Genomic DNA, 68,179 nt, shown 5'->3' with positions numbered 1-68,179 from the left:
TGCCTTGGACAGCTCAAGACTTTGAGCACATAATTAAGCTTAATGTCAAATGGTAATTAAGCCTGGAGAGTCCTAAACATGAAGGAAATGATTTAATCCAAGGATGGACTTCAACATGCCAGGGTATGCCAACATATGTTACTAGCCTGATGCCCACCAGGGGAAGGGCTATAGCTCAGTCATAGAGGATTTGCTTTGCATGCAGAATGTCCCAGGTTTAATCCCTCTCCATCTCCTGATAGGGTTGAGAAAGGCTGTTGCCTGAAACCCTGGAGAGCCATGCTTAGCCAGTGCAGAACCGCTGAGCTTAATGGGCCAAGGGTCTGATTTGGCACAGGGCAATTTCCCTCTCTCCCTTGAGATCTTTATTTCTGAATCCGCAGGTCCTACACTATCACTGGGTTGTGTGGCTACTCTGGATTTTGCTCACCGCCTTTCAGTAATTCTTCACCCTTTTTTGCAGTCTGGTGAAATAAAGGTTAAAGGACCCCTGGACAGTTAAGTCCACTCAAATTCAACTATGGGGTGCGGTGCTCATCTCCGTTTTCAGGTTGAGAGAGGCGACATTTGTCTGCAGACTGCTTTTCTGGGTCATGTGGCTGGCATGACTAAACCGCTTCTGACGCAACAGGAAACCATGACGGAAGCCAGAGCTCATGGAAACGCCATTTACCTACCTGCTGCAGTGGTACTTATTTATCTCCTCACGCTGGTATGCTTTACAACTGCTAGGTTGGCAGGAGCTGAGACAGAGCAATGGGAGTTCACCCCGTCACACAGATTTGAACTGCCAACCTTACGATCAGTAAGCCACGAGGCTCGGCGGTTTTTAGACCATGGCACCACCACATCCCTGCTCTGGTGAAATAACCAGAGCACTTAAAGTAGACAGAGACTGGAAGAGGGAGTATCTTGCTGTATAAGGTTGAGGCTGGCATCAAGGGTTGGCATGGTTGAGCATCTATCTGAAGTCCATCAGGAGCCACTGCCAGTGGTCAGAGTGGACAATAGGGAATAGATGGACCCAGGGTCTGCTTTGTAAAAAAAACAGGTTTCTATTAGTAGTTCTCAGTCCCACTTCCTCTCAACTAAGGGGCTGAGGATGCCTTACTCATGGCCTCTCTATATGTACCTTGTTGAATGCATTGGGTATGCCCCCACTCTGAAGGTCACATTCCCCCCCCCCCCACCCAAAGTGTTCATACTGACTGGTCAAATAAGCAATAAATAATAATTGCTCTTCAGGTGTCCAGCTGCCAGGGGTCACTCACCATCGACCACAAAAGGAAGAAATTGCTGGGCGCTGTTGCAGGCTCCTGTAGACATTGACACGTGGCCCCTCTGTTGCAAAATAACTGCTGTCCCCACCCAACACACCGAATGTATTTGTGCAGTTGCTAAGGAGCAAGAACTCTCCTTCTGTCTCCAAATTTAAAATTTTTACTCTCATGACGTTACCTTGAGAAATCAGTTCCGTCTTACACAAATGGAGGTCTCCTTGACCCCAGATGCTGAAAATAAGACTAAATCCTGTACAGCAAAATAATAACAATAAAATAAAATTGCTGCCACATAAGGTAGAGTTAGTCCTCTCTGCTGGAGGAAGGTCAACTTTGTGAAGCATCAGGAGGACTCTGCTTTTTTATTTCATAGTTGTGGGAACTGGCCGTGCTGTAAGTTTATTTAAGAATAGCTCTACTGATGTAGATATAAATACTAATCATATCTGAGTGAACATATACAGAGAGAGAAGTGGGATTGTGCTGTTAGCCCAGATTCAGCCATTTGGCATAACGGCTGAAATAGCCTCCATGATGGAAACTGCTCCATTAGGCTGGATGGGCACTGCCCTACCAATCTTAATCTACTCCTTGGGAGTCCCACTTGCCTTGTCTTCTTACTTACACCCAGCCTGGGGAGTGGGAATCCTGTCAGCTTCTTAGGCCACATTCATGCCATCTTTTTTAATCACTATGATGCCACTTTAAACTGTCATGGCTTCCCCCAAATACCAAGAGTTGGGTAGGGTTAGTTTGCTCCATTCTCCTCTCAGAGCTACCAATCCCTGGGTTCCCTGTGAAAAGTAGCTCTGGGAGCAAAATAAGGGCCTCTGAACTTGCCCATCTATTCCGCTTGCCCTCCCACTCCCCGCAAATGTTGCAGCTCTTGCAGTCTCAGTACTCTTAATACTCTGTTGTATCACTTGGTATACATTTTCATAGCAATAATAAAAATATTTTAAAAACTTCTGCAAAGGGCCTGAAGGTGGCAGTGTAAGATACAAAAATAAGTAACACTTATTTGCAGGTTCCAATTTTGCTTGGACTGCACAGTTAGGTTAGAAGTCTGCCTCGAGCCTCATTCGCACTGTCTAAAAATTTGCTTTGTAGGTTGCTTGCTCCTTCATTTCTTTTGCAGGAACCACCTGGCGTTTCTACTGACGAGGTGATTATGTTGGTTTATCTGAAGCTTTCCCAAGCCCCATCCTCTCTGCTTACTCCTTCAGCTTGCAAAAGCTCTCCTTGTCTTCCTGTGTGTGTTTGTGTGTGTTGTAAGGCATATAAAGCAGCAATGTAAGATGCAGTCTAGTAACACGACAAAACCACAGAAATACAAACAAAAAAAACCACTCCCACAGAGTGCATGGGTTTTCCTTCTTTTGCACAGCTGGAATGGAGCCCCCTGTACAAAGACAAGAATCAAATTTGTTGCTCCACTCCTCTTTGCCTCTGATCCCCATCCACTGCTGGCATGCGGCCCCTGGAAGGTTCCCAACAAAGAAGTGTGGCCCTTGTGCTGAGCAAGGGCCCCCTACAACAGTTTTATGGAATGCTGCTTCCTGAAATCAGTACAGGTGAGGGGTGGCCTATAAATAATTTAGTTCAGTGGTTCCCAATTAGCGAAATACTGCAAGGGCCCTGTTTTTCAAAAGCCAAGCCATTGACCCCTTACTTTTGAAAATGTGGATATTTTTGTGGAAGTTTCTGTTATGTAAGTGGTGTCACCAAACCCTCCAACAACCAGGATGTGCATCTCACATGACTTGCGTGATAGCACAGTGCCCCAAAACACATGTTTTGGGGTGCCATGGCCTCACGTGAGAGACCTGTCTGGCCACTATCTCACACGTTTTGGGATGCTGTGCTGTCATCTGCAGACCACCAGTTGGGAACCACTGGTTTAGCTTAATATGGCCCACAAATCATTCTATCCACAATTGTGAGGCCTAAGGAGGTTATGATGATGCCTCCTCAGCTGAGTGGATAAAAGGTGGGCCTTTTACCCTCTTCCCCAACAAAACACAGCAGGTAACAGCTGCAACTTTCAGCATTGCCTGGTCTTCTTCCTGAGCGGGATTGCAGTTTTAAGGCAACTTATATCCCTGGTTGGAAGCTGGCTGATGTCTAGCGATGGACCCAGTGGAAGCTGGCAGATGAGAGCTGGTGCTGGGCCTGGGGCAAGATGCACGATCAAAGACTGCTCTCCCTAAATCTTCCTACAGGCCAAATGTTGCTAGTTTCTTTAAACAAGCTTTGAAGTGGCTTAGGTTTCCCTTAGGGTGGGAAAGATTGAAAATAAATAAACAGCATTTATCAGAATGGGATAGTTAATACGCTTATTAAAAACAGCACTGTTCACAAAACCGAGTGAAAATAAACAAACTTAACATTTTTAGCACTGATACATTACTAAACTACTTAATTAGCAGTGCTATTACATTTGAATGAAAACATACTGCTTATGACTGATCATCAGTCTATTGGCCTGCAGCACATTTAACAGGGCTCTGCAGACTTTTCTATTAGCAAATAATTCAACAATATCACCCAAGCTTAATTTTCCTGCAAGTTTTGATTCAGTGGCCAAGGTTCCCAAATTGGTGAGGGAACTCTTCAGCTACAGTCTCTGGGAGAGCAGTCCTGGGCTCAAGGTGTATGCTGCGCTTTGCCATGTCTGTATCATATTAATAAATATTGGTGCTTACAGAGGACCCTGAGCAATAGATGGAGCAATATAGTCACTTGCTGGTTTGTTGAGACAGGAGCAAGGACACTGTATCTTGGTATTCTGGAGCCACCTAGTGTCGTGGCTCCCCAAATAAAGGTGAGCCTATAATTTTGCAACACAAAGACACACATTCAGAATGTTATTGGAGGCCCCAGTGTGAGGTTTTATATAATCAAAACCTGGGAAAGAAATATAGCCTCAGGCTGTTACAAAGATGTAATACAGAGCAGAGAACAACAGTTCATCAGTATGTAGTGGATGCTCTTGTGGCCACGTGTATAATTTATTTGCAGGTGTTTGTTTACCAGCATGCTTCATGCTTATATGGATAAATTATGTAAGGCTGTTTACATTCAAGGTCCTGGGCTTATTTCCTGATGTATAAGGAAGGACCAAGCCACAAGCAACCAGCAGCACAGCCGTGGCTGGACCTCCAGGCCAAAGTCAAGGTGCCACACCTAGGCACAGGCGAACTTGTCGGGTTTGCTTTCTCTGTTTCTTGTTTTTCCAATCTTAATTGCAGTTCTCCACATTTCCACATCAATTTGCATTTTTTTTTAAAAAAGTCCTCCTGAAAACCCATCAGCGAATTTCTCCTAATATACACAATTTTATATGCAATTTCCCCTAATAGGTACATTTTTGGAAAGCAATTTCCCCTCATATAATGCATTTTTATATGCCGTTTTCACAAATGCATGGATTTGTAGGCACCTTTACTTGAGTTTATGCATTTTTGCACACATTACTTGGCTGGCCGAAGTGGATTGCAAAATTAAAAGGAGTGAATTTTGAAGAATGGCTGTGTTTTGCTTCACATATTGGTCCGGTCGGTGCCAGCGCTTAATGGCGGTCCTAGCCCCGAGCTCCGGGGAAGGACTGCTTCGCAAGTTCGGGTCTTACCTGCTACGGCAAGCGGGGGACCCCTAAAATCCCAGGCGCTGAAGCCTGAGAACAAGGAGACTCGGTGGGCACCTTTGCGCCCCCCGGTACCGTGAAAGCGACACCGGGAGCGAGCGCGGTGCCGAGAGTCGCTACCCAGCCTGCGAAGTGAAGCCGCGTCGCCATTAGCGGAGAGCGCCGATTCCTTCCTGAAAAGAAAATTCGGACTGAATTCCCGTGAGTAAGACTTGAAAAATAACTGGGACCCTCTAAACTTTAAAATTTGAACTAAAAACGGGGGAGATCTAAACAAAGGAAGTCTGCCTCCCCCCGACTGCATGAAAGTGAAAGCAACGGAGCTCTAAACCTGCATCCGTTTAAACCAGCTCTTTAATCAGCTAAACCGGACATTTGGACCTTTGATCTCCCCTCTAGCTAGCAGGGCAGAGGGGAGGTGAATTGGACTAATAATTGCATGATCTATTGGAAGTTAAAAATCTCTGCCGTCTCACCCATCTGAAAGCATGAAACGGTCTGCCTTTTTTTTTTAGCACACTGAACTGACTTTTCCCTGTAGAGTGATATCTTGATACAAAGTTCCCACAGTGTCTGGCTACTCTGTAGTATAAGAAGAAATAATACAAACTGGATAACTGTGGCAGCTTAAAGCTACAAGCTTTCTAGCAATATTGATTTGGACTGTGTTAAGCTCTTGTTTTGTATTCTGGACAATCTCCCCTGTTTTTTGTACTTGGAACATTGTTCTATGGCCATTTTGATTTGCTCCCTCTAGAGGATAAAGTAAAGTTTGCCACAGCTTGACAGTGGAACTTTCCAAGGGAGAAAATTCCCGTGGGAAGTGACCTTGACATGAGTGGCCCACAAGAAGAGATAGTCACAAGAGCTAAGACCAAGCACCATCAGCAACAACAACAGCTGCAGCAACAACAGGCAAAGAAAAGAGGATCAATTTCAGGCCCAACAACTGGAGCAGCAGGAACAACAGGACAAGATAAAGGGACAGCCGTCTCTATGGAAGCTGTGACAGATGCGCTGCTTAAGATCAACCAAACTTTGGAGTCTTTAACAAAACAGACCTCAGAGAACACACTAAAATTAGCAGAAATTTCAGTAAGATTAAACCAGAATACAGAATCTATAAATAAACTGGTGGAGGAAAATGCCACTACGCGTCAAATGGCGGAAGATGCCAAGGCTACGGCGGGAGAGACAAAGGAGAAACTAGAGCCGATTGCCAAGAAGGTCTATGAGCATGACTCAACTCTGGCCTTGTGGGACTTACAGAGGAAAGAGAGAAACTTAAAATTAAGACTGATCCCGGAGAACGAAAGAGACAACCTTGTGGAATATCTGACACGGGAGTTTGTGGATTGCTGGGACCTTGAGGAAGACGAATTCAAAATTACGACTGCTTTTAGATTGGGAAAAAAGCAAGACAGAAAGACCCCGAGAGACTGTTTGATCACATTCAGATCCAAGGAGGAAAGAGACAAAATATTAAGACTACACTTTGAAAAGGCCTTGCAAATTGGAAATTCAACTGCACAGTTCTTCAAAGACATCCCAAAACATATTTTGGATTTAAGAAACTTCTACAAGGACTTAGCTCTTCTGCTAAAGAAAAATTCCATCCGTTTCAGGTGGGAGTTCCCACAAGGACTGTCATTTGACTACAAGTTAAAGAAGGTAAAAATAAAGACAATTCAAGATAAAGAAAAATTTTTGGCAAGATATCAGGAGGAGCTACAGAAGGGGATTGTGGACGTACTTGGAGAACAGAGGAGAGCACTGGAGATCCTGAATCTCTCGACTGGACAAAAACCACCACCATCAGAAGAAGAGCAACAACTTGGAGCTGTTGGAGGAGCCTTAGAAAAATAACAAGATGGCTCTGCAATTCCTTAGTTGGAATTGTAATGGACTCAATGTGCCTTTGAGGAGAAGACAAGTATTTCACATACTGAATAGAGAACAATTGGACTTGATATGTCTACAAGAAACTCATATAACCAGAGCCCACAGGAGACTACTTATAAATAAAAGGCTAGGACAAGAATTTATCTCATCAGACAAAGTCAAGAAGAGAGGAGTTGTAATATATGTTAAGGAAAAATGGGCTCCAAAAATGATATTTAAGGATGAACAAGGGAGATATCTGGCAGTGGAAATACAAATCCAAGGAGAAAAATTTTTAGTGGTTGGAATTTATGCGCCAAATGAAGGCAAATCTGACTTCTTTAAGAGACTTCATGAAACTCTTTCTGACTATTTGGATTACAATATGATAATCATGGGAGACATGAATGGTGTGGTCTCCACCAACATGGACAAGGCACAAAGACTAACAGTTAGTAAAGAAGGGAGACTCCCTAAGACTTTTTTTGAAATGACAGAAAATATGGACTTGATAGACATATGGAGAACAAGGAACCCTCTGGAGAGAGAGGGAACCTTCTTCTCCCAAGCAATGACGACCTGGACCAGAATTGATCAAATTTGGGTTACTAGTGGAATGGCTCCAAAGATTAAGAAAGTGGAAATCTGCCCAAAAACTTGCTCCGACCATAACGCCGTGAAGATGGAGATGAAACTTACAACAACTGGTCAATTCAGATGGAGAATGAATGACACCCTCTTTCGGGACAAGGAGATTCTTATGAAGGCCCAAAAGACTTTAAAAGATTATTTCGAAATAAATATGAGGACCGACGTGGAGAAAAGAGTGATTTGGGATGCAAGTAAAGCGGTCATGAGAGGATTCTTGATTCAACAAAATTCAATAAAGAGGAAAAAACAAAACGAGAAAAAAGAGAAGCTATTGGAAATGATAAAGGAAGGAGAGAGAAAATTAAGAACAAAACCAAAATCTCAGGACATCTTAAGAGAGATCAAGTTATATCAAACACAATATATGGAATTGATGAACCAAGAGATTGAATGGAAGATAAAGCAAATGAAGCAAAAGACTTTTGAATCAGCAAATAAATGTGGCAAACTCTTGGCATGGCAATTGAAGAAAAGGCAGAAACTAAATACAGTTACAAGCCTGGAGGTGGATGGAAAGAATATATCTAAACCTAATGAAATTAGAAACTGCTTCGTAAGTTATTTCAAAAAGCTTTACACTCAAGGCCCCCAAAATGAAGAAGATATAGACAAATTCCTGGGAAAATATGGATTACAAAACATCTCTCATCAAAGTAAGATGGACTTGAACCAGAGAATCTCAGAACAAGAGATAGAGGCTGCTATTCAGAACATGCAATTGGGCAAATCTCCGGGACCAGATGGATTGACTTCCAGATACTACAAATCGTTGAAGGAATGGCTAACTCAACCACTAAGAGAAGTGTGCAACGAGATCCTTGAGGGAAAAAGGGCCCCTGAATCGTGGAAAGAGGCATATATTTCACTCATACCAAAGTCAGAGACTGAAAAGACCCAACTCAAGAACTACCGCCCAATATCACTCCTCAATGTGGATTACAAAATTTTTGCAGACATTTTGGCAAAAAGATTTAAAAGAGTATTGATGGAGAAGATTCATAAGGACCAAGCAGGTTTTCTCCCCAAAAGACACCTGGCAGACAATGTAAGGAATGTAATAGACATTCTGGAAAAGCTAGAGGTGAATATAAACACTAAAGCAGTACTGATTTTTGTGGACGCGGAGAAGGCCTTTGACAACATTTCTTGGAGTTTTATGAGAAAGAATCTTCATGGGATGGGGGTAGGCCAGGGTTTTGAGAATGGTATGGCTGCAATATATTCTGAACAAAAAGCTAAACTGATTGTAAATAATGTTATGACGGAGGAACTTAAGATAGAAAAAGGAACACGACAGGGGTGCCCGATTTCCCCATTACTTTTTATTTCAGTTCTGGAGGTGTTGCTGAACATGATAAGAAATGACCAGCAGGTTAAAGGTGTGCAGGTCGGAGCTAAACATTACAAGTTAAGAGCGTTCGCAGATGACCTGGTATTGACTTTGCAAGAGCCAAACACTAGTACAAAAAAGGTTTTAGAAATAATACAACAGTTTGGCCAGGTAGCTGGATTTAAGTTGAACAAGCAAAAAACTAAAGTTTTAGGGAAAAACTTAACAGATATGGAAAAGGAGAAATTTCAAGAGGAAACAGGTTTGACTGTGGTAAAGAAGGTGAAATACCTAGGGGTTTATTTAACATCTAAAAATCTGAATTTGTACAAGGACAATTATGAAAAATGTTGGTCAGAAATTAAAAAAGATCTAGAAATATGGTCAAATTTGAAACTGTCAATGCTAGGCCGAATCGCTGTGATTAAAATGAATGTATTGCCTAGAATGCTTTTTCTGTTTCAGACCTTGCAGATTCTCGACAAGATGGAATGTTTCAAGAGGTGGCAGAAAGATATTTCGAAATTTGTCTGGCAGGGCAAAAAGCCCAGAATTAAATTCAAAATATTAACAGATGCTAAAGAAAGAGGGGGTTTTGCCCTGCCGGACTTAAAATTGTACTACGAGGCAGCAGCTTTCTGCTGGCTGAAAGAATGGATGCTCCTCGAGAACACTGATATCTTGGATCTGGAAGGTTTTAACAATGCTTTTGGTTGGCATGCATATCTTTGGTATGATAAAGTAAACAGCGCTTTTAAAAATCACATTGTTAGGAAAGCATTGATTAATGTTTGGATAAGATACAAAGATCTATTGGAAAATAAAACCCCTAGATGGGTGTCACCAGTGGAGGCCAAAGCAGTGAAGAGACTCAATACGGAGGCCGGATGGCCGAAGTATTGGGAAATCTTAGAACAGGATGGAGACAAGTTCAGACTACAAAGTCAGGAGAAATTGAAGCATAAAGTTGGAAACTGGTTTCAATATCGTCAAATAATGGAATTTTTTAAACAGGACAGGAAAATTGGTTTCCAGGTGGAAAAATCAAAATTAGAAACTGAACTGTTAGAACCCAATACTAAGATTTTATCTAGAATGTATAACTTGCTGTTGAAATGGAACACACAGGATGAAACAGTAAAATCTGCTATGATTAAGTGGGCTCAGGATGTTGGACATAACATCATGTCAGCTGACTGGGAATGGTTATGGAACACCGGTATTAAATTTACGGCATGTAATGCCTTAAAGGAAAACATTATGAAAATGGTATACAGGTGGTACATGACCCCAGTCAAGCTGGCAAAAATCTATCATTTGCCTGATAATAAATGTTGGAAGTGTAAAGAGACTGAAGGTACCTTTTATCACCTTTGGTGGACTTGCCCGAAGATTAAGGCCTTCTGGGAAATGATCTATAATGAAATGAAAAAGGTACTTAAATGTACCTTTCTCAAAAAGCCAGAGGCCTTTCTTCTGGGCATTGTCGGCCAATTGGTGACAAAGAAGGATAGAACTTTTTTTATGTATGCTACAACAGCGGCAAGAATACTCATCGCAAAGTATTGGAAGACACAAGATTTACCCACTCTGGAAGAATGGCAGATGAAAGTGATGGACTATATGACATTGGCCGAGATGACAGGCAGAATCCGTGACCAACGAAAAGAGACGGTGGAAGAAGACTGGAGAAAATTTAAAAGTTATCTGAAGGACTATTATAAACTTAATGAATGTTAAAAATGTCGCGGTTTTCAGAAACAAGGGGGTACAGGGATATATGGTTAGAAGATAGAAAAGAACTAAGTTGACAGAGACTTGAAAGCAATAATTGGGAGTTGCTAGTTGAAGTATGGACATTGGGATGCAGAGAGGGGGGGTATGGGGAAGTCCAAGAAAAGAGGTTTATAAGAAAATATGTACGAAACTATGCGTGTTTGTTTGTCATTTTCATTGTTTGTTTGTCTTTTTAAAACGTTGTAAAACCAATAAAAATTTTATAAAAAAAAAAAAAAAGGTGGGCCTTTTACCCTCTTCCCCAACAAAACACAGCAGGTAACAGCTGCAACATTCAGCATTGCCTGGTCTTCTTCCTGAGCGGGATTGCAGTTTTAAAGCAACTTATATCCCTGGTTGGAAGCTGGCTGATGTCTAGCGATGGACCCAGTGGAAGCTGGCAGATGAGAGCTGGTGCTGGGCCTGGGGCAAGATGCACGATCAAAGACTGCTCTCCCTAAATCTTCCTACAGGCCAAATGTTGCTAGTTTCTTTAAACAAGCTTTGAAGTGGCTTAGGTTTCCCTTAGGGTGGGAAAGATTGAAAATAAATAAACAGCATTTATCAGAATGGGATAGTTAATACGCTTATTAAAAACAGCACTGTTCACAAAACCGAGTGAAAATAAACAAACTTAACATTTTTAGCACTGATACATTAAACTACTTAATTAGCAGTGCTATTACATTTGAATGAAAACATAGTGCTTATGACTGATCATCAGTCTATTGGCCTGCAGCACATTTAACAGGGCTCTGCAGACTTTTCTATTAGCAAATAATTCAACAATATCACCCAAGCTTAATTTTCCTGCAAGTTTTGATTTAGTGGCCAAGGTTCCCAAATTGGTGCGGGAACTCTTCAGCTACAGTCTCTGGGAGAGCAGTCCTGGGCTCAAGGTGTATGCTGTGCTTTGCCATGTCTGAATCATATTAATAAATATTGGTGCTTACAGAGGACCCTGAGCAATAGATGGAGCAATATACCGGTAGTCACTCGCTGGTTTGTTGAGACAGGAGCAAGGACACTGTATCTTGGTATTCTGGAGCCACCTAGTGTCGTGGCTCCCCAAATAAAGGTGAGCCTATAATTTTGCAGCACAAAGACACACATTCAGAATGTTATTGGAGGCCCCAGTGTGAGGTTTTATATAATCAAAACCTGGGAAAGAAATATAGCCTCAGGCTGTTACAAAGATGTAATACAGAGCAGAGAACAACAGTTCATCAGTATGTAGTGGATGCTCTTGTGGCCACGTGTATAATTTATTTGCAGGTGTTTGTTTACCAGCATGCTTCATGCTTATATGGATAAATTATGTAAGGCTGTTTACATTCAAGGTCCTGGGCTTATTTCCTGATGTATAAGGAAGGACCAAACTACAAGCAACCAGTAGCACAGCCGTGGCTGGACCTCCAGGCCGAAGTCAAGGTGCCACAAGCTAGGCACAGGCGAACTTGTCAGGTTTGCTTTCTCTGTTTCTTGTTTTTCCAATCTTAATTGCAATTTTACACATTTCCACATCAATTTGCTTAAAAAAAAAAAGTCCTCCTGAAAACCCATCAGCGAATTTCTCCTAATATACACAATTTTATATGCAATTTCCCCTAATAGGTACATTTTTGGAAAGCAATTTCCCCTCATATAATGCATTTTTATATGCCGTTTTCACAAATGCATGGATTTGTAGGCACCTTTACTTGAGTTTATGCATTTTTGCACACATTACTTGGCTGGCCGAAGTGGATTGCAAAATTAAAAGGAGTGAATTTTGAAGAATGGCTGTGTTTTGCTTCACATATTGGTCCGGTAAGTGAAGATTATGCAGGTTTGCCTTTAAATACGAACTAAATCCAATTTCTCCCCCATTCCTACCCACAGCCTTGGGAACCGTAGTTTTTGCCACCACCAGTTTTACAGTTTGGTTACTCCCCCTTTGGCATCCCCCACTCTGGTTGGACCACAGGTCAGTGCAGCCCTCAGCCTGAAAAATGCAAGCAGCCCCTGCATTAGAACAAAAATCCCCCCAAACCACCCCAAAGAGTTTACCAGCCTCTCATTAGAAAGATTGAGTAAGTGCAGTTTTGCATTTTAAACTCACTTAAATCATATCACCATCACGACTACATAAATACAGTGGTGCCTCGCAAGACGAAAATAATCCGTTCGGCGAGTCTCTTCATCTAGCGGTTTTTTTGTCTTGCGAAGCAACCCTATTAGCGGCTTAGCGGATTAGCGCTATTAGCGGTTTAGTGGTTTAGCGGCTATTAAAGGCTTAGCGGATTAGTGGCTAAAAGGCTATTAGCGGCTTAGAAAAAGGGGGGGAAAGCGAAAAAAATCGCAAGACTCGCAAGACGTTTTCGTCTTGCGAAGCAAGCCCATAGGGAAATTCGTCTTACGAAGCGCATCAAAAAACGGAAAACCCTTTCGTCTAGCGGGTTTTTCGTCTTGCGAGGCATTCGTCTTGCGGGGCACCACTGTAAAACTTGTTTGCTTCTGCTGCCTTGAAGCTAAGCACATTTTCATGCAGAATTTTGTGGCAGGAAGTGATGCTACATTTTTGAAGTTGAAAACAATAAAACGAGCACCTGGAACCATGTACATAAGACCATTAAGTCCAGGGTCTAAAATTACCTAGCTGACTTTGGCCTGAAGCCTTGTGAAAACTGATGAAAGTTACATAAGCATAACGGATAGCAGGGCTGAGCTCTTTATTTCTGTTTAGCTGACGTTTGTATCTGGAGCAGGTCCGAAAAGCGGAAAGGAAGCGATATTCCTATTAGGCAGAGAGAAGACACAGCTGCTGCTAGTCGAATGCGAGCTCAACATGCCATTTTTTCCTTCCAGGCCTGCAGTTTATCAGGTGTGCCCTGCACTATTGACATTGATGGTGATTGCTGTGGAGGGTTCTGCATTATGCCAGTTTAAGGCATGAAGAAAGAAGGGGAAATTGATGCCAGAAGGAAACGAAGAGGGAGATTTCATTAATGCTAATTAAATTCTCAAATCTTTCTTTAGGCTATGGCAGGGTCACCTGGATGAGGGCTTGGCTGCCAACCGGCCAGAAATAACCATCCTGGTGTGTTCTTGCACTATTAACAGTTAATAGGAGCTTGATCTACAGAACTCGGCAGGTTCTGCTTTTCACACCTGTGGAGATAATCTCTTCAAATTTCTCCAGCTGAAAGCCCTGTTCAAGGTATTAGAATCCCACTTTGGGGTTTAAAAGCATCTTTTCTTTTAAATTCCAAACTTGTATACTTCTGGAAGCTTAGGCAATCCTGCAAGTCCAAGACTGCCAAGTTATTTTTGAGGTATTTTTCATTACCAAAATGATAGAATTGGGCATGCAAGCATACAAGTTCATTATTAGAAGGAATAAGTTTGCAGAGGCACTTCTGTTTGATGAACACATTTTTATATTTTGAAGTATTTGAAAGTGTCTGAGCGATTATTGTAAGCAGGCCTATTAACTTCTGAGTAAACATGCACGGGAACATGGTGAATGTGATCGGATGTAGACATTGTGGAGTTCTCTTCTTTGGGCCCCCAAATACCTGCTGATGTATGACTTGTCATCAGGTAAAGAACAGAGGTGGAGAAAGGTAACTCTACAAATCTGTGCAGGAAAACCAGCAACTTATTTGAACGCTTGAAGTGATTACTTGGGCCTAGAACTCACTGACCAGAGGCAATTGATGTGGGAGGCTATGTTATGTAAAATTAGCATGTACAATTTTTATGCAGATTTGTCATGGGCCTTATAACTATCTAGTACTCCCCATGGCTTTGTACACACAAAACTAGATGTCAGGAAGAAAGGTCATCCCTAACATCCTGGTTTTCTTTTTAACTTACGGCAGAGCATCCTGTCATGTGAGCCTCACCTTCACTCTGAATTACCAGAGTCTAGACACAGGTTTACCACCCCAGTGAGTTTTAGACCAGAGCCCAGAGAAGTCTTTGGAGGTCTTTAAGCAGAGGCTTGACAACCATATGTCAGGAGTGCTCTGATGGTGTTTCCTGCTTGGCAGGGGGTTGGACTCGATGGCCCTTGTGGTCTCTTCCAACTCTATGATTCTATGATTCTATGATTCTATGAAATCCTAAAAGGGCAAAGCAATATTCACGTGAAATATTAGAAGTTGCCAAAAGGTCAAGATGAGGAACCCCACCAAGGTTTTCAGCTATACATTTTCATAGGCTGTTGCTTAGATGAGGAGCACTCCTTTTGAACGAGTTGAATAAGAATATTAAGAAGCCAATAAATCACCAGGCAACTTGGCAAGCCTTCTGGCTCGGACCCAGCTGCCACTCTGAGCTGAAACTTTAGGCGGCAGAAGCAAGCCAGTGCCAAAAGTAGCAGCCTATAAAGTTAGGAAGCCAAGGGCTGCATACAAACCATACATTTTAAACACATACCCCCTTCCACATCCTAGGAACAGGTTTACCTGCCCCCCCCAAAAAAACTGTAATCCCCAGCACCAACAACAAACAATGCTCATGATTCTATTGTTGGAGAATGTATGGTGTGCACTCAGCCCAAGGACACATGGTTAGGAAGAGAAAGGCTGGCACTGGCAAGATCAGGTGCAGGAAAATTGTGTTACCTTGACAAGCACGAATATGCATGGGCTATTTTTGGCAGTGCTTGTGATAGTAAAAAAAAGAGACCATCCCCGATTCTCTGTTTCATTCAGTGTCTGCAAGTCACACGTAGCTCATGTTCTCCAACTACTCTGGATGCTTACCAATTGGAAGTGGAATGTGGAGTATCGTGTTGTGCAGGGTTTATATTGCTTTGGGTATCAGGAGAACGCCTTCACCTCCTAATCAGGGCCTCAGATGGAAATAGGGAGGGGGGGTTGGGTTACCAGGATCTCCTTGAAACCCTTTCTGTCCAGCAGTCCTTTTCCTTCTCTTGGGAGCAAAGGAGGCTGCCTCACACTGAGTCAGACCACTGGTGACACTGCCTAGCCTTGACTTTCCAGCCTTTTAGGTTGATCTCTTTCCCAGCCCTACCTGGAAGTGCTAGAGCAGGGGTAGGCAACCTAAGGCCCAGGGGCTGGATGCGGCCCAATCGCCTTCTCAATCCGGCCTGCAGACAGTCCAGGAATCAGCATGTTTTTACATGAGTAGAATGTGTGCTTTTATATAAATGCATCTCTAGGTTATTTGTGGGGCATAGGAATTCGTTCATTTGTTTTTGTCAAAAGATAGTCCGGCCCCCCACAAGGTCTGAGGGACGGTGAACTGGCCCACAGCTGAAAAAGGTTGCTGACCCCTGTGCTAGAGGCTGACCCTGGGACCCTTTGCATGCAGAGTATATGCTCTGCCAGGGAGCTATGGCTCTTCCCCCACTTGACTGATCCACTGCTCAGCCTAGGGCAATGCAGTGGTAGCTGGTGGAGTGGCCAATGGGGCCATTGGAGGTGGGATCAAGGGGGACAGTGGAGGCAGGACCATTTCCCCCAACTTTTCTGCCCTTCCTCCTCCCTTGCAAAGGTGCTCCTCCCTTGCAAAGGTGCTATAGACTGCAGATCAGCAGCTACTGCAGGGCCAAAATTTCACCACACCTGCTGTAGATGCTTAGGCAATGCAGTAGTATTGTAACTCGGGCTCCGACTGAACTCAACTCTGTGAGGTAGTTTAGACTTAAGAGACTCTGTTTGGACAACCCCCTCGCTTATTAATATAGCAGAAAATGGGCAAGAGCTCATCTCACAATAAATACCCATACTGGAAGCACCTTGTATGAATGAACACAATTCAAAAACATTGCATTTGGGCCGATTTGGGAGCCCAGTCTGTGGTGATAGCTCTGTGATGGCCAGTTCACATATTCAACCCATTTGATGCACTGGCCATGAACTATATGAGCCAGCTTTCCGTCTGTGTTGTGGAACCATAGAATCATAGAATTGTAGAGTGGGAAGGGACCCTGAGCATCATCTTGTCCTGCAATGCAGGAATATGCAGTTGTTCCATAAGAGGGTTGAACCTTCAACCTTTGCATTATCAGCACCATGCTCTAACCATCTTGGCATGGAGGCATGGCACACCCACAGGATAGACGTTTTCAGCTAATCTTAGAGGAGAAATTAATCCTTCAGATATGGTCAGTCTGCAGGCTTTGCAGCTCAAGACTTGTACTCCTTGAACAGTGGCGTTGACTAAGCAGGAGCTTAATCTACTGCTTTTGTTGGCTAGGCAATGCTTGAGAGAAAATAGACTGGAATACATGGCATGCAGCACATGACAAGCCAATCAGGGGCTCTATTGAGCTGCACAGCTACTAAGCTCAGAACACGAGGTTCAACTTCCTGGAGAGCTCTATATGCGGACTACTACCCAATAGCCTTGAATTAAGAGATCTAAATATGAATCCTGTGTTAAGTACTTCACTGAGCTGGGACTATCTGGTATCATAACAAGGACATACAGGGATCTCAGGTATCAAGCTACTTCAGGCACCACGTCACAGATCTTGAGCATACAATATGAACACTTGCACTGTTTCACTGTATGCTGAACACATACAGCAGGGGTGGGGAACAACAGTCCTGCTGGGATAGCTCAGTGAGTAGAGCATGAGGCTCTTAATCTCAGGTTTGAAGGTTCAAGTCCCACGTTGGGCAAAAGATTCCTTCATTGCAGGGGATTGGACTAAATGACCCATGTAGTACCTTCCAACTCAACCATTCTATTATCTCGGACCATTGCCTGTGCTGGCTGGAGTGGATGGCAGGTGAAGTTGCTCACCCACAATGTACAGAGCTCTTCCAATGGGACATAGCAGTCAACTCAGAAAACTTCTTAATGACAAATTGCTGCTATGTCTAATGCAGGGGTAGCTAATGTGGAGCCCTTCAGATGTTGCTAGATGCCAGCTCCCTAGTCTCACAGTCATGAGAGCTGTAGTTGAAAGGAGGGCACCACGTTGGCTGTCTCTGGTCTTTGTATAGGGTTAAGTTTACAAATCCCATTATGCACTCCATGGATGGGAGGAAACACCTGCATAAAAACACACAGGGCCTAGAAGGAACATGACCCATTGGTGATGAAAATGAAGAAACTGAAGCACAGCCATAATTGGGTGAAATTCATATTGGCCGATGGGTTTCCTGCAGAAGCTAGTTGTCTGGGCCAAGAAAAAATGGATTTCATCCTCCGAGTTTTGCGCATAGCAAGTGCTTACATGATGGGAGCACTGAGAATTAGTGTATGATTATCGTACTTGCTGTGAGTTGGATATTATGTGTGGAAAAGTTAACCTCACATAGGATTCTCATAAACTCTAAACCCTTTAACAGAAGGCACAAGGTGGAGACCAGCATTGTTCCCCTCGGCAACTCTGGATTTAACGCAGACTGGAAAACTCTGCCCACACGGATTGTGTATACACAATTCATGCCCGTTTCCTTTCCCCAACATATGCATCGAACGAAGCATACAGCTATGACTCAGTCAAGCACAAATACTTTCTATTGAATTAAGATGCAGCTAAAAAGTTGGCTGCCCATTTAGCCAAGACTGAAAAACACAACAATCAAACCAGAACCAAACCCTGGAGAGAATGCTCCTTGAACCGGCGGTGGGCAAACGCTTGTTTAATAACGCTAAGCTTCCCAGAACGCCAAAGCATGGAAATAGACAGGTTTGCTGATCCAGTGAACGATTCGCTTAGGAGGGGCAGAGAATTAAATGAAAATCCATCGCACTGTGACACAGCTTTGCTTCAGAGACATCTTGAATCACTGTGGTGGTTTTTACATGAAAGGTTCTGGCGAACGCTGTTTGTCTGGTCTGTGCCAAAGGAGATTATGAAAAACTAATTGGATATAAGAAACAAGTAAGAGCTTGCTGGATTTCGCCAGGGGTCCAGCATCCTGTTCTCACAGTGGCGCATCAGCTGCTTGTGGGAAGCCTATAAGCAGGACCTGAGTACAAGAGAACTCGCCCCTCCTGTGGTTTTCATCAACTGGCATTCAGAAGCACTAATGCTTTGTACTGCCTCTATGGGAACAAAGGCCCATCTATTCCAGCATCCTTTCCCACAGTGGTCTCCCAGGTAGAATGTGGGATTGAAGGAAAGAAACCTCTCTTGTTGTTGCTCTAACAACTGGTATGCAGAAGCATACTGCCTTTGAACCTGGAGGTTCATATATGTTTATAATAATAATAATAATAATGGGATGCGGGTGGCGCTGTGGGTTAAACCACAGAGCCTAGGACTTGCCGATCAGGTCGGCGGTTCAAATCCCCGCAATGGGGTGAGCTCCCGTTGCTCGGTCCCTGCTTCTGCCAACCTAGCAGTTTGAAAGCACCTCAAAGTGCAAGTAGATAGATAGGTACAGCTGTGGCGGGAAGTTAAATGGCATTTCCATGTGCTGCTCTGGTTCGGCAGAAGCGGCTAAGTCATGATGGCCACATAACCCAGAAGCTGTATGCTGGCTCCCTCGGCCAATAAAGCGAGATGAGCGCTGCAACCAGAGTTGGCCACAACTGGACCTAATGGTCAGGGGTCCCTTTACCTTTAATAATAATAATAATAATAATTTAATTATTCCCAACCACTCTGGGCGGCTTCTAACAAAGTATTAAAATACAGTAGTCTGTTAAACATTAAAAGCTTCCCTAAAGAGGGCTGCCTTCTAAATGTCTGGTAGTTGTTTTTTCCTTTGACATCTGGTGGGAGGGTGTTCCACAGGGCGGGTGCCACTATCGAGAAGGCCCTCTGCCTGGTGGTTCCCTGTAACTTGGCCTCTCGCAGTGAGGGAACCGCCAGAAGGCCCTCAGCACTGGACCTCAGTGTCCAGGCAGAACGATGGGGGTGGAGACGCTCCTTCAGGTATACTGGTTTGTGTGTATATAGTTTGGATGTTAACTTATACCACCTTTTTTCTCACTGGAATGGCGTAAGCTGTTTATGCTGTTTGAAAGCAAAATATTTTTAAAACTCTCAAGACTTGCAAACACAGAGCTGGGGATTTTTTTTTAAAAAAAAGTTTAAAATAATTCTGTCATTTCACCGAAACTGGCTTCAAAGACCGAAATGAGACTGTACTTTGTGAAGGGTTGATTATCATTTTTAAAATATTCATAGCCGGCAGTGGGACACAATACATTATGGAAGTTGAAACGTATAAACTGTATTCATTGCAAGAAGCCACAGTGGGTCTCATTTTGGTGTTTTGAAAGGGGAAGAGAAGCAATTTCTTAAAGAGTGATTCACAGAACATATTCCTAGCTTAGAAGTAATTTGTTACCAAGATACAAAACCAAAGGAAGCCAAATCCATCCTTATTCCAGACAGCTCAATCTTCCTTCATGTTTACTCAGAACTACTTCCTGCTGTGCTCAGTGGGGCTTACCCCCAGTAAATGTGAATAATTCGCAGCTCTAATTTGGCAGGCAGATCTGGCATCCAGAATCCTGCAGAATACCACCAAACCCCAGTTCACTCTGGAGTTTGACTCTTGGGTCATTAAGACTGAAATACTATACATATTTACTTGGGAGTAACCCCATTGAACACAGTGAGACTTAGAATAAATGTACTGTACAGAGGATTGGACTGCACGACACAAATCTGAAATACTACAAGGTAAAGCTAATGTATGCATAAGGGGATGAAACTATCCATCATATTCTCAACTGCATTGTAAATCAGTGTACCATATTTTTCCGTGTATAACGCCCCTATGTATAAGACACCTATTTTGGGGGACTCAAATTTAAGAAAATGGGGGGAGATGGCACAGAGTTGTTGAGCTTTTTCTAGGGAGGATTGCTGAAAATCCAAAATCCATCTTTTGTCCCCTCACCAGCAGAAGCTGCCAATCGCCTGCCCAATTGTTGCAGCATCAGCCAATCAACACCAGCCCTTGACGCAACAACCAATAACACGCCAAATAGCCGCTGACAACCAATAAAACATCCACCCTATCCATGCATAAGACGACCCCCACTTTTTAGCATAGAAAAAAACCTGGTCTTATACATGGAAAAGTATGGTATTTCACCCCTATCATTTTACTATTTTGCTTCTAAGCTCTCAAATTTTCATTTTGGGACCTGATCTTGCACATGAATACTAACATGATTTAAAGATAGGTACATTGTTTGCCTCCGCATTAAGTGATAAGCCAATACAAATGAATAACTATGTCTAGTTAGCTGGAAATCAGGTGGGTTCTTCCAGGTCAATAAACTAGATCCTTGCAGTTAAAGAGCAGTTAAGAAGAAATGGTTGGACGAGATCCAGGGGTTCATAGAGCAGTGATATTCAAACGCCAAACCTTCAGGATAAGACTCATCTGCTGAAGAACCACCTCTGCATATTTGCCTTGGAACCTCTTATGTTGCAAAGGATTCTGGGGCAGTCTGTTTTGTTCATGCAAAGCTATGGCCGTGCCTCTTGGTCCTCCCCATCGCCCTATACAAATAGAATATGTTCCCCTGAAACTGCATATTGCAGAGGGCCTGTTGCGGAGGACTAACTTTATTTCTGGGAAGCTTGTTTGCCTTCTCATTGGGCCACTGCTGGAAAACTTCCAGGGAACAGGTTGATAACCACCGATTATAGGGTGTGTAACAGACCAACCACTTCAATATACCAAAGGAACCAGTACACAATTGAAAAATTGTTTGGTAATCTTTGCTTCCCAATCCCAGGCAGTCACTGCTGTCCAACAGGGTTGACAAAACTGGACGCAGTGCACTGGCTGTGTTACTTGAGTACGAGCAGTTTGCTGCAAGCCTGAATTGCAAGGGCTCATGTGGTAAAGCTGTGTACAGTATTTCCTCAGCGGAAACACAGCCATTATTTTGTGACTGTGGCCAAGTCACGCAACAGGTTCGCCAAGCGTGTGGTGCAATCCAGGCAGGCAAAAATGCCCAGATTCTTGAAAAAGAAACCCAATTTGTATCAGACCCTTGGTTGGTGTGTGTGTGTGTGTGTGTGTGTGTGTTCTGAAAATATTTCATCCAATTGCTATGGTGCACTTACCACACTAAGGACAAGGAAATTAACAAAAGGCTTTACGCCTTTTAGGTTTCACTCATGGGAAACTTACTAAGTTTCCAATGACTCATCCATATAATTTTTCTCTTTTCTACATTTCCAGCAATTGCTTCCAGTATTTTCCTTTGCCCCTTGAAAGGAGCCATACGTTCAGAAGTTGTTGCAGCTATCACACCAGTAATTTCGGCAATGGAGCTGGATTAAGACATAGCGAGTTTTATTTCCTTCTATCCTGTGCAAAAGAAAACAACCGTGAGACAATGACTGGTGTGGCATTTGGTTGCATATTCTGTTTGGATTTTCTGTTATCTAGCTTTGTGTTACTAACATTAGAGGGTGTGGAACAGAAGGACAGCTGTATCAGGTCAATCTAGCACAATCAGTATCCTGGAGACAAGAGGATGACTGCCGTATGTTTTCTCATAAATGTTCAGAGGATGATGCACACGAGAACTCAGGAGGGGAGTTATAAAGCCCCCCCCCCCAATCTCCTTTCTACGCCTAACCAGTCTGAAGGGAAATGGTGCTAAAAGCAAGCTGTGAGCTCCTGTTGGTATTGCATACACGATGGAACCGGGTATGAGACACTTTACATAATGAGCCATCTCGCAGAAAAGAGAAATCCCATCCAGCGACACTGGGGCTGTGCCTGACTGCCTATCAGGAAATGCTACTTGACTCAGCAGTAAGCGGGTGCTTCATTGAACGTAGGATGGAGAACTGGTAGTCCTCCAGAAGTTGTAGGACTACAACTCCCATCATTACCCCCCCCCGCCCCCAGCCATGCTTGCTGGGGCCAATGAGAATTGTAGGTTGAAATGCCCTGATTGAGAAGTGGCCATAGAAACAAGCAGCTCATTGCTGCAATTTAAATTATAGCTGAAATGCGCTGCTATTGCTTATCTTCAGAATATAATCCAAAACTGCTTGATGTGTCCTTTGTTTGAAGCTTGGGAGGTCAGCAAGTGGGGGGGGGGGTTTGCAAGAAAATAAAACATTCCTAAGCCTGCTTCAAATGTGACCCACAGACTTCCTAACTCCAGTACAAACAACGGGTTATACATCCAAGGATTAAATCTGGATCTGCGAGATGTTATAGTTCACAAAGTTTGGTAAAAATAAACAACAAAAGGTCAATTAACCGAAAGATCAGAATGTTGACATTCACAGTCAGTTCTCTCTTGGAAAACGGCCTGCCTCTTTACATTACAAATGGCAACAGCTGTGCCCAGTATGTAATTTTACACTGTTCTCCTTTTGGTTAACGATGCACGGTGTACTTCCTTTAAAAAATAAACAAATCTCCATTTCATGATCCCAAATTGTGCAACCTACTGGAAAGCAACAATCTTATCCCCCACCCCCTAATAGCAATGCTAATACAACATAATGATGAACCAAGTCCCCACGGTCATAATGGCTAAAAGCCCTTTGCGTGTTTATTTGTACAATGCCATCTCTCCCCAAAGCCTCCAGAAGCAAATGCCGAGATTAAAAAGAAGAGAGAGAGAAATCCTGTCGCTGTTTGCTCGGCAACAGGGCAGACGTGGAAACTTCCGTTTCAGCCGTCATTCCTGGTCTCTGAAGAGAGGCTCGGAAACATGCCGCTCCCCTGTGATGCGTTGCTTAACTGGGACTTTGTTTTCATTAAGAACTGCGCCCTCCTGTACATAATCCTCTCCTGCTCTTGCTTCAGCTCGATGTAGGAGCGCGAGAACGTGTGGAAGATGGACGTGACGGGAAAGGCCATGAGCAGGATGCCGCTGAGGATGCTGCTCAGGGCCACCACCTGGCCTGGGATGCTCCTGGGTACCATGTCACCGTATCCCACCGTTGTCATGGTGATCACGGCCCACCAGTAGCTGGCAGGGATGCTGGTGAACTCCTGAGAGTCCGCCATCTCGTTCTCGATCACGTACAAGAGGGGAGCGAAAAGCGCGATGGCCACGCAGAGGAACAACAGCAAGAGCCCGAACTCGCGGGTGCACCTGCGGGCCGTCAGCCCCAGAGTTTGCAGGCCCAGCGAGTGCCTGGCCAGCCGCATGACGTACAGAATCCTCAAGGCACGCAGGATGCGGAGGACCAGGCCCACCTTGTCCAGGTAGATGTTGCCGGAGGTCGGCTTCTTGTTGCTGCCCAGAGAAGTGCTGTCCAGCAGTAAGGTGATGTAGTAGGGGAGGATGGCGACGATATCAATCAGGGTCAAGGGGTTCCTCAGGAACACAAACTTGCTGGGCGCCTGGATGAGCCTCAAGAGGAACTCCAAGGAAAACCACCCCACGCAGACGGATTCCACTACGAAAATATTGTAGCACATCTGAGAACATTCGCCCTGGAGTGGGAGAGAAGGGGACTGCGTGAGCAACGAAACGGCTGGCAGAAAGGTTTTGCTAAGAACACAGAAGTTTGCCCAATGCTTTTAAAAAGCCACCTATGTGAGTGTATCTATGTGCTGCCTCTTCACTTTACAGGGGACGCGCAGGTTGTGAACGTGATCTGTGCGGGATGGATGTCTGCAACCCACAGTGGCGCGTCTGCGCACGCTGCAATTCGGTGCTTCTCCACATGCGCAAAGCGATTTAGCGCTTATGCGCATGTGCGACCGCCAAAACCTGGAAGTAACCCGTTCTGGTACTTCTGGGTTTCGGAGGTCCGTAACCCGAAAAAACGCGACCTGAAGCGTCTGTAACCTGAGGTATGACTGTATTATTTATGTATTCATTTTTAATTTTAAAATATTTTGAGGCCACCTTTCTGGGTATAAAGACTCTCAAAATGAAAAACTCTCAACAATACAACAGAGCGCTCCTTGCTGATCTGCGACTTATACTAAAAATGGGTTGAAATGCCATGTTCTGGCTGTTTTAAAGTGCTTCCAAATCACCTACATCCCACTTTTACCTGGTTTTCTCTTCCAAGGACATAACCCCATGATGCCTGTTTAACATCAGATGTTCCTGCAGCCATGCAGGGCAGCAGCTACCAGCTCGTGTCAAATTTTCCACATGATTTGCCAGGCCAGGTTATCCAAGTTTCCTCAGAGTTTACATTAAAAAAAACAAGAAGTTTATAGATTTATATTATAAACTGCCTTTTTATATAAACCATGCTAAACTTAGACATGGCCAGCTACACCCTTTTAACACATCTGGGCTCTGGACATTTGCTAAGCCCAGTGTGATCATGCCCTCACTTTCTTTGATGCTTGAGTAATTCTGGGGCGGTGACAGTAGCCCTGTGCTTAATATTGCTGTCTGCATAGCCAGATGTGACTGGCCCCCTGATCCCCAGGTGCCTGTTCACGTTGCTGTCTTAACCACACTTTGAAGTTGTACAGCTGGCATAGCTCATGTGGCAGAGAACGAGACTCTTAATCACAGGGTTGTGGGTTTGATCCCCACATTGGGCAAAAGATTCCTGTTTGGACTAGATGACTCCTGTGGTCCCTTCTAATTCTATAGTTCTATGAGTCTATTATCAAGGATAGGAAATCCTCTTTCTTTAATGTTTAGGGCCGCATACTAAGACAGACCAGGGTTGAAAGCAGAAGCAGGTGGAGCTGCCCCTTCTCTTTCTCTGCAGGGAGCGTTAACTCTTCACTCCCTGAAGCCAGTAGGAAGCAGAGAACGTCCTGCAACAGATACTTGAGGACCTCCAGCATAGAAGAACTCACCACCGAGGCAGTAAAGTCTTTCTCTTCCTCGATATGTTTCTTCACGTGCTACACTGAACACGGGTACAAGCTCTCTCCATATGCACAAGCGTTTGTGTGAGAGCACACTTGTTGATTTGCATAGCACAGATATTTGCATGCACAGGCTGTATGTACGCTTGCTGAATGGAGTATGTGAGCATCCCTAATGTCACAGCCCTTCAGGCAGTACCATCAACCCCCCCCTCAGTCTTCTCTTCTCCAGTCTAAACTTACTCAATTCCTTCAACTTTCTTCACGGGACTTGTTTTCCATATCCCTGACCATCATTCCTGCCCTCCTTTGAACCATTTTGTCTACATTTTCCCCCAAAGTACGGTACCCAGAACAGGACACAGGACTCCAGGCGACAAGGTCTTAGAGCAGAATCACTCGTGGCCCCTTTCAATTCAGTGCTAAAGCAAGAACCAAAGGGCTGATCTTAAAGATACCCTAATGCACATTTCTCCCCCACCCCCTGCCATCCACATCTAGCCCTAGAGGGTCGCTCCCCTAGAGCAGGCATAGGCAAACTTGGTCATCCAGATGTTTTGAGATTACAATTCCTATCATCCCTGATCACTGGTCCTGCTAGCTAGGGATGATGGGAGTTGTAGTCCCAAAACATATGGAGGGCCGAGTTTGCCTATGCCTGCCCTAGGGGGTCCCTACACTGCCCTAGGTGTATGCACTGTGGTTTGGCCAAGCATGTACCTATCTCCCTTCCTACTGGCTCTTGTGGCAATAGTGCAATGTTCCCTCTGGTTTTTGTCAAGGCAGGAAGTGAGGCAGAAGTAGAAGCTGCCCACCCCTACCCTAATGGAAGTAGGAACGGGCCCTGGTTGTTTGGTCGTGATCATGGGGCAGCTTTGCAAATGAATCTCCAAGTTTGTTATTTCACCCATTTTTTTAAAAAAACAGCTTTGCATGTCCACATATACAGTGGTACCTCGGGTTACATACGCTTCAGGTTACATACGCTTCAGGTTACAGACTCTGCTAACCCAGAAATAGTGCTTCAGGTTAAGAACTTTGCTTCAGGATGAGAACAGAAATCGTGCTCCGGCGGCGCAGCAGCAGCGGGAGGCCCCATTAGCTAAAGTGGTGCTTCAGGTTATGAACAGTTTCAGGTTAAGAACGGACCTCCAGAACGGATTAAGTACTTAACCCGAGGTACCACTGTACTTGGTTTCTGCGATGCACTGATGGCTTGCAAAACCATCACACCAACTTTCCTTCCATTTAGATGGCTTCCCCCCACATGCCTGAAGACAGCTCCCTACGCATCTTAAAATCAACTTACTCTCTCCTCTTCCTCTCTTAAGCCAGGCATGGTGCTGATGGAAAGGTTGACGGCAGTGATAGTCACAAACAGCACCGATAAACAGGCAAAGACCTTCCCCGGAATCCCAGACTGAGGCCTCTCCACCATGTCTTGCAACCTTTTCATGCAACGCCCGGCTTTCGTCTCCGCCACAGCTTCGCACTGGTTTTCGCCGTCCGCGAACTCGTCCTCTGCTTCGTTCATTTCCGCAATCTCCTCCATTTTCTGCAGGTACCGTCTTTTGCAGCACCACTCCAGGTTGTCTTCCTCGATGCCCCAGTACAGCAGCTCCTCCTGAAACGAAAGCGCGCACATCTCTCTCAGGAGCCGGAGCTTCCCTGCCCGTAGGAAAGTCAAGATGGTCCTAAACGCCCCGGGGTTACGGTCGAAAAAGAACTCGTTGCAGGTCACGTCGTAATCGTCGCAGATGTTGAGGATGTCGTCAAAGTTGTTGCAGAACTTCAGCTGCCCCAAGCGGGTCATGGGGAACTCATCCAGAGTGGTCCATGGGAGCAAGTACTTGAAGCCACCCACGTTGATGATGATGTGATGCTTCCGGTCTTCCGGGCGAATGCTTCCGTATAGTTCTTCCGAGGGGTGGATGAGTTTGGCCCTTTGGTAAAAGACTCCCTTGAGCGTTTCTGTCTCAGCAAAGAAAGGGTGGTTGAAGGAGGCATCCGAAGCACAGCTCAGGGCGCTGTAGTCATAGTCCGAATTTTCGCCTGGTAAGAGAGTCATCTTGGTCACCAGGTGGCTTCACATCCCTTTGCTGCTCCCGCTACAAGATTTCTGCAACGGAAAAATAAACAGACATTTCAGGGTCTCGGTTTGTGTGACATTCCCCATGCACTGCGTATTGTTTATACAGTGGTACCTCGGGTTAAGAACTTAATTCATTCTGGAGGTCCATTCTTAACCTGAAACTGTTCTTAACCTGAAGCACCACTTTAGCTAATGGGGCCTCCCACTGCCGCTGCACGATTTGTGTTCTCATCCTGAAGCAAAGTTCTTAACCCGAGGTACTATTTCTGGGTTAGCGGAGTCTGTAACCTGAAGCGTATGTAACCTGAAGCGTCTATAACCTGAGGTACCACTGTACAGCCAATGGAAGGGATGAGAGAGACAACAAAGCAGTGTGTGCACGGAATGAAGTGTGAAGCCTACAAAGAGGCTATTTGCGATGAGGGCATATTGATGGTTTGATGCGGGAAAATAGGAGGTACCGATGAAATGGCAATGGATGCAGGAGGGGATGAAAGCACAGCCATCTGGGCCCAATGGTGGTAAGAAAGGTGAACCTGCCATTACCAGAGGCAGCCACTGGGCGGCAGCCAATAAAGATGGCAGGACTGGACCATGCAACCTGTGTGCTGGGAGAATCGCTTACAGTGGGTAGCTGTGGACTACAACTCCCATCATCCCTATTACCCATACTTGCTGGGGATGATGGGAGTTGGAGTCCAACATCATCTCGTTGGCTACCGCAGGGCAAGGTATATTGCAGGTTTGAGTGGGCCTCTTGTGTTTTCAAGATGTTTGGATCATTTCACCTGTTATAGCACCTACCAGCGGTATTACAGCATCTTTCTACGAAGGGTTCTGTTCTCTGGAGGTGGAGACTAAACCGCCTTTAACGCCTTGGTCCTTTGCATGAAGGGCTGTGCTGCCATCAATTCAATTTACGAACAAATACAGCACCAAGCACTGCGAGAAGTGAAGTTACAGGGAATCAGGCAGGGGGCCTTCTTGGTGGTGGCGCCCACGCTCTGGAACACCCTCCCATCTGATGTCAAGGAGATAAATACACAGCTTTTAGAAGACATCTGAAGGCAGCCCTGTATCGGGAAGTTTTAAAGTGTTTGGTTTTTTTTATGTTTTTATTTTATGGGTTGACCCAGAATTGCTGCGTCAACCCAGCCAGATTGGTGGGGTATAAATAATAAAAATTATTATTTGTTTAATTGAGAAAAAGTTTACTGAATAGCTTCCTTAGTCCACAGTGTTGCAGTGCTGCTTCCGTGCGTGTTCACATGAGAACAAACCGGATGCATAGAGACCATATTAAGAGCGGCTGAATTGGGAGACGCATATGCAATCCTATGTGTGCCTACTTGGGAATAAGCAGCACTGAACACAGATTTCTCTGTAAACATGCATAGGCACATCTCCTAAGCAACTAATCAGACTCAGCAGGATGAAGGATCCCCCCCCCCCCGACTATCAAATTTAGAAAGCTGTGTGATCAGTCCTCTTATCTGCAAGAATCCAAGACAATGCTAGGCTAAAGAGACCAGAGACATTTGCCCTTTCCACAGCCAGAAACAGAAGCAGCAACTTCAGTGTTAACATTCCACTCTTGATCGTCTGCACACACCCCTCCAAATTCCCTCTGCAGCATTTGGATTTCTGCAGTGCATCTCTGATGTAATCACCGAACTTGCAAAAAAGGGATTGTTACTATTCCATGGTGCAAGCAATTTTAGATTCACTCCATGGATGAAAACGGGTTCTGCAGCGAGTCATAAAAGTCTGAACAGACGTCTGGAACGGTCTTAGCTACCGTTTTATTATTTCCACCCACCACCCTAGCAAAGCATCTCCTGGCGCAGTGTTAAGCATCAATATAATGAATGGGCTTTGCCAAAAAAAGGCATTGCTACAGGAAACTGAAGCTATCTGCTGTTTAAGCAGTCTGAAGGTCTCACTGAAAGACTTTTCCTTCGGGAAGAAAAATCAATTGATGATACCTGTATGTTGCCTCCAGGTTTCAGAGGGAGCTTGCTTCTGAGTAGGGATGGAGGAGGGATTTGATTCAGCTCACATTAAAGGCTGAATTTACCAAATTCACACTTTCTGAAACAAGGACCAAAACACAGGCATCTTTCAAAATTCACACATACAGTGGTGCCTCGCAAGACGAAAATAATCTGTTCCGCGAGTCTCTTCGTCTAGCGGTTTTTTCGTCTTGCGAAGCAACCCTATTAGCAGCTTAGCGGATTAGCGCTATTAGCGGTTTAGCGGCTATTAAAGGCTTAGCGGCTAAAAGGCTATTAGCGGCTTAGAAAAAGGGGGGGGAGTGAAAAAAATTGCAAGACTTGCAAGACGTTTTCGTCTTGCGAAGCAAGCCCATAGGGAAATTCGTCTTGCGAAGCGCATCGAAAAACGGAAAACCCTTTCGTCTAGTGGGTTTTTCGTCTTGCGAGGCATTCGTCTTGCGGGGCACCACTGTATCTGAATTTTGAGATGCAGTTCTCCAACCAAGTAAGTGGGAATATTAGGTGAAAATGTGCTTAGCCATGGAAACAGCGAACAAAAATGCATAATATTAGGAGAAATTGTTTGCAGAAATGTGAAAATTAGTCAAAACTGCATACAAAGATGTGTTCATTAGGAGAATTTCGCCCTAAATTGATGAAGAATTTCGTAATGATTTTAAAAAAAAGAGTTAATCACAAATTTAGGATTGGAAAAATCTCAAACTTGACACATCTTTCCATCCCTACTTCTGAATAACAGCTGCTGGAAAGCTACAGAAGCATGGCTGTAGCTGAGTAACAGAGTAACTGCTTTTCATGCAGAAAGTCAAAGGTTCAATCCCTGGAATCTCCAGCTAGGGCTGGAAAAGACAACTGCCTAAAATCTTGGGTGGGCTGCTGCCAGTCAGTGTAGACAGCACTGAGGTGGAAGGACCACTTATCTGTCCCAATAGAAGGCAGCTTTCTATGTTTGTATTATGTTGATGCTGGGCTGGGTGTGATCCAAGGGAGCTCTTCTGATACAGTGGTACCTTGGGTTACATACGCTTCAGGTTACATACGCTTCAGGTTACATACTCCACTAACCCAGAAATAGTACCTCAGGTTAAGAATTTTGCTTCAGGATGAAAACAGAAATTGTGCTCCAGAGGCGCAGCAGCAGGAGGCCCCATTAGCTAAAGTGGTGCGTCAGGTTAAGAACAGTTCCAGGTTAAGAATGGACCTCCAGAACGAATTAAGTTCTCAACCCGAGGTACCACTGTATACCACTGCTTTATTTATGTACGCTACACTCAGTTAAGCTCAAAGGAAGTTTAGGGTCCAAGAGATTGTTCTTCCAATAGTTGAAACATACCTTAAACCTCACCACAAAGAGCTCATTTCCCATCTCAAGGCAACCTCACAAATTCTGATTTGGCAGATTTAAGACCTGCACACTGACAAGGTCACCTTAAACTTTTGCTGCTCACTACAAGGCAGACCTGAAAGGCATAACAAAATGAGTCCATCAGCATATCCAAGTTTTTACACTATCTGAAAATAAATATTATGCTTAACTATCTCACTGCAGCTATTAACTGGAGCGGGACAATTCAGTACCTAAAGACCAGGGGAAAATCAACACACGTATTCAATAGTGGTCAAAATTTGGGCTTTGCAGAAAGTCTATTATGGACTCTATTAAGGAGCAGAAATACATTTTGCAGAAAAACTATTTCTTTTCATAAGGTTGCTCTGCAAATACAGAAAATCCACTCTGCTATAATTCCAACTACAGAGCTATTGTTGCTGGATGTTGATAGGATGGGAGTGTGACCATTTCCCCTGCAAATTTATTTCAGATAGGCTACATCCTCCTGCAGAAATGGTTACCAAGCTGAAAAACAGCTATTAATATGTACCTCAAGCACTAGAGCAGTGAAATGCTAAAACACATGATGATTTTCAGCAACAGAAAACACCACAAAGAGCAGACAAACGAGATGAATCAGTGATGAAGACAACTAATAAAGCTGGTTTTAACAGAAAATCTAGCTTAGAATAAAGTATCAGTATGAAATTCATTCACCTTCCCAACTTCAATGCACCACACTGCTCAAACTGAGAGAAAGCATCCGACACGAAACAAGAGTGTGATACCGGAGGCAGGAGAACTGATGTCAATAATATGTCATATCAACAATACGCCGCGTTTATCACAAAGATTGACACAGATAGCTGTCACTCAATTGATTGCAAGGAAAACAACAGAGGGGAAATAGACCTGGGCTTTCAAAGGTGCACAACTGCAGAAGTTCAGTTGTTCCAAAGCGCTTCTGTCCCCACAAGCAAAGCAAAGAAGTCTTGTTTGGGGATGTGAAAATAAAAGAGCTATGGGGTTTTGCACATGGAATCCAATGCAGTTATGGTACCAGATGCAGTCAACGTTTCCAAAGCACCCAAGTCATACCCGACAGTCTGCACCAAGTGATAGATTGGATTCAACCTGCTGTAGTGGTGGGGCTCCATAACTGCAGTTTGGAGAGGCTTGCCTTGGGGCTGTGGGAGGTGGAAAAGAGGGAAATGAGGGGAACGACCCAAAATTAAAGCTACAGCCCCATGCATGCTTTGGAAGTTTATCCCACCGAATTATTGGGGAGAGGGAGGCTTTTGCTTCTCAGTAATCATGCCTAAAATCAGACCACATACCGATGGGACAGCGGGGGCGGAAAAGAAGCCGGAGCAAGCGGATCTTCCCCAAAAGATAACAGCGTTCTCAGACACGGTGACTGATGTAAGAGGAATGTGTGGATAATTTTAGGGCGATCAAAATATTTCACCATTATTCTCATCATCCCACACCATTCTACTACCAGCTCCGGTAGTTCTTCAAGTGTCCCTGTGGCCGAAAGTCAAAGCAGACCACACGCATTAAATCTGGATTAACCCCTCGCTCCGTATTCCAATACGGAAAGGGTGGGGCGCGCAAAGGGGACGGGGCGACAACAACACGCCGGCACTTTCCCTTAAATCTCCACGCTGGTGGTCTTGAAAAAAGAGTAATCGCCGTTAAGGGATCTCTAAACCTGGATTAGGAGCTTTGAGCCCGGAATGACCGATCCCGGAATGACCCAAGAGCTTGTAGCGGCGGCGGATCCGGATACCGGATTCCCCAATCCGATCCGCTGCTTTGCTTCCCGGAACTGAAGAAAGTTCCCCCCGAGAAACTTGCCCGGGAAGTTCGGCGAGGAGCTGCGCGCCTAGAAGATCGCCTGTCGGAGGAAAGCGAGGAGAGGGAGGGGATCCGCTCACTTACTTGCAACAGCCGCTTCGCTTCTCCTCCTGGGCGGGCAAAGCAGGTGGAGAAACAGCCCGGGAGTGAGCAGCAGCGCTGCTAACCAGGACGGAGACTCCGGAGCGCAGGCGGCGGCGGCGGGGCTGAGCCCACGGGACGCCCTCGGCTGGCGCCCTTTGGAAGGAGAGCGCACGGGCATGGCAACGGCGGCTCCGGCACCCAAGGAAGCCCGGCCTGGGGTACGGCTCCCGCGCAAGAGAGGCGGAGGCCACACCCTGCACACGAGACCGACGCGTGCGCGACCCTCCGCGTCCGCCCTTTGGCGAGGGCGGTAGCCGGCGGCCAAGTGCGCCCTGCGCGCAACGGGCGCCGGGACGCGCTTGCCTGCAACAGGTCTGCACGCCCCGACGCGCATCTCAGTGGACGCGTGCTCTTGCTTGGCAGAGAGCCAGCGCACGTTTCTCGCATCCAGGTCTGTACTGTACATGCAACAGGAACGCGCGCGCGCGCACACACACACACACACACACACACACTGCAACAAGTGGGCGTGCAACTTGCATCCCCGCGGAACGTGAGCATGGAAGAAGCAAATACCACCTTTCCAGGCTGGAGCGCCGCTCCCACCAAGGAAACTCTCGATTCTCTTTCCGCGGGACGCGCATCGAGTGAAGCGTTGCAAAGAAGGAAGACCCAGCGGCAGGGCTTCGACTCCGGCGTGTGCGCAGCTCTCTTTCTGCCGCATGCAATTAAGGGGAAAGTGCATCCCTCGTTCCGTAGATCGCCTCCATAGCGTTCAGCGGCGATATATTTCCGCAGCTAATTTCCCCTTTAACGACGTGTGCATCTTTTTTGTAACCCGCCTCCAGTCCACTAAGCACGTAAAGGCAGGGGGATCCGTGGAATAAACCGGGAAGAGGAAGAGTTTGCAGTGAACCATAGCAGACACACGCGCAAACATACGCACACGTGGTCGTGGAGACACTTTTGCAGCAGCACGCGTGTGCGCCTCGCCGTATATACTAGGAACGAATCCCCTCACTCGCAAACGCCTTTTAGGCTAGATTTTTTTGTGTGCGAGGCTGCCGGCATCTTCCACCCCAGCCGCGGGCCCTACCATACTCCGGAAAGCAATTTCTGTAGGACAGCGCCCCACACACCTCTCAAATCGCCGCAGCGTTTTTAGTGATGCAGTTCAGTTGCGGCTCCCCTCCCTGTGCAGATACGTGGTATTCTGCTGCGTGGAATAGGATCCCCTGGTCCGTCTAGCTAGCCTAGGATCTGGGGAAAGCGGGGGGTAGCTCGAGATCTGCTGGTAGGGTGTTTTGCGGTAGATCAACAAGGATTTCTGATTCCTGTGTTTAACAGCGCGCACACACACACACACCGTTACAACACTGAAACGAGGAAAGAAGCGTGGCGTGGGGAGATTGCAGGGAGTGGATTTTTGTGTGGGAGGCCGTTTTGGCGGCGCTTCTAACATATTCCTGGGCTCATCATCTTTTTAAATTCTAAGTGTCTTTTACCTGGTGGATAGATAACAAGTTGATGGATATAATCTTGTTAAAATAAACAACCCACCAAAAGTTGGCCCTCCCAACTAGAGAGTCTACACAGTGACTCTCCAGGCAAGAGTCATTCTCGGGTATACTTGGACAGGGACTGAACCTGCGACCTTCATACATTCAAAGCGTGGGGTTGTTTTTTTTTAACCACTGGCCCACAGCCCCTCTCAGACACAGCACTGATCCACTTTTAATACAGAGAGGTTTGCTTCCAAGAGCCATGCACTGAAAAGTAAAATGATTCCTTTACGCCGTTTCCTGAATAAAATCTCTGTCCAAGGTAAAGGTATCCCTGACCATTAGGTCCGGTCGCTTTCAACTCTGGGGTTGCAGTGCTCATCTCGCTCTATAAGCCGAGGGAGCCAGCGTTTGTCCGCAGACAGCTTCCGGGTCATGTGGCCAGCATGACTAAGCCGCTTCTGGCGTACCGGAACAGCGCACGGAAACGCTGTTTACCTTCCCGTCGGAGCGGTACCTATTTATCTACTTGCACTTTTGACGTGCTTTCGAACTGCTAGGTTAGCAGGAGCTGGGACTGAACAACAGGAGCTCACCCCGTTGCGGGGATTCAAACTGCTGACCTTCTGATCGGCAAGCCCTAGGTTCTGGTTTAGACCACAGCGCCACCCTCGTCTGCAAATATAGATATTTACTCTGCAGAAACTCTTGCAGTCATTGTGGACTTGGGCCACTAGGTGACGCTGCATTGCTGTAGGCTGACTTCTTTGCTGGACAGAGAGATTTTATTATTAAATGAATTGATTTTAGAATGTTTTTCAATTAATTGACTGTGATTTTATGTAAACTCTGCTATTTTTTACTGTTTTTAGCTGCTTTCAGCCCGGCTTTGGCTGGGGAGGGCGGGATATAAATAAAATTTTATTATTTATTATTATTTTCTCATGCATTTCTTCTTGCACATGTGTTGCTTGCCATGCTCCTATTTATAATATGACCCTTTATTTTGTTAAAAAGCCCTTGTATCTTACTTTCGACACATGCTGAGGCAACCTAAGGCTATATTTTTAAAAAGAACAATTTTAACAAAGGACAAGGGCTGGGGGAGAAATCTCTTGGACAAAACCCATTCGAGACCATTAAAACTGAATGAGAATTTGCTTCTTTGGCAGCTCAAAAAGAAGTTTCAGAATTAAGATCTTCCAATTAAACTAGCACAGGAGCTTTGGAAATGGCACACCGCATGAAATTTCTTTTGCTTTCCAGGAAATTGGCAGAACTTAACGGTGTATTGAGGAACGTGACCTTTGAGTTATTACTATTTTTTAACTGGGGGGGGGGGATTAATTCAGGTTTTTTTTAAAAGGCCATCCATGAGTGCTGAATGTTGATTCTGCAGCTGTGGGCTTGGACCAGAATCCAGAAAACTTTGTTCCGATTCCCAAATATAGAGCAAGTTGTTTATGCTCATTGGATAGGCCTGTTCCTTTGACAGAGGTACCGTTGATGCAACATACAGGAAGCAGCCATATACTGCGTCAGGCTATTTGTCTGTAGGTTCCAGTTGTGTCTTCTCTGACTGACAGCATATTTCCTCCGGAGCAAGAGAAAACAAGCCCTGTGAGGTTGGTTAGGCTAAGAGACTGACTGGCCCAAGGCCACCCATTGAGTTTCATGGCATGTCAGGGATTTGATCCCTGGTCTCCCAGGTCCTGGTACAGCATTCTAACCACTAAACCACACTGGCTATAGAATATACAGTGCATATTTACTTTACTGGTTTGGTGGCTCAGGAAGCTTTTGGAACTATGTATGTCCAGTCTAGGTGCCATTGCCAAGCTTTGCATTCCATAGCCCTTACTACAAATCATACAGGTTAAGGGTTTTGATTTTTGCAGGACTAAAGAGCTTATATGGGATGCGGGTGGCGCTGTGGGTTAAACCACAGAGTCTAGGACTTGCTGATCAGAAGGTCGGCGGTTCGAATCCCCGTGACGGGGTGAGCTCCTGTTGCTCGGTCCCTGCTCCTGCCAACCTAGCAGTTTGAAAGCACATCAAAGTGCAAGTAGATAAATAGGTACTGCTCCGGCGGGAAGGTAAACGGTGTTTCCGTGCGCTGCTCTGGTTTGCCAGAAGCGGCTTAGTCATGCTGGCCACATGACCTGGAAGCTGTCTGCGGACAAACGCCGGCTCCCTCAGCCCATAGAGCAAGATGAGTGCTGCAACCCCAGAGTCGGTCACGACTGGACCTAATGGTCAGGGGTACCTTTACCTTTAAAGAGCTTATATAAGCACTGACCCTCTTGTGACACATTTTTCTCAGTCTGAAGGCTACACATGAAGCATGGCAACTTGTTTTTTTTTTTTAAAAAAAATTGTAACAGGATGTTGAAATATGGCCCGTTTGATGCTAGAGTGCTTCTGTCAGTGTTTTGCAATATTGTTTGGGCAGTGTTCCATACCCCATACCATCACCAGTGAATTCAGGTGGAAAAATAGATGCCCTAAAGATGTTGAACAGAGATCCAACCACCTCCGTAAATTAACTGCATATTAAACTTTCAAGGGATTTCCTGAATAAATGAACTGGTCTGTCCTCCTTGAAGATTTCGTGCCAGAAGAAAATTTTAATCCCCCTTTCATTACTGTTTGTTGCTTGAGGGCTACCGTACCTTCTGTTCCTTTGACTCCTGAAGCTGAAAGCTTGTTTTACCAGCTCCCTGGTCCTTGCAGATAAAACCAGCGTCGTTCTGCAGTCAGCAGCGACGCTGAAGGTGGAACAGGGTGATTCCAGCTTCGTGGATCCTTGGCATCCTTTTTATTCCACAAGCAGAAGGGGGGGACTGTTTTGTTCTAAGCTTAGTGGCTTCTGTAAAGCCCAGTGGTGAAGACTTCTAGATGTGGGATAGATGCATAATTGGCCTTGCAAATTATTTATTTTGAAGCATTTTCACCTCTGCCCCTTAAGGCAAAAAAGGCTCCCAGTGCAGCTTACACAAATATTGATAAGAATAAGACAGTCGCTGTTCTCGGCCTTCTAATCTAAAATACACAACACAAAAGGAAAAAGGATTGAAGAGGGAAGAGGAAAACTAAGCAGGCAGCAAACTGTTTCAGCTTGGGTTGCCTTATTGAAAGCTGGAGAACAGCCACCTACTTTTAGGGGTGGCCAACATGATACTATCCAGGCATTGTTGAGCTACAGGTCTTACCATCTCTGACCATTGGCTATGCAATGGGAGTGTTGAGAGCTGCTACCTGGATGGTTCCACATTGGTTACTATTTTAACCCTCCCAATAAGGCAGCCTTAGCTTATTTTGCAAATTCCTCCCCACCCTCTGCCCCACCTCGCCCTAGTGACCAGCCTCTTATGTTTGCATGCAAACCAAATGTTCTTTTTTGACTTCCTGAAAGCTCAAGCAACTTTCAGAAACACTGAAAGCCCTTTTTACTGAGAGCAGGTTTTAAAGGGAAGGTTGATGATTTGAAACACTTTATGTTTTGAGCAACTAATTGAATTGTAATGGGGATATAGTTCATTGTTGCATTTTAATCATGTTGCTGTTGCCTCCAGCCTATGCAACAGAGCTGGCTGCAAATACACAATAATGAATAAAATACATAGCCGTTTGGATCTTCGCGGTACAGGTGATGTAAACATTTGTTGTAAAAGCGAGAGAAAAGCAGGTGCAGAAAACCCCAAGCATCTCTAGAAGGCTCAGTGAAAAGCAAGGGGCTATTCGTTTAAAATATTAATAGGCTTTGTCTCCAATAAAGACAAAACAAGAGTATTTACAGGAATGGAAGCTTACGAAGCCATAATACGTTTCAGGGAATTGCTTTTTGGAGGGGGCGGTTCAGGATTAGTATGTTATGCAGCAGGGAAACAGTTATGACCCAAGCTAGTGGGGGGCGGGAATGACTGGAGAAGCCGGTCCCTGACGTGTTTTCAGATCATCTCCAAGTCTGTAATGAAAGGAAAGGAAAATATTTGAAGGGCTTAAGGTTTCTTGGATGTTTTCTCTTATGGGAGTAGCCAACATGGTGCCCGCCCATGAAGTCAATGGACTCCAACTCCCATCAGCCCCAGGCAGCATGGTCATTGGTCAGGGCTGGTGGGTGTTGTAGTCAGCAACATGGCGGCTGCCCCTGTGCCACATTCTGAAGAGGCAAGCCATTTTCTGGTTTGAATGTTAAAAAGTCAATGCAACCCAGAAAAAGCAACCCAGAATGATGGTTCTCTGTGCAGCAAAGTTTAAGAACCATACCAGTTCTGTTGTTGTCTTTAATGTAGAGCAGGTTTCTGAGTTACACCTGGCTGCTAATTTGATTTTCTGCTGCTGTTCCTTCAATAATTCACAGTGGATATTGTTACATGTTTCCCAGGGGCAGGGGGATCATTGCCTGCTCTGAGTCCCACCAAGTGCCCAACTCTCTGCAGCCAGCCTCGGTGTGTCATAGGATGATCCCAGCTAATAGCAATGTGTTGTTGTTGTTGTTTAGTCGTGTCCGACTCTTCGTGACCCCCTGGACCAGAGCACGCCAGGCACTCCTGTCTTCCACTGCCTCCCGCAGTTTGGTCAAACTCATGTTAGTAGCTTCGAGAACACTGTCCAACCATCTCGTCCTCTGTCGCCCCTTCTCCTTGTGCCCTCCATCTTTCCCAACATCAGGGTCTTTTCCAGGGAGTCTTCTCTTCTCATGAGGTGGCCAAAGTATTGGAGCCTCAGCTTCAGGATCTGTCCTTCCAGTGAGCACTCAGGGCTGATTTCCTTCAGAATGGATAGGAACCTCTGCCTGGTTCCCTGTAACTTCACTTCTTGCAGGGTGGGAACCACCAGAAGGCCCTTGGTGCTAGACCTCAGTGTCCGGGCTGAACGATGGGGGTGGAGACACTCCTTCAGGTATAGAGGACTGAGGCCGTTTAGGGCTTTAAAGGTCAGCACTTTTACATATACTTGCATGTACACTTTGTCCTACTATATGCATTTCTCTACACCAGAGCTTTCCAAACTCTGTGTCACGACAAATTTATGTGTCCACTGCAGTGTGCAGGTGCGTTGTGCAAATGCTCTCCGCGCTCCATCTGGGGCTGGAATAGGGTTAGTTTGACTGCATTTTGCTAGCAAAACTGAATTTCTGTGTCGAGATATGATGCATGTCTAAAAAGCTTGTCACCAACATGAAAAATTTGGAAAGCTCTACACATTACTTGGCTGGAGGTCTGTGTTGAGAGCTAGTGTGGAGACTAGGGGCTGGGGGACTAGGGTCCAAATTCCCACTTGACACTGGGTAACCTGGGGCCAGTCACTGCCTCTTGGACTAACTTACCTCACAGGGTCATTGTGAGGATAAATGGGGGGGGGGGGAAGAGGACCATGTACGCCAACACGAGCTCCTTAGAGAAAAAGGTGGGATATTAACGACTTAAGTTAAATACTTAAATATAATTGCAAAATTCAGAGAAGTGTGAAGTTTGAAGGGTGGCGGTGATCCAATTCACATATTGTTTCAGGAAGCGTGAATTAGGTAAGTTTGCTTTCAGATGTGAACTGAATAAAATTTCTCCCCCATTCCTAACTTAGACTGCTATTCTTTTTTTTGGGTGAACTGCTTTGAGCATACAAGTATGTGGAAAATGTGCCGAATAAATTAACTGAGTACGGTTAAGGTGCTTGACCTGGCAAAGAGTCACACCACTGAACCTGGAAATTTTATACTCGGAAGGGCTGCTGGTTTGTAGGTTTAGGTTTGTGCATGTATGTGCAGTGGGGCCTGAGACCCATGCTGGAGCCCGAGAGAACAAGATTTCCCCTTCTTCGCCCACCACAAGGGCTATTGACTAATGCATAGTTCAAGGTTCTCTTTAATTGGGACCACAGTTGATTTTGATTTTTTATACAGCCCTGTTCAGGGAAGTTTTTAATGTATGACATATTAGTGTAATTTTGGTCTTTGTGGAAGCCGCCCAGAGTGGCTGGGGAAACCCAGCCAGATGGGTGGGGTACAAATAAATTATTATTATTATTATTATTATTATTATTATTATTATTATTATTAACCCACTGCCTTGGCGAACATCTTCAGGAGAAGATAAGGCAAAGGAGTAAACCCTACAAAAAGCCAGAGTGAATTCCCTAAAACAGTTGGATGGTGCCTTTTACGCCTCCTTCCGGCAACTCCTGCAGCCAAGCTGGTGCCAAACATATTGCTCTGCTTTCCTTTGGACCGCATCAGAGAGGTCAAGTGGGGGTCTTGTCATCTGGGCAGCCCAGGACCTCCACACACACTGCTCAGGCCCACTGCCCAAATGACCCTGGGGAGGTCACTTCAGGGCTGCTAACGCAGCAAAAACAACATGGAAGGCAACAGTTATGAGTTATCCATCTCGGCAGCCACAGTGGGCCCTGTGATTCTTTGGCAGTTTGGCATGCGCCCCTGGATGCGCACTCCATTGTCTCCCAAGACAGACGGACGCCAGCAACAGCAACAAAATACCCACAGGATGCGCCACTTGAGCATAAATTGAGACACTCATGATGACACTTCCTTTCTTCCTGATTAAGAACATTGAAACAGCCCTAATAGCTGGAGGAAACCAACCTCCCACTTAGTGGTTTCCTTTCTCTGCCAGTAGCCAATATCAGATGCTCAGAGGCACTGTGAGAAGCAGGAGAAAGTGTGATTAAAAAACAACCCAGTTCCTTGCTCTCCACACTGAGCTTGTGGGATGTTCTCGTATGTATGTTACAGGTACAAATTCCCCTGAACGCGCAGAGAAGAACGCTGTTGCTGCCATAGAAACATGATAAATGTCTTTGGAAGTATAATTAGTACTGTAGTCAGGGGTGGCCTGGCCCATTTTGATACCTGAGATGGCTGCTGTGCCACATATCACGTCAAAGCCTCACTCGCCAGGGTTGCATGGCAGTGGCTTCCAGTGAGATCTCGCAAGATGCCACAGAACTCTTGTGAGACCTCATGAGTGTGTGTGTGTGTGTGTGTGTGTGTTTGGGTGTGTGTGTATCTTGCTCTCAACCATTCACTTCATGTCTTTCTCTGTTTGCCATTACCTGTAATGTCAACTCAAAAGTTTGACAATCTGTGTTAAAAGCGCCGACAATTCATTCGCATGGTTTCGTATTGGATTCTGGCCAATACTCATAGGATGAAGTTGGAGTGATTACACATCTTTATAAGCAGTGCTATTTTTCTAGAAAAATAGGTGCTGGAACTCCCCATGAACACTTCCCTCGTTTTCTTAGAACGGCAGTGGCGCCCACCTGAGAGGGGCCTGGACTGAGTTTTGGCAGAAAAAATCCCTGTTTATGAGATATCACGCCATGAGCAATTTCACTTCCCCTGGTGGTCCAGTTGGTACATTCCCAACTCTACCTGGAGATGGTGAGGATTGAACCTGCAACTTTCTACGTACACAGCAGATGCTGTCCCACTGAGCTACATAGCCTAGAAGCCTAGTTGTTGCTATTTGTCATAAGCCCAGCTGTTACAGATTTCGTGTTACCCAACCTACCTTTCCCTTCTCCTTTCATCCCATTTATTATGGAATGATTCTTACATTTGCGCTGTTTTCCTTTGTCCCTTCCTCTTTCATATCTGTAATGTGGTTGTCTGACAATGTGATTCTTTCTCTCTTTGTTCATGAGAAAGTTCCCTGCCATTCCTTTGTATCTCGGCTCTGCTTGTTAACTGAGGCAGTGTGAATGATTGCTCCATTACGCCTTTCAAGTTGTGTTGCTCTTCATTTTTTAAAAATTGAAATACAGTGGTACCTCAGGTTACATACACTTCAGGTTACATACGCTTCAGGAGACTCTGCTAACCCAGAAATAGTGCTTCAGGTTAAGAACTTTGCTTCAGGATGAGAACAGAAATCGTGCTCTGGTGGCGCGGTGGCAGCAGGAGGCCCCATTAGCTAAAGTGGTGCTTCAGGTTAAGAACAGTTTCAGGTTAAGAATGGACCTCCGGAACAAATTAGGTACTTAACCCGAGGTACCACTGTATACTGGTTTTTATTCATTAGAAGGCTGTACCAAGAAATAAATTGCCATCGTTTTGAGACTGGCAAAGCTTCTTAGAAGGCTAATTGTTTAAGAGTAATACTGTTTCACACTCCTCCTATTGGGTTTATATGATCAGTAGGAAGTCCAGGGAACCTTAGAATCCTAGAGGTGTGAGGTCATCTACTTCACTCCCTTGCCAATGTAGGAAATCTACTACTGTAGCATCCCTGATTGGTGGCCTTCCAGCACCTGCTTAAAAACTTCTAAGGAAGGAGAGGTAGTCCTTCAGAGGCAACCTGTTCCATTTTCAAAACAGCTTGCATCATCAGAGAGCCCCACCTAATGTTTAGTCAAAATCAGGTGTGGGGGAACTTAGGCCTTCCATATGTTTCTGAACTACTATTCCCATGATCCTTGGCCATTGACCATGCTTGATGGGGATGATGGGAGTTGGAATCCGCAACATCTGGAGAGCCAGAGTTCCCCCACAGCTGGTCTTTGCATGGAACTCCAGTATTATGTCTGTATCAGCATAACCAGCTGCTGCAATGGATGGGTGCAGCTCTCAGTCTTGGTTTCTCACAGTTTCTCATTTTCCACCCTTTAAGTTCAATGCTCCATATTTCCACATGAGCTTGTGATTTTTTTTTTTAAAGTTCTCATAAAAATTGACCAGCTTTTTAGTGTGAATTTCTCCAAATATGCGCATCTTTATATGCACTTTTGCCTAATATACACATTTTTGCAAGCAATTTCCCCATGTGCAGTGCATTTCTGAATGTTGTTTTCAGTATGATATGCATTTATAGGTATATGCGCTTTTGTTCACGTTACTTGGCTGGATAACTTCAGTTCGTACCTTGTGAAGTAGGTAAGTTTGCCTTTAAATGCCAACTGAATAGAATTTATCCCCCATCCCTGCCATTAACCACAGACATAACGTTGCACCAACATTAACACTATTTAGAGAAGGGCCAGGAAAGGAGTGTGTGAATCCAAAGGGGGAGGAGGCGAAACAGGAGGGCTGCATGAGCTTGCCGTGAGAAATCTGTATGAGTTAAACTCTACAGACCACACCTCTAAGCTCTTGCAAAAGTTACTTGTTCATTTGCTTAAGATATTCATATTCTGCCTCTCTGCTTGAAGCAGCTCCTGACAGGCGCCGCGAATGCCAGCATGATCAAGCAAATAAGTGGAATGCAAAGTAAAGATAAAAGCAAGTCATAAAATCATTTGGTTCTGCTGGAGCCTCATTTTAGTTCTCCCAACGCTGCAGTCCTGTCGCCATTTATCTGGGAGTAAACCCCACTAAACGGTAAATGGCACTTACTTCTGAATATTGGTGCATAGGTTTGCACTCTCTGAGCCTGAATTAGCAAATGGTCTTCAGGTTTTCCCACAAGAAGAAATAAATGAGAGGTGTGTTCTTTTCCTTCTATGGGAGTTTATTTCAAGGCCCCAGGGGCCGCTGCTGAAACGGCCTTGCTCCTCAGTTCCACAGATCTGATATCATCAGGAAAATTCCTGCTCAAAAAAGCCCCTAGCCAAAAGTTCTGAATAGGAGAAAAAGAAGAAGAAGAGTTTGGATTTGATATCCCGCCTTTCACTCCCCTTCAGGAGTCTCAAAGCGGCTAACATTCTCCTTTCCCTTCCTCCCCCACAACAAACACTCTGTGAGGTGAGTGGGGCTGAGAGACTTCAAAGAAGTGGGACTAGCCCAAGGTCACCCAGCAGCTGCATGTGGAGGAGCAGAGACGCGAACCTGGTTCACCAGATTACGAGTCCAACGCTCTTAACCACTACACCACACCGGCCCTCAAACAGCCCTTCCCCCGCGTACAACTCTAACTTCAAATGTCACTTGTGCACTTGTTGCTAGAGTTACCTGCTCCTGAAAGACAACATTCTGTCTGTTTCTGCATTATTTCAAAAACAACGTAACATAAATTAAAGAAAAGGAAATTAAATCTGGAGCGCAAACCAGGGAGGAGTATGCAGCTTTCGAACCCCCAACCCCTCTTTTTTTTGGCATTAATTAATTAAGTAATTAATTGGTAAAGTGGCAGGGAGCTGTCCAAAATTAGTTGGTCTATAGTTCCCCAACTGGCAAAGGCATCAAGTTTAGGAAGGATCTGAGAGCAGCTGGCCTGTACGGTCTTAAGGAATGGATAAGGCATGCAATTAGACTGACTTTAATCTAAATTTGAGGGTCATGAATAAGGAAGATAATGAATTCATTTAGCATGGGGCGGATATTTGTAACAATGAACCGGGGGAGACAACGTGAAGTTCAAACAGTGTCTGTGCTTCTTATCGTTCTTATAATACACCAAGATGCGAGACATACATAATGTGATTATTCTGCACATACGTCTTTGCATAGGGCAAAATTACCATGAAATGCAGTCTAGCTATCTGGTTAATGACTCCTGCCCCTACAAATTAAGTTTAGGAAACATTATTCTAAAATAAGGACTTTATTAAGCAGACACAAGAATCTGATAATGGTGTTTCATAGTAATTGTACCATAAATCTTCTCCAAGTCTTTATCTAAAAATAAGTATCTGCCTTGATGTCTCCTCGTCCCCCACCCCCCCACCCTCGTAATTATCTATGCCTGTTTTCTGCTTATCACGGGCAACAAGCTTGCTTATTTTCTGCAGTTCAACCACTGCAGAGTTTTCTGCACCCCTCCCTGGAAAATGCTATTCAGTCCTTTTATGGGGAAGAATATGTAGAACATGAACTTGTATCAGGACAGGGGCATAAATACCAGTACAGTATATGGGTAAAAGCAAATCAATAGATTCAGGGCAGGTTTGAGGGTACCTTAGCACATTATTCTCATTGTCTCTCCCCCTATGTGTGGGGGGGGGGTCCCCTAAGTTTCAAGGGAGGGGGCTAGATTTTTGGTACTGCAAATTCAGGGTTGCCATATTTCTAGAAGTAAAAAGGTTGTTGACGTATTTTTGTAGTCATTGAGCTTTTTAAAGAAAATAGATCATAAGGGTTCTGGGAATTACAGCTCTGTGAGAGGTAAACTGCTTTAAATGTGTAGGATGTACAGTGGTGCCCCGCAAGACGAGTGCCTCACTAGACGGAAAACTCACTAGACGAAAGAGTTTTCCGTTTTGGAGGTGCTTCGCAAAACGAATTTCCTATGGGCTTGCTTCGCAAGACGACAATGTCTTGCGAGTTCCTGCTGGTTTCCCCCCCTTTCCCCCCCTTTTTCTAAGCCGCTAAGCCGCTTATCAGCTGATCCGATCAGCAGATAAGCCGCTAAAAGCTGCTAAAAGCCGCTAAAATCCGCTAATAGCGCTAATCCACTAATCCGTTAATCCGTCAATGGGCTTGCTTCGCAAGACGAAAAAACCGCTAGACGAAGAGAATCACAGAACGGATTCGTTTCGTCTTGCGAGGCACCACTGTATATGCAGCCGTTCCCCATTTTTTCTTTTTAGCTGTAAGGGATGAGAATTCTGCTGAATAAGAGCCTTCTTGCATCCGCCATTTTGTTTTTCCACAATGTCCCAGAGGTGTTGGTTGGGGGGGATTGGGTGCCATTTTTGTTCTTTTACCGCAATGGCATGGACTGACACAACATCTGGGGCATTGTGGGAAAAACAAAATGGTGGATGCCAACTATGTTGTGGCTGCAGAAATTCAATGGGCCTGAAGGGTCCATGAGGGCAGACAGTCATCAGTGTGGTGGACTCTGTGAAGGCACAAGGGTCCTCTTGGAAGCTGCTCTAAGGTAGGGTTGCCATATTTCAAAAAGTAAAAACCAGGAGACACCCTGAAATTGTTGAGATGTTTTTTTACGAAAATGCCAGGAAAACCATGATTTCTTGGTTTACTTGCCAAAGATCCACTGCCTTCCAGAAATTCCCCCTGTCACATTGAGCAAACCTCATGACCTCACAGGATTATTGTAAAGAAAAAAATGTGTGAGAGAAGGGATTGTGTATTTATTCAACAGATAAATGGGATGAAATAAAATTTTAGCTGTAAGCTGCCTTGAGCCTCTGTCAGGGAAAAAGGTAGGAAATAATAATAATAATAATAATAATAATAATAATAATAATAATAATAATAATAATAATAATAATAATTTAGTAGTAGTAGCAGTAGTAGTAGTAATGGAAACTGTGAGAATGATCAGAAACATACCATCTTACTGAACTCATTGGGACTCAGTTCTAAGGAAAAATGCTTAGGATTGCAGTGTAAGGCTGCACAGTCTTTACCCAGTTAACTGGGAGTCAGCTCCATTGAATACAGTGGGACTTACTTCTCAGTTGACTGTGTAAAACTCTGCTTACAATAAAGAAATAAGCACTCCACACGTTTCCTTAAAAATGGCAGGCTGCTGAAGCATTGCAACAACAACAACAACAACAAAACTTTTATTTGTATCCCGCGCTCCCTGGGCTCAGAGCGGCTAACATCAAATATATAACATTGGTATAAAATCAAACAATAATTTAATTACCTCCTAAAAACAAGTCAGGATCAAATTAAAATCGAATTAGATGGCTTTCCGCAGGATTAGGGTTGGGAACAGTAAATTTTCCTCAACAGCAATGAATTTAAAGTGGATTGGTGACATTTTCCTTCAAAATTCTAGGAAGGGCTTTGTATGCCAGCTTCACCGTATCCTTCATTTGGTGCATGGATTTTACCGGTATTTTCAGGATAAACAGGATTCCATTTTTGCACCTACACACACACAAACACACCACTTTTAATTGTTCTCTGAGATGTGGAGCGGAGGAAAAAAGGAAAACCGGGACATTCTGGGATCAGATCAGAAACTGGGATGGCTTCAGAAATTCCAGGACTGTCCCTGAAAAATGGAAATTTGGAGGGTAAAGGGAGAGCAGGATCCCCTGATCCAGCAGGGGGCTTCTTGCGCTCTCGTCTTACAAAATGGACAAAGCTAGTTTATCCTTTGCACTTTAAGCCTGGGAGGAACCGCGGCTTTTATAGCTGCAGAGAAAAGGCTCTTTGTGCGTTTTAATCTGTGTATAGAATATTTCTGATATGGTGTCATCTATAATGGTGTGTAATTTCACTGCAGCCTTATTCTAAACACATCATTTAGGGTGACAAATACGTATTAAGTTAATGGCAAATATCCTATCTGTTTCTGACTAATGCACTTAATCAGATGAAAGGGAGACACAGAAAGGCTTAATAGGAAAATTGGCTCTCAGATATTGTGGGGGCAAATGTTGCAGAACGCACAGTACTTATTTAACTTCAGTTTAAAGGAAGGCCTTTGTGTGTGGATTTTGCAGAGAGCTGGGGCCCTACAGAAAAGGATTTTGACTACAGTTTTCCTCGGTTTGATATGCTAACCACTACACCAGCTCTCTAGGCACGTTTGTGAATAACAAGGAATGTTCCTTGTCAGACTAGTTAAAAAGTCAATCCTTTATTAGGCATAGGAAACCACACATTATCAAACAAACACCGTATACAAATTGTGCAAAATACGAATTCAGCATAACAAGGTTTGTCCCAGTCAGATCTTTAACTCCAGAGAAAATCAATTTGCATAAATAATACAATATAACACTACCACATCACCGATCAATTAAGAACCACTAAATCTCTTTATAATGGCCCAGTCTTTCTACATGGACAGCACTCAAAAATTCAGCCACTATTAAAGTAATTTGATCATTCCTGTCCGAGAGCAGGTCCTGAACCGTTGGTGGCATAGAATTGAGCCTGTTAAGTTGTAAGGCCTCTAATAATAGTCTTCTGGCATAAATGCCAAAATCACAAGAAAAGAAAATATGTTCCAAAGTATCAGGTTCCCCTTTACAACATTTGCAGAGACGCTCTGCTTTTGGGAGAGCTAAATATCTTCCTCTTACTATCATTGAGGGAAACATATTAAATCTGGCTAACATAAACAGAAGGGATGCGGGTGGCGCTGTGGGTTAAACCACAGAGTCTAGGACTTGCTGATCAGAAGGTCGGCGGTTTGAATCCCCGTAACGGGGTGAGCTCCTGTTGCTCGGTCCCTGCTCCTGCCAACTTGGCAGTTCGAGAGCACGTCAGAATGCAAGTAGATAAATAGGTACCGCTCCAGTGGAAGGAAAACAGCGTTTCCGTGCACTGCTCTGGTTTGCCAAAAGCGGCTTAGTCATGCTGACCACATGACCCGGAAGCTGTACGCCGGCTCCCTCGGCCAATAAAGCGAGATGAGCGCCGCAACCCCAGAGTCTGTCACGACTGAACCTAATGGTCAGGGGTCCCTTTACCTTTACCTTTAACATAAACAGCCAGACTAGTTCAATAATAGAATCCTCTATTGGATTCTAAACTGTACTCAGGGGTGTAGGAAGGGGGGTGCAGGGGGGCTGCCTGCCCTGGGTGTCATCCTTGAGGGGGCTGACAAAATAGCACACCGTGGGGGTCGGCACTTACCGTGGGGCCTGGCCTGCAGCGCGCCCAAGCCACGCGTCTCTCTTGGGATAGACACAGTGGCTCGCACTGCCCAAAACAGCAGTGTGGGGCTTGCGTCTGCCAGGCAGACTCCGTGGGCAGCTCACCATGCACGGATTGTTGTGGCACCCCCGTGCGGTGCCCCCGCACGCGGATCGTTGCGGAGCCCCCTCCGCTAGCTACGCCCCTGCCCAGACTTGGTACAGAACACCAAGAATCGGAAGGAACTCTGGATTGACCCAAACCTACAACATCATAATTGAATATACCTCTGAATAAACATGCATAGGAGTGCACTGCACATTTTGTCATTATATTAGAAATACAGCGTCTGAAAAAGCAGAGCAAATTATAATTATACATTCCTCGTGGATTTGTGAAAAAGCGCCTTGGAAGTGTGCCACCCATTAAGGTTGCTTGACACTTTCCTGAGCTTTCACTTGGAAAAACTCCCATCTACATGCTCACCAGAAATCTCTGTGCTTAGCCTATCTGATGCCAGCACATATCAAACGGGAAGATTATTTTCCTTTTTTTTAAAAAAAAAAGTTAGGTTCTTTGGGAAGGTGGGACATCTTGCATGGGTTGTACAAACAGTACAGTGCCAGGCAATTTATGAGAATAAGCGAGAGGAGTTTATAAGGAGAAAAAGCTAAATTTATCCCTCACAGTTCAGTTTACCAGATTTTTCCTTCTTAATAATTTGGAAGCAGCTCATCATTATTCACTTGCTGCTTCCTCTCACTACAGTGGTGTTCAATGCTGCAGAGGGAATCATTGCCCAAACAGTTTTTGAAGTACTACCAAAACCTTTAAAACCTGTTTAGCCAGAGATGAAAGTGGGCAAAACAAACAAACTAACCACCATGATCATATTTGCTTGTACATCCTATAAGTTAGGGGTAGCCAATGTTGTGCCCTCCTGATTTTGAACTACAACTCCCATCATGCAGCCGATGCAAGCTTTAATCCAAAAACATCTGGAGGGCAACACATTGTCATAAACAATGGCAGTCTCGTTTTACCTTTTTGAAGGCTGCAGTCCTAAACACACTTATTAGGGGGTAAACCCAAAATAAGTGATGGAGGTTTATTCCTAAGTAAATATGCTTAGGCTAACACTGCATAACTTGCCTGACATGCCTACACAGAAGGAAACCCTGCTGTTTTCAGTGGGGCTTGCTTCCAAGGAAGTGTGTATAGGACTGAGCAAGGGGATGCAGTGACTCCCCTATGAAGAATGCAGAATTTGGGACTTTTCTGTTTAGAGAAAAGGTGAGGAAGAGGTGATACGGTATGTACAGCATGCAGAAAGTGGAAAGAAAAAAGTTTTTCTCCCTCTCTCATGGTTTGTGGACTTCCAACGAAGCTGAAAGTTGGAGGGTTCAGCAGAGAAAAGTAATTCTTCACACAGCGCACAGCTCAACTATGGAGCTTGTTCCCACCGCAAGCAGTGAGGACCACCAACTTGAATGGCTTTAAAAGAGAATTAGACAGAATCATGGAGGAGAGAGATACGGAGAGTACTAGCCATGGTGGCTAGGCTCTGCCTCCATAGCTGGAGGCAGCAATGCTTTTGAATACTAGTTCCTGGAAAGCATAGGAAGGGAGAAAGCTCTTGTGCTCAAATTTTGCTTGCAGGTTACTCATAGCAATGGCATGGCATGGGGAAGGGCACAGGGTTGGTTGCCCCTGCTGCAAAATTGTTAGGAATGCAAAATTTCAATGCCTGCCTCAATACAGCTGTGTGCTTCCATTGCTGGGCTCTGTTGAAAACAGCTTCTCAATGCAAACAAGGAAATGACCTCTCCAGACAACGGAAGAACTCTTATTTTCTTAACTCTGTGGCTGTAATCTCCTGGGTGACGCAGACGCTGTTAGGCAGTTGAATGCGCATGTGTACTCCATCTGTTTCCTTCCCTCCCACCCACTTTGTGTGGCCCTGGGTACTGGCAACCCATGCTATGCCACTGACCCACAAGCATCTAGGTGACTACTGTGAGACCAGGATGTTGGTCCAGATGGGCCACTGAGCTGACCCAGCAGGCTTTTCTTAAGATCTCTTTATGCTAGGATTGCAGCCCAATACTTTTATGAGCAATTGTCTTAAAACAAACTTGATTAAGCTGGGATAAATTATTTGCAAGTATTTTTTTTCAAGTAAACGCCTTTCATTTCTGAGATAACTGTGCCCCATTATTTGATTGCAAATGTCAAGCAAGGTAATCAAGAAGGAGAAAATGCAAATTCCTTCCTGCAAAAGCCAAAAGGAATAGAAAGCACTTATTGGCAACAGAGCGGCTTTATAAGTGAGGAAGCACTAGCATATACCGACAACAAAAAGATAGCTTGTGCTGCATTATCTGCCCTTCATTCTGCTTTTGTTAGAGTGGTTCTTATCATCACCTGCTCTACTGGTTCAGCACGGCAAAGGACGTTACTTCAAACGTTTGCACTCACAAATAACCTGCAATCTTTGCAGCTTGTAGATTTCATATTTTAAGTCTGACAATGAGGTTTTAGTTTGTGGGAAATGATTTTTCTCCCTCCTGCCAGACCAAGAATTAAAAGAACAATGTACTACAGAGGACAGGTGAAGATTGGAGAAAGAGGCTTTTTAAAATAGTGTGGAGGAGTCCTTTGTTTTGCTCTCCCCACTATAGCTGTACAGAATACAGCTTATAAAAGCATACGGAGAACCCTGCTGGATCAAATCAAAGGTCTTTCTAGTCCAGCACCCTATTTCTCATAAGTCACCAATTAGACATCTCTGGGGAAGCCCACAAACCAGACTGCTGCTGTTCCTCCCAAGCAACTAATATTCAGTAGCATATGCCTTTGTGACCAATAACCATTCATATACTTATCCTTCATTAATTTGTCTAATCACCTTTTTTAAAAACATCTAAACTAATGGTGGCATTCATCACACCAATCCTGTGACACTAATTTCTATGAATCAATCATTTTCAGATTACTTTCTTTTTGTCTGTTCCAAATCTCTTGCCAATGACTTTCATTGGATGTCCCTGGATATTAGTAGCGAAGGAGATAAACTTCTCGGTGTCCCCTATCTTCACATCCACACCCATTTATAAATATCCACATGCACCAGAGGTTTAAAATGAGAAGCTCAAAGGGATAACATTTACTGTAAAATTGTGGCTGTTTTCTGCCATCAACAAAAGGCTTACATCCATGAAACAAATGGAAATGTGGTTGGCTTCCTCTCCATCCTTTGCAAACACAGAACCAGTTTCTGTCTATAAAATTACTTCTGTTTCTTGGTTGTGGCAGAGTGTGCAAGAATCCTGGTGTTATGTACTGAAGTTCTCACCCTGGGCCAGCAGGGGGATACTGTAGATAGTTCAAGTCCACATATGCAAATAAGGGATCGAAAGTGACGTTCAGTGATTGGATAGTTACAGAAAGTTGTTACAGTTACGTTGTACTGGAGCTCTATATAAGCAGGCTGGCTGAACTCTTCAGTTCAGTTCTGTTCTGACCTGTGAATAAACAAGAGCTGTTTGGAGAATCGCTGTGTCATCTGATATGTTCACCCACAACTTAACACCTGGAGAGTGGCAAATGCACAGATACATTTGGCAACTGCACCCCTGGCGCCTGTGGTTAAAACGGCCCTGCTCCTGGTCCATCTCTTTCAACATCCTGCCTCCAGCAGCTGAATGCTTTCAAGCTTTTTTTAAAAAAAAAAAAAAAAAAAAACACTTCCAAATACTTCCCTCAAAGTACAGCAATTATAGACCTTCAAAAGACTGACCTTTCTGAATCACAACCTCACATGTAATTGTGTGCAGTAATTTCCTTGAAGTGTTTGGGTCACTCCCCATTCTCCATTACAACCCCCCCTCCCTTGATTGCAACAGATGGAAGCTTTTTATCAGAGACACAGGTTTTAACATGGCACAAGAATTAAGATTTCTACTCCAGCCACCCCAAGTTCCCTGCAAGACTGTGAAGGGTGATTATAGCCTGCTGAACAAGATCATTATTTCAGCTGCTGATGGCAAGATGATACCTTTTAAAAACATCTCAAGGAGGAAAGGATGTTTCAGCATTAATCTCTTCAGACACATACTTGAGAGGCAAGGTAGCTTTAGGATAGCAGTTGCCCAACTTTTAAAGACCCGAGACTGCTTTTAACCCAAACATGCATTTGGGGACCCATTTCTTAGCTTTTAACCATATATTTGTATGGTGGTGATGTTGAATTTCCATACCCCCGCTGTGCAGATATATGGGATTGCTTCATCATATGTCTGTGTTTACATTCCAACACTGATGGAGTCATGGGAGTGGTTTTTACACTGTTCTACTCTGTTGTACTGTTGTATTTCCCTTCTCTCCAAGGAAAAAGAGAAAGAGGAGCCATGTTTTTCCTTTGTCCTGATTTGTATATAATAAAAGTAGCTTAGTACTCACACCTCAGGCCTAGCTCAGCTGCTCTTGACTCTGCTAAGTAAATGTGTGCTCACGTCCCAAGACATGAGTCACGGAATCACATCGGGGAAGAAGATTTTTTTTAAAAAAGATATTTATTGAGGAAATTTTTGAATATAAGAAAAAATAAAAAATAAACATACAAAATAATAAGCAATTAAAAACACACATTAATTTTCAATAACATAACTTCCATACCCTTAGTTCCTCCGACCTCCTCATACTTCCCTTCTTTGTATTCCAGTTCAGTTTGTTAATTCAGCAAATCCTTACCATAAAACTTTTACTCATTTTACATCGGGGAAGAAGATTGATGGATCTCCCAAGCGGCACGCCGAAGGGTTTGCCAGGGGGCCTGTCCTGCCTCCAGGTGACCCCCCTGACAGGTACTGCTGCTGTTGTGGCACATATAGATTGGGCCATGTAGTGGGTGGGGTGGTTGGGAGCCCACCCACACCACCCATGCCACCAGCTGAAGAACAGTGGCTTCGCCTAAAGCCAGGGAGTCATGCAAAGGTGGAGCTAGCTGCTCTGGCACCCGGAGCGGCGCACAAGCTGTGCACCCGGGGGCGGGGTGAGTGTCCCAGGGGGGCACTGCCTGCAGCAAGCGTCGAGCGTCCTGGGGGGGGGGGGTGATTGTTAGGCTTTTGTGTGTTGCCACTGTGCAGTGCTTGGAGTCACAAGACGGTTTTGCATTCCGGACATTCCAGACTGTTGGAAGTCTCATGGGAGACGGGAGACGGATGTGATGTTACCAGTTTCCTGTTCCTTTGTGTTCGGTTGCTCTCTGCTCTCACAGAGAGAGGACGTTTCTTTTCCGTCTGTGTAACTAGAAATAAAACTCTTTGCAATGTAGCTCATATTTCTCGTCCTTCCCTGCTGCTGGATACTCTGCGTAATGAGGGAACGTGCCTGGAGCCTTATCAGAAGCTCAGGTCGTTAATCATTGTCGGAGGCGATTCCGAAGGACTCGACCAGAGGATGAGCTTTTCTAGCTCGGTTGTAGCAGAGGCTTCAACTGCGATGTCATCCCTCCTCAGGGATGACACCTGGGGTAGACTGCACCTACCGCACCTCCTTTCCTCCACCAGTGGAGTCATGACAAGTGGATCAGAATACCGCATAGTGGGTTGGGCTAACTATCTACTTTTTGCAGGGCTCTAATCCTACTATGGGATGCAGGTGGCGCTGTGGGTTAAACCATTGAGCCTGGGACTTGCCGATCAGAAGGTCGCGGTTCGAATCCCTGCGGCAGGGTGAGCTCCCATTGCTTGGTCCCAGCTCCTGCCAACCTAGCAATTCGAAAGCATGTCAAAGTGCAAGTAGATAAATAGGTACCACTCTGGCGGGAAGGTAAACGCGTTTCCGTGCGCTGCTCTGGTTCACCAGAAGCAGCTTAGTCATGCTGGCCACATGACCTGGAAGCTGTACGCCGGTCCCCTCGGCCAATAAAGCGAGATGAGCACCGCAACCCCAGAGTCGGTCACGACTGGACCTAATGGTCAGGGGTCCCTTTAGGTAAAGGTACCCCTGCCCGTACGGGCCAGTCTTGACAGACTCTGGGGTTGTGCGCCGATCTCACTCAAGAGGCCGGGGGCCAGTGCTGTCTGGAGACACTTCCGGGTCACGTGGCCAGCGTGACAAAGCTGCATCTGGTGAGCCAGCACAGCACATGGAAACACCGTTTACCTTCCCGCCAGTAAGCGGTCCCTATTTATCTACTTGCACCCGGGGGTGCTTTTGAACTGCTAGGTTGGCAGGCGCTGGGACTGAGCAACGGGAGCACACCCTGCCGCGGGGATTCAAACCGCCGACCTTTCGATCGGCAAGGCCTAGGCGCTGAGGCTTTTACCCACAGCGCCACCCGCGTCCCTTTACCTTAATCCTACTATAACAGGTGACTATTAAAACAGGACCTATCATTGCACACACAAAGATGGTTCATGATGAGCCAAATGGCTCCCAATGCCATCCAGATGGGGTCAAATTGCTCTTGCTGCATCCCTTCTCCATGCAATTCTGCCAATCTGCATACCACTGCTCCTCACTTGGTAATTGTGACTATCCAGGCCAACAGTTGATGAGCGTTCCCATCCTAACTTGCCGCCATGGACTCCTCTGGAGGAAATTGTTTGCTAGAAATCTAAGAATAATAAGAAAATAATAATAATAATAATAACTCCTTAGGGCAGAACTGCTTTGTGAGTCAAACACAGGTATGCTTGTTTTGTAATGCCAGCGCAGTGACTGGCCTGCAGCAGATCTCATGGGGAGAATCCATTCATATGGAAGGTTTAAACACTCCTTTGGCACTTCATGAAAATGCTTCTCTGCAATTGTCCTCTTCCTGTTCCCTTACTCTTTTACACACACACACACACACACACACACACACTTCTCTGACATAAGAAATGCATCAAGAAAAGGGGAAAGTATGCACTGATGCACATAACAGGATTATAAATAGAATTAAGAAGAGAGTTTTCATGTCATTAATTGTCTACCGGTTGGTTAAATCTTTCAGGATTCTTCCAATTGACTGCACTAATTGACTGTGCCAATTATATACCTTACTGCTGTCTTGAGACAGTTGCCTTTGTAAACTTGCTGACGCGTCCTGTCTTTCAGGCATCTATCCCCATTTTTATCTCATTAATTAATGCAAATTAATTAATATTTCGGTTCATTTGCAATTGTGCCAGAAGGTGAAGAGTCGGAGCTGAAAAGTGGAACTTTTGGGCTTCAATTTCAGACACGTGGTTCAGGGCCTGGGGATGAGGGTAATAATAGCAGTGGTGAAAGTGAGAAGTCAGGTACACGGAGACCACGTCCGCATGCCATACTAAAGCATGGTTTAGCACAATGCCTTTTGCTTGTTTATATGGGGGATAGAGAGGGCTGTGTAAGTGTGGGTAGAAACTAGACTGCTTTACAAATGTAACATTTGCATTCATTGCTCCACCCACAGATCGTAAAGCTGAGGCTCCAATACTTTGGCCACCTCATGAGAAGAGAAGACTCCCTGGAAAAGACCCTGATGTTGGGAAAGATGGAGGGCACAAGGAGAAGGGGATGACAGAGGACGAGATGGTTGCACAGTGTTCTCAAAGCTACCAGCATGAGTTTGACCAAACTGCGGGAGGCAGTGGAAGACAGGAGTGCCTGGTGTGCTCTGGTCCATGGGGTCACGAAGAGTCGGACATGACTAAATGACTAAACAACAACAATGCCAAACATATCCATCAGATCTGGAATTCTGCTTGAAAAACTCCAATCAGACCACAGCCAATCACAAGCAAACAATCACACCCTAGGCCAACCCCAACCTCTCTCACCACCAAAGGAACACAAGTGAACAACACAAGCAACGCTGACACCAAACTCTACATACATTAAACATAATAGAAACACCGCCACCCGACCCCACCCCATCCATCTTCCCTCTCTCCACCCCCTTTCTTTTTTCTTTTTTTTTCTTCTCCCCCTAATGCCTCAACAAATGAAACGGATTTGTAAAAATGTTACATGAAAAAACAACCAAAAAAACGAGGCACTACACTTCTGTAAAACAAGAAAATCCTGAATAAAATATATATTAAAAAATAAATAAATTAGTTAATTAGAATGCCACATACAAAATATCTACAGAGGGTTCGGATACTGGAAGACGGTAGGTGTACAAAGCAGAAGAGGTCACGAAGGTCCATGGGGTCACGAAGAGTCGGACACGACTAAACGACTAAACAACAACAACAACAACAACTTTCTCCCCCTCTCTTGGAGAAGACGTGAGAGGATGCCATGATTGCTTTGTCCTGTATATATTGCTTAATAAACTGCTTAAAATACCACACTTCTAAGCTCCACTTTGTTTCTGCTATACTCTGCTGATTGAGTGTGCACATATTTCTGGATATGTGTCGCTGGTGCGCACCAGGACTGAAGATTTGTGCGCTTCCTGGGCTGCGCTTCATAAGGAAGATGCCCAGAGAGGTTTGTCTTGATCCAGGGGCTGTGTGTGCCCACCAGGTGTGTTCTGACAGTATCTTGGGGGGGGGGGATCAGTTTGCAACTTATGTTAACCTGGAAAATCATGGGAGTTTTGCACTGCAATTCTCCCACTGTTTTCATCATGTGATGAAAATGGGAGTGGTGTTTAAGTATACAGTTCTTTCCTGCCATTTTCATGAGGGAAACACAGTGGAACAGAAGCACACATGCACCAAAAGGGTGGTGACATCTCTGGTGACACCTGCTTTTGTTTCACAACATGCCTGCAAGTGTGAATGAAATTAGGTGTGAAGTGGAAGTATCAAAATGCTGCAGTTCCATAATGCAATGGATAACGCAGTGTAAAAGGAACATTGAAAACTGGAGCAGAAGTGCGAGCATTATAACCAGGAAAACGAACACAAGGACCTCCACATCTGAATACACCCAAAATGTGTCCTGTCTTTAAGCTACTACAAGAGTCTGCTTTTTCTTTTGTTTTTCTGTTGGAATTTCTGTTTTCGCTTGGAATTTATTCCCAATAAAATAAACACAACCTGGTATGCAGGCTGAGACCCTACCTGCCTGCAGACTGTCTTGCCAGAGTGGTGCATGCGCTGGTTATCTCCTGCTTGGACTACTGCAATGTGCTCTACGTGGGGCTACCTTGAAGGTGACCCAGAGACTAGAACTAATCCAGAATGCGGCAGCTAGATTGGTGACTGGGAGTGGCCACCGAGACCACATAACACCAGTCCTGAAAGACCTACATTGGCTCCCAGTACATTTCCAAGCACAATTCAAAGGGTTGGTGCTGACCTTTAAAGCCCTAAATGGCCTTGGCCCAGTATACCTGAAAGAGAGTCTCCACCCCCATTGTTCAGCCCAAACACTGAGGTCCAACTCCATGGGCCTTCTAGTGGTTCCCTCACTGCAAAAAGTAAGGTTACAGGGAACCAGGCAGAGGGCCTTCTCAGTAGTGGCGCCCGTCTGTAGAATGCCCTCCCATCAGATGTCAAGGAACTATATGACTTTTAGAAGACATCTGAAGGCAGATGTAGGGAAGTTTTTAATGTTTGATGTTTTATTGTATTGTTAATATTTTGTTGGAAGCCGCCCAGAGTGGCTGGGGAAACTCAGCCAGATGGTCAAGGTATAAATAATAATAAAAAATCATCATCATCATCATCATCATCATCATCATCATCATCACTACTACTACTTGGTCTCTTTGTGACTTGGAAACTAGTTATAAACTGAGATTATGTAATATCTACACTAACAGCACCCCTATCCTTGCAGATGGGAACGCTTGATATGAAAATGTTCTGTGCTCTGAAAATGTGATTTTTTGCAATTTCAAATCAAGTTCTCAACTTCCTGTACTGGCAGGGCTTTCCCTTTTGACTGAGATGAAGAAATTCTGCAGGAAAGTACAATTTGCTGTGATGGTTTTAGTGCTTTAGCCACGGGCCAAGCAAATGCTTCTGGGACTGACTTGTATATCAGGCTGGCAGAGAGACTGTGGACAGCAGCAAATCATAAGACACTAATTTAATTAAGTTCAATGTGCCTTTCTGTGTATGACATTGAAAGAAGGGAACCTTTTCTTACTAACATCCAAGTCTTAAAGCAGCTGCCCCCAAACTGCTGCCCCTCAGAAGTTTTGGAATATATCTCCTGCTGTTCTTTATCACTGGCATATGTTGCCTGCAATTGATGAAAATTGTAGTCCCCAGACACCTGAAGAGCCCCAGGTTGAGAACGGCTCCCTGAAATCACAGCCTCCAACATTTCTCAGCTGAAAAGGGGAGCATTCTTTTGTATGTTTGTTCTTCCTCACAATAACACGTTGTTGAACAGGCTCTGTTCCTATACACAATAATTAATTTTCTCAACCAAACCCAGTCCTGCTTTGGCTTCTAAAGCAAGAGTGTTAATAACATGACCATAAATATTTCTTTTTGGGGAGGGAAAAAACCCTGAAGACTATTTTGTGCCAACCTCAAAATGGAACTGATTGTACCTACTTAACACTAGCTGCCAACATCCAGCAAGCACATCCAAGATCCATCTTCTTGATAAGTGGTTAAGTGGGAGTGAGCTGCTGATATATGTTGTGCTTAGGCAACCAGGAGACAACAAACATTGTCAGAGCCTTGGTGTGCTAACATAGGTTAATGGTGAAAATAATGTTGTACTAAATGCAGTTCTCTTATGTTACCATACTTAACAGTTTCAAACAAACCTCACTGAGCTGTATCATAGAATTGTAGAGCTGGATGGGACCAGGAGAGCCCTGTTGCCAAACCTTCTACAATGCAGGAAACATTTGCTCAACATGGAACTTGAACCCATGACACGAGTGTCATGAGTCTCAGGCTCTACCAACTGAGCTGTAGTTTGTATAAAGACAGTTTCTACACAATACGGTATCTTAAAGCAAAGACAGGCCCTGAGGAAGTTGGTGAACAATAGCTCTCATCATCCCAGATCATTGGTTATGCTGGTTGGAGATGATGGGAGATGGAATTCAAGCCATCTAACAGGTTTCCCATACCCTCCAACATTTCTCCAATGAAAATAAGATTGTTGTTGCTTAGTCGTTTAGTCATGTCTGACTCTTCGTGACCCCATGGACCAGAGCATGCCAGGCACTCCTGTCTTCCACTGCCTCCCGCAGTTTGGTCAAACTCATGTTCGTAGCTTCGAGAACACTATCCAACCATCTCGTCCTCTGTCGTCCCCTTCTCCTTGTGCCCTTCATCTTTCCCAACAACAGGGTCTTTTCCAGGGAGTCTTCTCTTCTCATGGGGTGGCCAGAGTATTGGAGCCTCAGCTTCAGGATCTGTCCTTCCAGTGAGCACTCTGGGCTGATTTCCTTCAGAATGGGTAGGTTAGAGCTTCTTGCAGTCCATGGGACTCTCAAGAGTCTCCTCCAGCACCATAATTCAAAAGCATCAATTCTTTGGCAATCTTCTTTATGGTCCAGCTCTCACTTCCATACATCACTACTGGGAGAACCATAGCTTTAACTATACGGACCTTTATTGGCAAGGTGATGTCTCTGCTTTTTAAGATGCTGTCTAGGTTTGTCATTGCTTTTCTCCCAAGAAGCAGGTGTCTTTTAATTTCGTGGCTGCTGTCACCATCTGCAGTGATCATGGAACCCAAGAAAGTAAAATCTCTCGCTGCATCCATTTCTTCCCTTTCTATTTGCCAGGAGGTGATGGGACCAGTGGCCATGATCTTAGTTTGAAAATAAGATAAGTGCAGCAATAACCCTGAACACCCTCACCTTCCCTTTTTGAATGCAATTTCTTTACTCGTTAATTGGTAGAGAATGGTTGGGCAGGAGGAAATTTTTTTGGCACAAAGTTGTACCGATTTGCCTCTTGTGGTTGATTCAAAATCAGTAGCAGCTAATGTGGTTGGGCAGAGCTACCCACTTGGCACATGTGTCACTGTAGCTTTCCTGGGGAGCAGCAGGACAACAGTGAGGTCAGCGTTGTGCAGATGCACCAGCAGAGCCAGTCCAGCGCTCCCATGGCACCTGCGTGCAGCCCAGACCTTGCCTCCACCCTGCGCCACCCAATGCCATCTAGGTCAACCTCAGCAATGCCACTATCAGGAGGGCAGCTCAGCCTCAACAGGCCAGCTGCTGCCGTTCAAAACCTTTCTGCCATTAGCTGCAGTTCTCAGAATGCACGTTCCAGGCATGCTCAGCTTCCTTCTTTGAACAAACCATTTTAGTACTGTGGAGATAAAACCTGAAGATTGAAACCAGTCATGGAAGATCACTGGACTTGCTTGGCCATTTCATACTGGTAAGCGATTTTATTGGTGGTTCACATCCCACACCAATGTAGGCAATTATGCCAATTTATGGGAAGCTTGGTAAACATAAGCAGTGCCCATGAATTATGCCAAAAGATCCGCCCCTGGGGTTTTCTATTTACATTAAGCTAAATAGCTTGCTTTTAATGGATTGATATGCAAGGATGGATGTGCCAAATATGATCAACAAATGCAGTAACTGCAGATTTACAATGCAGACATTTTAAACTAGACGTTAATCAGTGTTGTCTTCCACAAAAGGGAGCTCAATGCTGATTAATAGTTGTAAACCTTTATTTTATTAAGGATATGTAATTGAGATAAGTGCATTTCTTCATGAAAGACTACGTATACTCAGGTTTTATCAAAGTTATTAAATATTTTCTGTCTAATATATTTGGTTGTATTGAACAAAGTTTTGCTCAGAGTAAACCATTTAAATTCATGGAAATAACTTAGTTGTGCAAACTAATTTCAATGGGTCTATTTTGAGTAAAACTTAGTTGAATACTACCTCCTATTAGTATATTTCAATTGAGAATCACTTCCTTTACTCGAAGTTCAAAATATATTCTCATCATCCATCATCATTATCATTTTAACAGCATACATAGCTTTATTGCAGAGGAATAACATTATTAGTCATAACAGAGTACTCCACAAAACCATAATTACTTAATCCAATAATAAAAATGTTGCTAGCCAAAAGCTGAACAGGAAAAAATATATAAGCTCCATCTTCCCCAATTAGGAAAATCTAAAACATCATTTCCATTTTTCATGAACATTTCTCATAATAAATGAGATATTTCTGTATCTATTTTTCATAATTCAAATATTAGTGCATTGTAAATCCATAAATACTATTTTGTCTCTTCCTAAGATCAATAAATTTCTGCCACCTTACCAAGAGGTTCTCTTCTCTCTGTTCTTTCTCAATATTTTAAAAAATATTTGAATTTGTAGCTGTGAAATCTCCCCCTTTTTTTCAACCCATTCTTTAATTTTTTTGTACAACTTGTAATCTCCAGTATTTTGTGTAGAGAATTCTGGCCATAGTGGCCACAAAAGAAACCAGCTCTTTATCATCTGACCTCATTGATTGTTCAACATAATTTAATAAAAACCATATAAAGTAAAGTGGGACCTCCTCTCCTAAAATCTTTGGAAACTAGTTTTTTTGTTATCTTTCAACAACCGTCCATCATTTTACACTTCCACCACATATGAAAAAGTCCCCTAACTCTTTGTGACATTTCCAGCACAAAGATGGACAATTTTCACCAAATTTGCTTATCTTTGCTGGCACAATGCACTGTTTGCTGATGCTTTTGAAGCATTTTCTCTTATGCTCATATTTAATGAAAATTTATGAGATGATTTCCAGAGACCTCCCCAAATATCCAAAGGAATATTCTGCCTAGCATTTTGTGCTCCCTTCACCATGTATTCTGTTATTTGCCCTGTATTTGATTTAAGTAAAAGCTGATATATTTACTTACCTCTGTTTGTTTTCGTAATTAATTTTAACTTCTCAAATACCGTAAGCTCTCTCTTAAATGTGATTGCCTTCTAAGATATTTTTGGACAAGGATCTTATGCTTCCCATGAAGCATCTCCGTAGGCAACATGCCTCCTGCCAGCATGCTAAGTTAAATGTTCAGGCAATCTGCATGCCTATGTTACACCAGTAAAAATAGATGTCCTTCCTGTCAGGATACACCCCTGGGGGCCCACACAGCCCCTGGGATGAGACAAATCTCTCCAGGTGTCCTCCTGGTGTTGCGCAGCTCCAGGACATCCATAAATCAACAGTCCCGGTGAAATATGCTCGGAGTCGAGTGTGGATTTCATGCTCTTTATTCAGCTCATAGTGGTGAGGAGGAAGGGAAGTTTCCCCAGAATGTCTGCTTTATATACATCATTTACACAATGGGCCGCACATGATTGGCTAATTCTGGGATTCTCCTGTAGGCCAATCAGGTTGGAGATTCACTTCCACCTGGAGCTGGATTGGGTGGCTCCTGCGGACCAATCATACTGCTGCATTGTTCTAGGACCAATCAGACTGCTGCATTCTGGACCCTATTGTTCTAGGACCAATGAGACTGCTGCCTTTTGGATCTTATTCAACTCAGTATATAACACCCGGAATACTCCAGCGACACATAGCAGATGCCTATGTGCATACACACTCAGCAGAGATCAGCAGAAACGAAGTGGGGAATTGTGTGTTCATTCTAAGCTTTTATTCAGCAATATTTGCAGGACAAACGATCATGGTGTTCTCTCCCTCTAGCTCCGAGAGAGAACAGAAAGTAAAAAGTACAAAAACACAGCAGAGTGGAAGAGATAAGGCCCACTTCCGTTCTCAGGCTTTTCAGCCTAGAAAGTAAACACAGATATGTGACGTGATGTAACAGTCACACATCAGCAACGGAGGAGTGAAATGCTAACACTTCCTTGGTTGTTTTATATGGCAAGTATTTGACACATGCCCGGATTGGGAATGGGAAATAGGTGGGAGGCAGTGGGGAGGAAGCACACCAGCCAAAGGAAATGTAGCCTTTTCAGACCATTCCCATTGGTTGGGTGAGTGTTGCTCCTGGGAGGGAGGAAGGAGTCAATGGACACTGAGGGTTGGTTCAGAGAAAGAGTTTATTTCTGCTTTCCGGATAACAGAAAGGCACTGCGTGATCAGTCACAACAAGCACACTTAAAGAGCAGTTACATACAGCTTATATCCCCCTCAGGTCCCCTTTCCCCCTCCCCAGGAATCCAGCCTCGTGTGTGTTTGTACATGTAAGTTTACATCTTTGAGCATCCTTGAGCATGAACAGACCTTCCTGTTTCTGTACTCTTATCTTGGGGCACAAAGGTCACCCAACTATAGGAGTACTCCGGGCGCGGGGGCTGACAGGCCTGTCTTGCAAGGTCTGTGCATCAGCGTGGTCAGGATAGTTACAACCGACAAGATAAGACCTAGATCCGCCATCCCGTCTCCCCTCGGAACTGACAAGGCCATCCATTAAGCCTTTATGGACTGATAAAGGAGAAGGCTGTGTTTATTCAGCTGGGTTTGTGTTATACAGCTCAAGCTAATGGATTTTAGCCAATGGATCCTTGAATAAAGAATTTGGGAATTTTGGGGCCTGTTAGGGTGACTGCACAGTCAGGTTTGGGTAATCTGTTCCTTCAGCACCAAGGACTAAAGTCCTGATGTCAGATCTGCAGAATTTCTATCTGTAGCTTGAAATTGATGTGAAATTGATGTGAAATTGATCCACCTTGTTAACTCTTTTAGCTTGGGGACTATACAGTGGTACCTCGGGTTACAGATGCTTCAGGTTACAGACGCTTCAGGTTACAGACTCTACTAACCCAGAATAGTACCTCGGGTTAAGAACTTTGCTTCAGGATGAGAACAGAAATCGAACGGTGGCAGCGGGAGGCCCCATTAGCTAAAGTGGTGCTTCAGGTTAAGAACAGTTTCAGGTTAAGAACGGACCTCCAGAATGAATTAAGTTCTTAACCTGAGGTACCACTGTATGTTACTCTGTCCACAGATACTTGGATGTTGTCACTGTAAATGCGGAGACCACCCATAGACCATGCCTTGCCAAGACCTCAGAATGATGGCAGTCTAATAGTAATGCACAGATACCCTGAATGAGAGCATTCCATCGTTTGGGGGGTGTTTCTATAATTCAGGGTAGTGGGAATTCATATATTAGTTGGTTCTGCAGGATGTCTACCTTGGCTTTGGCCTCTTGTAACATGAAACTCCAGGTCATTTTCTCTACTGAGATTCCCAAGAGGCAGATCTCGCTCATTTTAGTCGTTTCCCAATCATCTTCTCAAAGGGATAGAAGCTGCCAGAAATGAAAAAGCATGCCATCCTTCTTGTTAGTCATCATGATTTCATTTCCCAGGAAAAAGATTTTCTTATTCAAGGCATTGTGTTTTGTGTCTCAAATGCTCAGTTGTGTTTTGCTTCCATTTTGATTTTGCTCACTGCCTCTTCTCTAAGGTTTGTGAGCTGTGAAAGCATCTCCATAAGACGCTTGAAAGAATTGGGGAGTGAGGAGATTATTTAATTGCAGGGTTGACTTGGAAGCACTTGAAATGAACATGTACATCTGAGGACAGCGGCTGAAATGAAATGAAAGGCAGGGGCATTAGGAGGGCATCAAAAATAAGGATGGGGAGATTTCTTCTAAAACAGGCTCCTGATGACTTTAGCTGTGGGAAGGAGGGCAACACACATTCAGTTTAGGCTATGTTCCTGCTGCAGGAGCATGTGTTCTTGGGCTCAAACTTGGGAAGACCACCAGGAGCAATGGCTACACTTCAAGAGTGGCCAGCACATCACTGCCATGCCCTGGGACGGTGAGGAGGTGGGCCATGGTTTCAGTGATAGTGGGCCTCTACTAGCACACCCAAACCACTCCAGCCTTACCACCACCCTGCCTCATCATTCCCTTGTCATCCATGTAAGCCTGGTCTGCAGTGGCACTCCTTCTGGCTGGCTGCTTCTGCTAGGCTTCAAGCCAGGGATGGGGAGCCTATGTTCTGCATTTTTGAGTCTCTCCATCCTATGCTGGATCCCATCACTTCTTATCTGACCCCGAAAGAGGCACAAATGTCAGAATGCTTTCCGATGTCAGTTATGAGTTAGCACGAGGGTGTCGATCAGAAATCCTTGGAAGCCTCCTGAAAGATACATGGAGGAATGTCAGTAAAGACTAATCATAGGCTAGGTTGCCAGGGCAACATGGGACATCCAATACCTAAAATGGGCAAAAGGCCTATGCACTTCTGGTCAATCCCAAGGTGATGCCAGGGGAAGTGGAGAGCAGGAAGACACCATATATCAGGCTTCCTCAAACTCAGCCCTCCAGAGATTTTTGGCCCACAACTCCCATGATCCCTAGCTAGCAGGACCAGTGGTCAGGGATGATGGGAATTGTAGTCTCAAAACATCTGGAGGGCCGAGTTTGAAGAAGCCTGCCATACATGTTATCTATCCCCATGACCTGTAACTTTTCTTAATGTATGTGAAGATGTTTTATGACTCTTTGTTTGCTGAGTTTGAACAACTATATAAGCTTTTGTTCTGAAGTGCCTCAGGGCAGATCTTGTTAGCTTGGATGTTGAGTTGAGGGAGCTCTGTCTTATTGCAATGGCTATAATAAACGCCAGGCCCTGATCTGGATGCTGGGCTTGAAAACGGTTTCCTAGGTTCTGTGGTTTATTTAAAAGGTGGTCTCACCTGGATAATGTAGAAGTGAATTCTTACCACACTACTGTTTATTAATTTCTACCATTCACTGGCAGGCTCTATCACCCTAGTTCTATGACAGCATTGTAGCAGAAAGTGTTACTTCAGTTAATCTTCTATCCAGCTGGATAATGTTGTGAAGAAGGCACAGATTTATTTGTGAGTTAACTGTAAACTAGTACATGGAAAACTCAGACCTGTCATGGCTCTACTAATACTGTATATACCATGTTAGAAATGACTATGTGGTATCTTGCCACTGACTATACAACAGAACCAGATTCTGCAAGTTTTAAAGATCCTCACATGCCCTCCTCCCCTTTGTGGGTCCTATTATTGTTGGTCATTTCCTCCTGCATCTTTTATAATAATCCAAATCTTGGAGGAGGGAAGTCCAGGAGATACTTTGGAATCTTGCTTTTATGTTGTATGTTGGATATGTGATTGTAAAGCTGTAATTTGCAAAACCTAATAAATAAATTAAAATGATGATGATGATGATGATATCCTCAGATGCTCATAAATCACCAGGAAAAGCATCGTGGCAGTGAGTGCAATCTGAACCCTAGAGAAGGGGGGATATTATTTTAAAGGAGAGCCACTGGAATTATGGAATAAATGTCAACAGCTGCTGATGTTGCATCACAACACACTCCAGTCTTGGATAGAATGAGACTGTTCAGGCTTGTCCCACAAGGGGGGATTTGATTTCCAAGGAATAGATTAACATCAGTGGCCTCTGCCCTCCATTGCAGTAGTAGGGTTGACCAAAAGCCAGAAAATGGAAGTGCTCAGGACTTTTGAAAGTTATGCAGCTATGTGGTGTTGCTTCAGCTTCCTCTTACTTCCCGTGGCAAAATCTGATGCAAAATAAAAGAGACCTCAACAGTTCCACATGAAAGCTGGGATTTCACTTGGATTCCTTAATAGCATGCAGTGTCAAAAGCACTCTTTGCCACTTCACTCTCGTGTATTTTGTAAACTAAATTCTTTTCACCATCTGGCCAGTCGCAATTCTTTTTTAAACTATTTATGTACTATTCCCTGCACTTCATTCTACCCTCAACATTGTCCGTGGAAGTGAAGGTAAAAAAAGGGACATAGGTCTGCTCTCATTTAATTTTGCAGGAAATTGGATCCTACAACTTTTACTAGATTTAGGAAGTCCAACAAAATTAGACTAACTAATCTAACTAATCTAATACAGCGCTTTATGTTGTCCAAAGCACATAAGAAAGAAGCATATACAATCAGACTCATTCATTTTCTGGCTGAATAGGCAGCTCCCATCATTGTGACTTTCCAGATGATGCGGTAAATAGGATATTACATATTTTTCAAGCTTATTTCCTTAGCTATTATTCAAATACACAATGAATTTAATTTACGTTTTTTAATTGACCAGCTGCTATTGATATAATTATGAAATAATTTGGAGACCAGGTTGAAACATTGGGTGAGAAATTATGCTCTTGGGAAAGTAAGACCACAGGATGGTGGTCTTCCTGTGGTTTTATTCCATGTAAGTTGGGGTTTTATTATATAATTCATTGATTCATAATTTTATTGATTAGCTATTTTAAGCATGTAGGAAGCTGCAATGTTTATCATTCATAAGCCATGCTCAGAACAATAAGAAAACATATTTGAAATAGGTCACCAATTATTTCTGCCCTAATTTTATTATATGGAAAGAGAAGCTACACCCTGGCAGTGTGCAGACATAATAACATTTAATTGACTCTAGTGAGAGTTTGGTTCTTTAATCATTACTGAATATAATTTCATAGATTGTAAGTCCAACAGATATAAATGCATTTCAGCTGGGTTCTATCAGCCCCCTGGCCTACTATTCCTGTGGGGCCCATTAGCCAGATTCTTTCAAATGTGGGTGAACTTTCTGAGCTGCATTTGCCTCGAAGTAACCAGAAGTTGCCATCCTCAAAGCACTTAATTTTCTCAGAGGC

General features: G+C 44.4%; 1 protein-coding gene and 1 long non-coding RNA gene across 6 annotated transcripts; one reads left to right on the top strand and one right to left on the bottom strand.

The window, feature by feature from the left end:
- The first annotated feature begins 20,321 nt into the window (after window positions 1-20,321).
- On the top strand, window positions 20,322-21,840 carry LOC310709172. Its single transcript, XR_014527385.1, has 2 exons — window positions 20,322-21,535; window positions 21,585-21,840. It is a non-coding gene; the product is annotated as an uncharacterized lncRNA (long non-coding RNA).
- Window positions 21,787-34,246, bottom strand: KCNG1 (potassium voltage-gated channel modifier subfamily G member 1). Of its 5 annotated transcripts, none has more exons than XM_083508130.1 (4): window positions 32,657-33,114; window positions 30,716-30,842; window positions 26,585-27,394; window positions 21,787-23,922 (listed from the first exon to the last, which is right to left on the bottom strand). In XM_083508130.1, exons 3-4 carry the CDS (start codon window positions 27,341-27,343, stop codon window positions 23,152-23,154), a joined length of 1,530 nt encoding a protein of 509 aa, XP_083364256.1. In that variant the 5' UTR covers window positions 27,344-27,394; window positions 30,716-30,842; window positions 32,657-33,114; the 3' UTR covers window positions 21,787-23,151. The 5 variants fall into 5 exon arrangements, with proteins under 5 accessions (XP_083364256.1, XP_083364255.1, XP_083364254.1 ...); XM_083508129.1 differs by lacking the exon at window positions 32,657-33,114 and adding an exon at window positions 32,050-32,592; XM_083508128.1 differs by lacking the exons at window positions 30,716-30,842; window positions 32,657-33,114 and adding an exon at window positions 33,236-34,246.
- Window positions 34,247-68,179: the final 33,933 nt, after the last annotated feature.

Source organism: Podarcis liolepis, assembly GCF_965112155.1.
Source record: "Podarcis liolepis genome assembly, chromosome: 6".
Lineage (NCBI taxonomy): Eukaryota > Metazoa > Chordata > Lepidosauria > Squamata > Lacertidae > Podarcis > Podarcis liolepis.
This window is presented reverse-complemented; position numbering and strand designations above follow the sequence as displayed.

What these genes read in the sequence shown, in the direction of transcription:
- KCNG1 (XM_083508128.1), bottom strand. Translation starts at nt 27,343, where the DNA reads ATGACTCTCTTACCAGGCGAAAATTCGGACTATGACTACAGCGCCCTG. An exon ending in TAAGAGAGGAAGAGGAGAGA is followed by an intron (nt 23,923 to 26,584) that starts GTAAGTTGATTT and finishes CTCCCACTCCAG; the next exon opens with GGCGAATGTTCTCAGATGTG.